The following is a 72,089-nucleotide window of genomic DNA, read 5'->3' as shown; positions in this document are numbered from 1 at the left end:
TCTTTTCTCATACACGAGAAATGAATCGCCATTATTGCAATACTTATTGTTAAGTAAAGTGCATACAGTAATAACAGAATTATAAAATAATACTGTAAAAGCATTGATATGGTTTCTTAGCCATATGATACTTAAAATGGATAAAATAGATACATACATATATACATTGACTAATCGTACTCAACTGGTGCTTCTAACTACGCCTACCCCAATGTACCTGACCTAAGCCTAATACGTGGCGGGAGTATATAAGTAGCAGTTTAAGTTAAGTTTGCTTTGCCAAGGGTCTGCTTCAAGAATTCTCTACAAAGGATGATTCAGTTCAGTACCTGGGATTTAGAAGGCTGGAGGGCTGGTATCTCTATCTCAGGTCTTGATATTCCAGCTGCCTGCGAGGGTGGCTTGGAAGCGCCGGAGCTGGATTTCTCGGCAGGAGAAAAGGCAGCGTCTCTCTCTCAGCGCGTCAGAAAGGAGGGGCAGCGTCTGTGGGCTTCGCTGTCAGCTGGGCTCCTCGGCAAGTCTCGCTGCTCCAATCTTGTCACCACCTCGTGTGTTTGCTTAAGGCAATGTCGGTATTATTTATACCTGAAAGGTGCCGGGATTGACGTAAGGATGGACATAAATACGTCAATAAGGATGTCATACGAACTGGTCGTTCGCACATTCTTGACTGAAGTTCTCGGCTAAATCAAAACAATGGCTGTGGGGATTTCCCAGGTCGTGGTAGGTTTGATTTGTTTTGAGAACACCGTATGCCTATTAGGGGGCTGGAGAAATAGTGCTTGCCTAATGAGATAGAGAAAAGGGGGTGGTGATGGACAGAGCATCTGAATTAAACAGAACACTCATACCCAGTCAAAAGATCAGGGCTTGATCCATCACCGTTTTTTAGCTCACTGCACCATCCCAGTTCAGAACCTGGCTACATGCAAATTAGTCTGTCCCTGGCCCAGTGCATCATGGGAACAGGGCAGACCAAACTACCAAGCAAATTCTTTACTGGAAAGGAAACAAGCTTCCGGGGACCGGTTTCTGGCATTGCAGCCGTCTTCGGCCCGGCTTGCTTGAATCCTGATGGTGCAGTGAGCAAGGGACTCACATCTGAGCATACCCTGCCACTCCTATAGTGGCCAAAACGATTCAGAAAAGGGGGTGGTGATGGACAGAGCATCTGAATTAAACAGAACACTCATACCCAGTCAAAAGATCAGGGCTTGATCCATCACCGTTTTTTAGCTCACTGCACCATCCCAGTTCAGAATCTGGCTACATGCAAATTAGTCTGTCCCTGGCCCAGTGCATCATGGGAACAGGGCAGACCAAACTACCAAGCCAATTCTTTACTGGAAAGGAAACAAGCTTCCGTGGACCGGTTTCTGGCATTGCAGCCGTCTTCGGCCCGGCTTGCTTGAATCCTGATGGTGCAGTGAGCAAGGGACTCACATCTGAGCATACCCTGCCACTCCTATAGTGGCCAAAATGATTCAGAAAAGGGGGTGGTGATGGACAGAGCATCTGAATTAAACAGAACACTCATACCCAGTCAAAAGATCAGGGCTTGATCCATCACCGTTTTTTAGCTCACTGCACCATCCCAGTTCAGAACCTGGCTACATGCAAATTAGTCTGTCCCTGGCCCAGTGCATCATGGGAACAGGGCAGACCAAACTACCAAGCCAATTCTTTACTGGAAAGGAAACAAGCTTCCGGGGACCGGTTTCTGGCATTGCAGCCGTCTTCGGCCCGGCTTGCTTGAATCCTGATGGTGCAGTGAGCAAGGGACTCACATCTGAGCATACCCTGCCACTCCTATAGTGGCCAAAACGATTCAGAAAAGGGGGTGGTGATGGACAGAGCATCTGAATTAAACAGAACACTCATACCCAGTCAAAAGATCAGGGCTTGATCCATCACCGTTTTTTGGCTCACTGCACCATCCCAGTTCAGAACCTGGCTACATGCAAATTAGTCTGTCCCTGGCCCAGTGCATCATGGGAACAGGGCAGACCAAACTACCAAGCCAATTCTTTACTGGAAAGGAAACAAGCTTCCGGGGACCGGTTTCTGGCATTGCAGCCGTCTTCGGCCCGGCTTGCTTGAATCCTGATGGTGCACTGAGCAAGGGACTCACATCTGAGCATACCCTGCCACTCTTATAGTGGCCAAAACGATTCAGAAAAGGGGGTGGTGATGGACAGAGCATCTGAATTAAACAGAACACTCATACCCAGTCAAAAGATCAGGGCTTGATCCATCACCGTTTTTTAGCTCACTGCACCATCCCAGTTCAGAACCTGGCTACATGCAAATTAGTCTGTCCCTGGCCCAGTGCATCATGGGAACAGGGCAGACCAAACTACCAAGCCAATTCTTTACTGGAAAGGAAACAAGCTTCCGGGGACCGGTTTCTGGCATTGCAGCCGTCTTCGGCCCGGCTTGCTTGAATCCTGATGGTGCAGTGAGCAAGGGACTCACATCTGAGCGTACCCTGCCAATCCTATAGTGGCCAAAACGATTCAGAAAAGGGGGTGGTGATGGACAGAGCATCTGAATTAAACAGAACACTCATACCCAGTCAAAAGATCAGGGCTTGATCCATCACCGTTTTTTAGCTCACTGCACCATCCCAGTTCAGAACCTGGCTACATGCAAATTAGTCTGTCCCTGGCCCAGTGCATCATGGGAACAGGGCAGACCAAACTACCAAGCCAATTCTTTACTGGAAAGGAAACAAGCTTCCGGGGACCGGTTTCTGGCATTGCAGCCGTCTTCGGCCCGGCTTGCTTGAATCCTGATGGTGCAGTGAGCAAGGGACTCACATCTGAGCATACCCTGCCACTCCTATAGTGGCCAAAAAGATTCAGAAAAGGGGGTGGTGATGGACAGAGCATCTGAATTAAACAGAACACTCATACCCAGTCAAAAGATCAGGGCTTGATCCATCACCGTTTTTTAGCTCACTGCACCATCCCAGTTCAGAACCTGGCTACATGCAAATTAGTCTGTCCCTGGCCCAGTGCATCATGGGAACAGGGCAGACCAAACTACCAAGCCAATTCTTTACTGGAAAGGAAACAAGCTTCCGGGGACCGGTTTCTGGCATTGCAGCCGTCTTCGGCCCGGCTTGCTTGAATCCTGATGGTGCAGTGAGCAAGGGACTCACATCTGAGCATACCCTGCCACTCCTATAGTGGCCAAAACGATTCAGAAAAGGGGGTGGTGATGGACAGAGCATCTGAATTAAACAGAACACTCATACCCAGTCAAAAGATCAGGGCTTGATCCATCACCGTTTTTTAGCTCACTGCACCATCCCAGTTCAGAACCTGGCTACATGCAAATTAGTCTGTCCCTGGCCCAGTGCATCATGGGAACAGGGCAGACCAAACTACCAAGCCAATTCTTTACTGGAAAGGAAACAAGCTTCCGGGGACCGGTTTCTGGCATTGCAGCCGTCTTCGGCCCGGCTTGCTTGAATCCTGATGGTGCAGTGAGCAAGGGACTCACATCTGAGCATACCCTGCCACTCCTATAGTGGCCAAAACGATTCAGATTTCTGAATCGTTTTTGGCCACTATAGGTGTGGCAGGGTATACTCAGACATGAGTCCCTTGCTCACTGCTCCATCAGGATTCAAGCAAGCCGGGCCGACGAGGCTGAAATGCCAGAAACCGGTCCCCGGTAGCTTGTCTCCTTTCTGGTGAAGAATTGGCTTGGTAGTTTGGTCTGCCCTGTTCCCATGATGCACTGGGCCAGGGACAGACTAATTTGCATGTAGCCAGGTTCTGAGCTGGGATGGGGCAGTGAGCTAAATAACGGTGATGGATCAAGCCCTGATCTTTGGACTGGGTTAGAGTGGTCTGCTTAATTCAGACACTCTGTTCATCACCACCCCCTTTTCTGAATCGTTTTTGGCCACTATAGGTGTGTCAGGGTATACTCAGACATGAGTCCCTTGCTCACTGCTCCATCAGGATTCAAGCAAGCCGGGCCGACGAGGCTGAAATGCCAGAAACCGGTCCCCGGTAGCTTGTCTCCTTTCTGGTGAAGAATTGGCTTGGTAGTTTGGTCTGCCCTGTTCCCATGATGCACTGGGCCAGGGACAGACTAATTTGCATATAGCCAGGTTCTGAGCTGGGATGGGGCAGTGAGCTAAATAACGGTGATGGATCAAACCCTGATCTTTGGACTGGGTAAGAGTGGTCTGCTTAATTCAAACACTCTGTTCATCACCACCCCCTTTTCTGAATTGCCTAATGAGATGGCATGCGCTATGACCTAATCAGATAACGGGCTTCTGTGCCGTTGTTTGGCTAATCAGATAACGGGTTTCTGTGCAGTTGAATGGCTGCTAGTTAATTATTAACCAGACAAGGGTCAGAAATAGGGGGATCGATACAGTACCCATAGTAAATACACCACAAGCTTGGTAGCAACTATGGGACTGGAGGCCAGAGAGGTCATCTTGAGAGAAAGCACACTGTCCAATCGTTTGCGCACCTAGAGGAGATCAAGAAAGCCCGAATTGTAAGTTGAGAAAACGTTGATGTTCCATTTGATGATGACGAGGAGGAAGAAGTGTCACACACTTCACTTACACCCAGTACCCCTGGGAGCCACACTAAGAGTGTGGGACAGAGTGAGACACCAATGCGAAAAAGTTCATCAGCGAGCGTAACTTGGTCGAAGAAGTCATCATCATCATCCCGTAAAATGGTCCAGGGCAACATTAAAACAATGTTGTTTTCAGACGCGCCATATAACCGCAACCACCCAATGGTGCGTCTGTATAACACTAAGCTGGCCAAAATGCTAGCGCTGGATCTTCTACCTTTTTCTTTTGTAGAAGGGGTTGGTTTTCTCGAATTAGTGGCAGCGCTCTGCCCTAAATGGAAGGTTCCTAGCCGGTACTATTTTGCCCGAGTTGCGGTTCCAGCACTACATGAAGATGTGCTGGAGGTGATTGGGGCAGCTTTGCAGAAGAGTGCTGTTCACACTATACATCTCACAACAGACATGTGGACCAGTGGCGCAGGCACTGATTACATGTGCATCACTGCACACTGGGTCTCTTTTTCAGGGGTTAAAGCAAAGCTAAACGCAGGTGCTGACCTGGACCAAGTTTTTAAAGCTGCTCGGAAACATACAACACTAGCCATGTTTGGCTTGGAGAAACGTCATACAGCAGAAAACATTTTGAATGAGTTCAACACAAAGGTCTTTCACTGGCTGTCTCCAAAAAAATGCGGCATTGGTTATGTTTCCACGGATAATGGCGCCAATGTAGTTAAGGCCATGGAACTGGGTGACTATTTCAGAGTGCCGTGTTTGGCGCACTGTATAAACCTGGTTGTTAAAAAATTCTTGGAGAAAGAAAGTCCAGCATGCCAGTTAGTGGTCACCTGCCGAAAAATGTGCAACCATTTCAGCCATTCTTTTAAGGCCCGAAAGCATCTGAGGAGCCTGCTACATGAACGTCGAATGCCAGTGAAAGCACTCATCTAGGAGGTGCCAACACGTTGGAACTCAACCTTCTACATGCTTGAGCATCTGTATGAGCAGTTTACGGTACTTGATCAGTATTTCTTAACAATGGGTACAGCTGTGAAGGAGGACCTGAGGTTAAATGCGGCGCAATGGGAGCTAGTTAAAAGCCTGACAGACATGCTTCGTCCTTTTGAGTTCTTCACGCGTGCAGTCAGCAGGGAGGACTGTAAATTGGGAAAAGCTATCCCATTGTTGCGCATGCTGGAGCACAAACTGAAGGCGGTGTCTTCAAAGTTTCAAAACGATGAAGAAAAGCAAGAAGCTTTTGTTTTGGCGGAGAAATTATTAGAGCGTCTACGTGGCGATGAACGTCTTCAAAAGATCCACTCAGAACAGCATTACATTTGTGCTACTATTCTGCATCCACGCTACAAAAAGGCGCTGGCAGGTTCTGCATTATTTCCTTTTAGTGATGAAGATGCTACAAAGTACAAACGTTGGGTAGCCTGGTCAGCCATCAGGTTTGAAAGAGAACGGAAGCAAATTGAAGGAAAAGGCAGTACATCAGCATCAGCAGGCCATCCCCAGTCAGAAGACTCCACTTCTGCACCTGTGGCTGTGGCAGAAGTGACCTCTCAGCCGTTAAAGACACCGGCAACTGCATCATCTGCACCAGACACAACAGAAATATCGGGTGATGAAGAGGATTGGCTAGCTAAGATTGGTTATGGTTCTGAAAAGGTCCGAGCGAAAATTCAGCAAAGTGGAGGAAACGTGGAGAACTTTGAGTCGATGGTGCAGGACTATCTGAATGACTCAACAGAGGTCTATGTTAATGCTGACCCATTGGCGTATTGGCATGGGAAAAAAGAATTGTGGCCAGAGATCTCCCGCCTGGCTATACATTACTTGTCTTGCCCACTCGCAAGCGTGTCTTCTGAACGTGTTTTCAGTGCTGCTGGTGGCATTGTAACTTGCAAACGGACCCGCCTCTCGCCCAAAAATGTGGGGATATTGACAATGATCAAGATGAATGAGCACCTCATACCACCAGATTTCAAAGTACCAGATCGCACGATGGAAGAAGACGAGGAGGACAGCAACTTAGATGAGGGAATTTCTTCTGTGTTAGGTGACACTGACCTACTCCTGCCTGATGATTTCGCAGAGTATGAGGATGAACTCTTCTTCCCTGACACCGAGGCCTGAAAATGAGCCAATGAATTCAGACATTTTCTTTTTCGTACTTATTGACTTTTATTCCTGTGTTTCTGTCTTTCTTTGTTTTGCACAAGTTAATATAATTAAAACTTTAATCACCTGTACTTTTGCTTTTTGGCTGTTTGGGGGTCTTCTACTTGTTTTCGCCTGAGTTGACGGCTCTGGGGCCATTGCTGGGAAGGTCTAATACCGGATAAACAACATCCATGAGGAAAAAAGGTTTTGCCTTTTCTGACTTTTCGCTCAATGTAGCGTTTTCAGGGGCCAGTTTGGGGGGCTTCCTGGTGTTTGTGGGTGGGTTTCGGGGTCTGGGAGCACTACTGGGTATGGATAGTTTAGATAGCAAGAGGTTTGAAGGAAATCCATGGAGGCAGAGGGGAGTTAGGGCCTAGCTGCAGAGCGCGCGCTGAGTGATTTTGGAAATTTTCACAAAAGTGACAAAGTCCACATTTTTGTACTTTTGCTTTTTGGCTGTTTGGGGGTCTTCTACTTGTTTTCGCCTGGGTTGACGACTCTGGGGCCATTGCTGGGAAGGTCTAATACCGGATAAAACTGGTTTAAACAACATCCATGAGGAAAAAAGGTTTTGCCTTTTCTGACTTTTCACTCAATGTAGCGTTTTCATGGGCCAGTTTGGGGGGCTTCCTGGTGTTTGTGGGTGGGTTTCGGGGTCTGGGAGCACTACTGGGTATGGATAGTTTAGATAGCAAGAGGTTTGAAGGAAATCCATGGAGGCAGAGGGGAGTTAGGGCCTAGCTGCAGAGCGCGCGCTGAGTGATTTTGGACATTTTCACAAAAGTGACAAAGTCCACATTTTTGTACTTTTGCTTTTTGGCTGTTTGGGGGTCTTCTACTTGTTTTCGCCTGGGTTGACGGCTCTGGGGCCATTGCTGGGAAGGTCTAATACCGGATAAAACTGGTTTAAACAACATCCATGAGGAAAAAAGGTTTTGGCACTTTTTGTAACTTAGGGTTCGTTAGGGTTAGCCCTAGCAGCAGGATTGCCTGTGTTTGGGTGTTCTTGATTTTTGCAACTGAGTTCTGGGGATTTAGAGCACTCGTGGAAAAATCCATGGTGGGAAAGGGGGGATCACTTACTCGGTGAGAGGCACTTACTGTTGAAAACATTTAGCCATTTACACTTAAAGGAAGAAAATGACACAGACTTAAGTTTCAGGAAAACTAACTTACTGTTAAACCACCACCCACAAGACTCTAAACCAGTAGTATGGTGGGAAAGGGGGGATTTGGCATAGTTAAAGAAAGCCTTTGCCACTCTTCTTAACTGAGGGCTCGTTGGGGTTAGCAGTATTTCTATTGCATGTGTTTGGGTGGAGGGGCCTTCGAGTCTTGGAGCGATGCTGGCTATGGATACTTTTGCTTGCTTGCAAGTGGTTTGGAAATACAATCCACGGTGGGTAAGGGGGTATTTGGGCCTACTTTTACTTTCAAAGTACGTTTTGTCACCAGTTTTCTGCTAGGCCTCTTTTTTTGAGATCTGATTGGGGGTCTTCTACATTTTTGCGACTGGCTTTAGTAAGGGTCTGGGTGGGAGGCGGGAGCACTGCTGGGAAGGTCTAATTTTGTTCTAAAACACAGTTTACAGTACACCTAGCTTGAGGGGAAAGATTCGCTAAATTAATTTGCCCATACTTATTTATCCTTCAAAAGGTGACTCAGACAGAGTACGCACTTTCAAAAATATTGTACTGTCTATTTGGAAAATCAAAGTGTGACTTTTTGCACTACACAGCGCACACACCTTGTATTTATTTATCAGTGGTGTTGTAATAGCACTTCCTATTTTTCGTTCAATAATTACAGGCCGGGTTTCAGTCTGTGCAATGGGGAAAAAAGGATGGAGTGAGTCAGGCTTCACATTAGCGAGCCGCAATTCAGCATCCGCCAGGCAAGCAGTGGACAGGGTGTCTTCTGGTCACCAACATTGATGGACGAAGCGTCAGCTGGAATGGAGGAGTGCCGCTAATAAGAGGAATTGTTTGCTGCATGCAACTTACTTACCAAATTCAACAGGACAACTACAACAACATACAGATACAGTATCCATTGTTTTCTTCTATGAGTGTGACTCCATTTCTTGGATCTCTCTCTGCTTCTAAATTGATCCCTACAGCCATTCTATAGGTTTTACTTCGGCTAATTTTTAAACCTAATTTAATGTAAGAATAACAAGTGTTTCTCTGAGTGCAAAGATAGGCAAGTGAAAACGCTGCAGCCCTGTACTGTCGCATTCTAGTACTACTTACTTTTCAGTAACAATGCATGCAGTAGGGCATGCACTTCCTTTATGTCACTTAAAAAGATTTATGGTTAGCTTTGTACCCAAAGATTTCTTTATCTTGAAATATTGTTTGTCCATGCTGTGCTTTTTTTTTTCTCTCAACAAAACCTACCCAAAAAGAAACCCCCATTCCCATCCATTTTCCAAACCCTAACCCTCTTCCCCCGGGCTGTGTGGTTTTGCTTGATGTGTGACTAAATGACATCAATAATTCCACACACTTGCTGGGGAGGATAAGGTCATAGCAACAGGCTGGTGAAGGAATCCGAGGATATATTCTAGACTTACTCAGCTTCAGTACTATTTCTTGTAGTAGTAGCCAATGTCAAAGAAATTCAACGCAAGTACTAGTTATACTTCCAATACTTTACCATTTGTTAGGCTCTGTGTGGCACTGTTCTAGTGTACTGTCACCTGCTATATTCTCTATCGTACCATTGTAATGCTACAGTAAGGACAAACCAGGTTTCATTTTCTTTTTTTCCATAGGCATGCAACTGCCACTGTGTCACACCACTAGTACCACCGCAATGAGGACATTTCATCCGCCCAGGATTGCCAACCTTAATCGCCATTTCCCGTGGAGCCAGCCCTGGGCCTAGCCCTACTTTCAAACACAAATTACAGGTAAGATAAGCGTTTGGTGGGAGGTAGTATAATGGAGTATTAGGAATAGACGAGAGATTGACGGTAGTACTACTAAAGTCCTAGGACTCTTCAGGAAAACAAACTTACTGTTAAACCCCCACCCACCAGACTCAAAAGCAGTAAAAAACAGGTATGGTCAGATAAAGTTTCAAAAAGTATATTTTTGTAGCCCTAACAAAATAATCTCCCGCAAGACCCTCCCTAACCCCAACGATTGTCCTTCAAAAGTCCCACAACCCAACTCCCAATTCCCACCCCCCAAAAGTCTCTAAAAAAAGGGCAAGAGACACTACACTACGGGAGGGTGCTGTTGACTTTAGCGGCCAGGGCATCATACTCCTTGCGGAGGGTGGCATGGTCGAAGCGGAGGCCCTCTACCAAGTTCTTGTAGGTATGGACCTCCTGCTCCAGGTAGGACACTCTTAGGGATAAGCGGCGCTGGCGTGCCTTGCAACTCCTGTGGGGGGCAGCTGCTGTTTTTGCTGCTTGGCGGTGGCGGTTGGCTTTGGTAGCCCGGCTCCGTACCGCTGGAGCATTGCGCTGGCTGGCAGCCCGTGGGTGCACGGAGGAGGATGCAGCTGTACCAGTGGATGTTGTACCGGTAGACTGCGTCTCCTCCTCCTCCAGGGCCACCAGCCGCCGATATTCGGCGACAGTGGCATCCAGCCTCCGTTGCCGGGCCATTTGAGCCAGCTCCCTCCTTGATGCTCTTCTGGTTGATTTGGAAGGAGCAACTATATGAAGAAAGAAAGACAAAGTCACTCTGTAACCAATGCTCCTTAAGATTAACACAAAATGATTGAGCAGAAAGTTGTGTCACAGTACAAGTAGCAAATTGAAAGCACAGTACATAACTATTGAGGACAGTATCTATCTAACCTCCCACTTCTTCATCCTTGCTCTAACATTAGTGGGAGTTTAAGGAACAAATTCTACGAGAACTATGGACTTCCATTACAGTCGACTATGACAGTACACCAGTTATTCTTCTTCTTCTCTCTTGTTTAGGAAAATTGGTACGTTATCTTATGCAAGCCGGCATAATGCCAGCGCAGTGAACTTGCACCCGAGAAAAACAGACGCACAACATGATGTGTGAGACAGACTTGCGTTACTGTACCGGTCCAGTACATGCAGGTGGTGAAGCTCTTACTTTTCTATTACGGGTGGCACTGAGAATACCCTGGTAAAAGGGCTACTGCTTAATTAATTTAGCTTTCACCCTACAGTGCAAATGAGTGCTAGAAAAGGAAAATGAAGAAGCTAAATAATCTGATTATCACTTCACATGGGATGTATTTGATGACATATGGGATGACTTTAGGTGCTTTGCTTATTATTGAGTGAACAGTGTGCCCACACATGAATGACGTACTACTACTAAACTAAAGTTATTAAGAGAGGTAGGGAGTGTCCACCGTAATAACCGGATATATGCTGTGCTTGCAGTTGCAATACAAACTACTGCTACTATTCATGGTAGTATTTGGACAAAATTACAACTTCTTTTCCTTGTCTTTCCTACACTGGAACGGACGTGCGGGTGCAGTGTTACATGCTCTTCAAAGTAACACTTAGTTCATCCAGTGACCGTCTACTCTCTCTAGATACACATATGCTATCTAAGAGTCCGATAATACCATGATCCAGGCATCCATCCATTCAAAGTATATGCACACATACAGTTTCTGTTTCACCCACCCAGGCTGTTCTCCTTCCACCCATCCTTGCTTCATCATTCACCCAGCCATGCACCATACCATATTCTTTCCTTCCCAGCCACCTCGGGGACCAAGCAAACACATATCATTCTCCTTTGCCAGTCATCATTAAATTTCTCGTCCTTCCACACTTACTTACACCCTTCTTTCGCTTTTCGTTCATCCCATCCATCAAGTTCATCTCAGATCTTATTGGGATTCTTCTCGCCAAAAACTTCACAGCTAAGTCGAAGTACATTTAGAGGAGGCTACTACCTGGTTGATTTATAATACACCCATGCAGAAAGCACACTATGCAGTCTTCAATCTCAATAAGTAAGGAATATATAACTTACCTCTGCCCGCCACCACCGTGTGAACCCTCACAGGCACGTCCGGCACTTGCACCGCCTCCTCCCCAGAGTTGTCCCCCTCGTCCAATACCACCACCTCCGCGCTGGCCCCGCCACCAGATGTTCCACCTACAAAGTAAATTTAAGAATGTTAGAATACACCACTCACTACTATATAATATTTGGTCTAGGAGGAATAAAGAAATGTGAAAAAAACAGAATACAATGTAATAATTTGTGTCTGTCTACTCTAAAGTAAAAATGTCCCTTTTTCCAGGGAAGGCTGTTGTCTTGCTGCACTTTTTGGCACAACTGATGAATGCTTGCTTTTTATTTTTAACACGCACCACTTTTTCTCCTAACAGACTGAAGCTTGACTTCTAAGAACACGAGCAGGATCAAGTTCAAACCAGGTGAGAGCTCGGCTCGACCACAAGAAATGTGTCCAATTAATCGTCAGCACTAAGCACTTTTCCATTTTCAGTTAAACGTTTAGTTTTATGACAAAGTTGATTTTTGGAAATGTGTTTACTTTTAATAAAGCTTTTAAACTTAAATAGACTCTGTGGTTTTTGGTCCTCCAGACTAGAGTGGATGAGCTAAAGGTTGTGGAATTTTTGCAAGCATGAGTCCGTGCCTCTGACACTTCTTGACTCTGACTCCGTACTCTTGTCCTGCGTTGGATAATCTAATCATCATTGGGGATCAATCATCGGTGACTTTGGGAGCTAAATGACTCTGCCACACTATCTAGTCAGTAAGGAGATTGGGGGTTCAACTACAAAGTCTGTTATCACTGAGGTATGTGGAAAGTCTAATAGCACCTATTATAATTGATAAGCTAAGCAATGCATTATTTAGTGTCCATAGTTCTGTTTGTGCAGATTTGTCCCTGCAACAGTAGTAGAATGGATTGTCCTACTAGTCAAACCAAAAGTCTACAAGAAGATCAAAGACGATTTAGAAAAAATCGAATGAGGAACGCTAGGAAAAAATAGGTACTCTATATTAAAATTAAAACTTACTGGGGCCAGGAAAGGAGCCCTCGCCTGATCGCTCCTGGCCTGCATCCTGAACAGCACCCTCCTCCTCCTCCTGTGTCCTCTTGCCCCTGGGGGGAGCTGATGTACAACATGAAAGAAAGAAAGACCAGAAAACATGGATGATATTTGTCAACCAAATCAAACATTTCAAAAGAACAATAACAAAATATTTTGGCGAAATAGCAAATAGACAACTATTCCACGGGATATATTGACCGATCTCATGTGGTCTACTACGTTATTGATTTGCGGACCGTTGACTTGGAAAGTTCCTATGTGACTCACTAAACAAACTACTAAAAAGGTTTGCCTAGGCCTGGCAGGCAGCAGTCCGCAGCACGCGAAGTGACAGACAAAGTCCATCGTGCTTGCAGATCAGTGAATACTCAAACTATCAATACACCGACCACCACCACTATTTCTTCTTATAGCCATGTGTCTAAAGGAAGGACTGGACTTGAGTCTGTAGGGGCTGATTTAGAAGCCCCTTGCGGCTCTTTTGCTCCATTGTTGCGTGACTTTTGTGACGCAGCGGCAGAACAAAAGAGGCACCATGGTGCGGCGTATATTAACAAAGTGACGCATATGGGAGATGCATCACGTTGTAAAGCCCTGCGCCATCAGGGGGCGTTCCGGCGCAAGGGAGGGCGTTCCTGCGCAGGAACGAATCCTAAAAGTGGCTGAGGGAAATCTACAAGATGTCAATCAGTCATTTTTAGGACAATGATGCGTGACTCAAACCCTGCGCCTGCTTGAAGCCGACGTACGGCTTGATGCAGCATTGGGGAGATAGGGCACCCCAGAGCATTGCTGGAGCTGCGCCATCGTTGGCACGCAACTCCAGCAATGCGCCCCCTTTACGGCACAGATGCGTAAGGCTTCTGTGACGTTTTGGGCCCATGGTGCGCCACATTGTAAATACAGCGCACCATGGGTGGTGGTGGCATGGCGCACAATTACTGGCGCATCCCTGCTACTTTGCAGGGATGCGCCGGTAATTGAAAATCTGACCCTTAGTGTCTAGCATTACGCAGTTCTTTACACTACACTCATACATAATTTCTCAGGCCAATGAAATGAACACAAAATAGAAAACAAATAAGCATAGTAGCAAGGCTACTGAGAAGGAGAGCAGTGCACCTGAAATGCATAGAAGATTTTGAAATATAATTTACCTACAATGTAATCGGCAGCATTATTGCTCTTGGTAAAAAACAAAAATGTGCAATATAATAACACACAGAGCGGGATAAAACAGAGTAGTGATGAAATAGATAGAAATAGCTACTACTACTCACCAAGCCCGGGGATCTCTACGCCGAGCACGTCCAGCAAGTCGCGTTCCCGGTCCATGCGATCCGTCCAGCGGTGGGTGGCCTGGTTATAGGTGCGCCGGACCCCAGAGTGTTCAAACATGGCCCGGCACACCTTCTCCCACCGCTTCCGGGGCTCCCGGATCCCGTAGCCGGTAGCGATCCTGCCGCCTCCCATGATGGTCTTGGGGAGGCGGCGCTGGACATGAAAGACTAGTGCGGCCACCACCTCCGCACTAAAAATCTCCCGAGCTACAACTGTCTCCCCCCTCAAACGCCCGCACGGGAGCCGGGCACGGGGTGCGGGACCCTTCCCCTTTGCGGGCTTCTTCCCGGCTCCCTTTGCCATGGTCTGGGCAGAAAGGAAGCAAAATAAGAAATAAGAAATAGAACAGGGAAGAAGAAAAGAAAAGCATTTAAAAAAGTAGTTTAAAATTAACAAAAAGTAGCAGAAAACACAAAAATATAGAGCTAGAAAAATAGAGGGATAGATAATGAGTAAAATAGATCAAAATAAACTTCAAACAAGCAAAGGATGGCAGAGATTAAGAAAGGATACAGAGAGCATGCCCAGAACCATAGCAATGAATGAGAAACAAGATGGCCGCGCCCGTTCACGACCGCGTGGGTAAGTTCGCACAAGATTTTCCTCGCGATCACACGCGAACATGTACGAGCGAGCCGCACACTTTGCGAGATTACACATAGCGCCCGGAAACGGAATTACGTCACGCAAACAAGATGGCCGCGCCCATGTACGACCGCTTGGGTAACTTCGCAAACGTTGCGCTACAAGCGGCTTGCGAACATGCAAAAAATCACGCGAACAAACACGCAGCAAAACACAAATCGTGTATTCGCACGAATTCGCGGCTTCCGTAAATGATCTTGCACGGATTCGCGCCCCACAAATTGCGCTAAATTGCAGAAAAAAGATTTTTGCAAAACTGAAAGCAATCAGCAGGTGCAAAAGTTCAATCTTAACATTAGTAACCATTCACTCTAGTGCTTCCTGAGGGGCCCCTCCAGAGTTCAGTTGCCTATTTGCAACTATTCTATGACCCTGCTCTGACCCTCACAGCAGGCTAATAGAATAGCTACAAGTAGGCCATAAAGGTCCTGTGAAAAAAAAATGCACTGCAACAGAAAGCAAATTACAGATAAGGAAGGAAGCAGGTGTCAGCCAGACTGGATGTTTAAAAATCAGTGACACATTAATCAACCCCAAATTAATTCATGGCAGTTGAAGCAGGGCAGGTGTGCTTGCTTTTTTTCACCCCCATAATCTACAGTGATAAACCAACCAGAGGGTGGCAGTGAGGATGTACCAGAGGGCGGCATGGGTGTACCAGAGGGTGGCAGTGGTGAAACAGAGGGTGCTGTGAACCTGTGATGATGAACCAGACTTAGAAACAACATAGTCGCGGCCGTTGCGAGCCGAAAAGTAAGTTCGCAATTGCGAACTGGTAAACAAACCTCGCGAACTGGCAGAAACCCTTGCAAACAGAAAAAAACACAAAAATCCGCAAATTCGCGAGAGTTCGCGGATTTTGCGGATTGCGAATCCGTAAATACGCAAGTTCGCGTACGCCAGATTCGCTAAATCCGCCCATGCTTATTCATGACATGGTCAGTGACATCACTGATGACATCTCAAATGATATCACCGATGAAATCACTGATGACATCATCTACGTGAAAATCTGATCCACCTCCTCACACTCTAATATAAACTTTGATATTCCCACTGTAAAATATAGACTTCCATTTTCAAAACCATCGACACACCAATACCAGTTACTACTTACGCACTCACTGATTCCTAGGTCTACACACACACACATCCACTCATTCACCCATACAATCACTCATATATGTAGTCACTCATCAATACAACACTATAATAAGCACTCATACACCTATACAGAAACTCACACACCACCACTCATCCAGAGTTAGTCACATACCCAGTCTGTCATGCAAAGAATTAATCACACTTCCATTTACTGAGTTATGCAGTTATACACACACACCACATCACTTATTCAAACAGAAACAAATACATACCTACTCTCTTATGCAATCACTGATACAAGTACACACTCATCCATACATCCTCTCTCACAATCATTGACTCACGTATAGTCATTTATATACTTCAACTTTCACATACACGGCCTTTTACACATATAGTTACTTGGCCATATACCATTGAGACATCCATTCACTCACCAACACACCCATACACACACTCACCCACCCATACAGCTGTTTCCACATGCACCATTGAACCCATACACAAAATGAATCAACCACTCAAACATTTATGCACAGAGTCACACACCTCCCACCCACCCTCACACACACACTCAGGCACCCATACAAATGCTCAGGCAACCAATCGATAAACCATATAGATACTTATGCAGCTACTGACCAACCCATTCAGCAGCTTATACAGCAACAGACAGACTGATACACACATGCACATGGTTTAGTCACTAACCCATGCATTCAGTAAGACACATGTAATCACTCACTTTAACAGTCAGTCACTCACCTACTAAATCCTACATTCAGACACTTATACACCCACTCATTCTTCAATACACCTTGGCATATATAACACATATTTAAAACTTTAAAGAAAAACATAGTCACTGGATGATGTCATCAGTGATGTCATTTGAGATGTCATCAGTGATGTCACTGACTATTTCATGAATGATGTAATATGTGATGTCATCAGCAGTGCATTGCGGATGCGCGAGTTATAGTTAGCTGAACTAACTATAACGGGGGAATTTCTATGGTTTTGTACGAGAGAAATGTCCAACTAACTCTAACAAACCTGAAACCTATGATTTTTTCAAGGAATATATATATATTTAAATTAGCTATTAAAGTTGGGCCTATTGTCAATAATCAATAAGCAACATAAGATGGTAATCATTCATTTGACATTTCCACAAACAAATCATGACTGATACATGTTACTTTGCCTAAGAACAATTGCTCGATATATCAGCTCAGATGCAATGCATAAAATGCTGTACTTGTATGCTCAAATAATACAAATGCCAATAAACAGATTTGACAAAAAAACAAATCATGCCTGATAGGCTACCACATCAATTATATATTATGCATTTAGAAAATCTTCCTATCGAGTCCCCCCTGGGCAAATAATGTCCAAAAAATACACAGTCTTTCATAATCTTTTTAAGATTACAATGACGTCCTACCTTGGCTGCCTCATCAATGGACTTTGGTACCTAGAAAAGCAGTTCAATAAAAAAGACACAGATTAGAATTATATTTAAAATAACATATAAAAAAACACGTGTCCAAAATCTGGTTCTCTGCTCAGAGCTATAAAAATCAGTCTCGCTATAGATGCACAGACACTGACATTGGATTTGCATTCATATAAGTCTTACTACCAGTGACAAGGCATTGAAACACTTTATAGTGAGTAGCATAGCACTTGTCCATTGGTTATATAGACTTAGTATTGCATGCTAAAAGAATCCATTCCATTCATTTTCCATGCATTCAATCTTGTTTCTTTATGTTAAAGTCTGTAAAATCTGAACCTATAACTATAACATTCCTGTAACCTTTGTTTTTTCAGTGAATTTCTAATGTTTTTTTGAAATTCGATTTCCTAACTATAATGACCCTGTAACCTTTTGCTTTTGTTCAGTGAATTTCTATGGTTGTTAAAATTTTATTTCCTAAGTATTACATCCTTGTGGCGTTTGTTTTTTTAATGAATTTCATCTTTTTTTAAATATAAATTGTACTACAATTTGACCCATAAGTTCAACTTACTAATAAACATTGTCACAAGTTTATAAATAAATTTTATTCACACATTCTTTTCTTTCTTTTTTTTCCTTCTTTTTATTAAAATTTAAACAAGAACAAAAATAAACAAGGCGCCACAAACAATACAAATGGAGAAGCGTTCTGCGAGGAAGAAAACATACAACTTTGATACGATCAGCAGTCCAGGATGGGGGAAAGCAAGGGGAATTGCGAGTCAGGAGGTATGTTAGCAGAAGCCTCAGTAGGAATGTCTGATCAGGGGAAGGTGGAGCAGTCGAGATATGTGTGCCGGAGAGGGGTACATATTTCATCCCGATAGGAATTCCACTGGCCCCAGACTTTCCCCCATTTTCGGGGCCTGCCACGTGCCACGTACACTGTCTTCTCTCTAAGCATACACCAATCCATGTTTTCTTTCCATGCCAGAACAGTGGGCGGCCTCAGAGATCCCCACAATTGCGCAATATCTCTCTTGGCGATCACATTCCCGAGGGTCACCCACTGAGTCTGTGCCACATCATGGTCAGTTGGCTCCCAAACATTCAGCAAGCACTTCCTAGCTTCAGGCAACAACGCAACACCCGTGACCTATTCCATGACCGCATGCACTAGATTCCAAAAACGCACAACCGCCGGGCACTCCCAGAGTATATGGAGAAAAGTGCCAATCATGCCGCATCCACGCCTACACATCCCGTCTGAGGAATATCCCATACTAATCAGGCAAGGACCAGTCACATAGGTCCTGTGGAGGATTTTGAGCTGTACAAACCGGAGACGTGCCGGAAATTGCAACCTCTCTCGGCGAAGATACCGCCGATTGCCAATCTTCGTCGTCCAACTCCAGACCATCGCTGGTCCAAGCCTCTCTGAGTCGGTCTAAGAGGTCAACCCGATTATTTATCAATTTTTTGTAGATTAGTGAAATAGTGCTATCGGGGACATAACCGTCCAGTATCCGATCCTCAAGTGGGGATGCCTCCGGTATAGTGGTACCCGACGGAAAAACCGAGGTCAACGCGTGGCGAATCTGAGGATAACGGAAAAACTCCCTATCACTCAAATCGTATTCCACTTTCAACTCCTCGAAAGTCTTCACCCTGTCCTTGACCCAGACATCATTCACTCAGCATATACCAATCCGGTCCCACCTATCAAAGCCTTTCGTCTGCCACAGGCAGCCAAGCCTCTCGGATGAATAGAGTGGATTCGCTCGAGTCAATCGATCCTTCCATCCCATTGCAGCATTAGCACGATGCCATGCTTGCACAGCTATCTTAGTTGGACCCGTGAGCATCCACCCGGCAGATTTCGTATAGAGCGCCCTGTTGTAATCCCCGCTGGGCAACAGCCACTTGTCCATTTCGAACGCGGGATTCAGCGCAGGACCGTACGTGCCATGATTAATCGCCCCCAGCTGGGAGGCCCAATAATAACGCCTAATATCTGGGAGTGCGATTCCACCATCGTACCAGGGGAGTGTTAGCTTAGCAAAGGCAATGCGGGATCGCCTGCCCCATATCAGTTGTCTCTGTAGACTTTCCACCTCTCGAAAGTAGCTCGCTGGGATAACGTCAAATGTATTTTGCAACGCATATAAGAACCGGGGCAGTGACATCATCTTAAACAATGCTGCACGTCCGAGGGGGGACAACGGAAGTTTGCGCCATGCCACAACATCAGTCCTTAAGCGCTAGAGCGGGGGAAGTAAGTTACGTTCGTAACGAACCGCAGGATCTACGGCAATGAAAACTCCCAAGTATTTAAATCCCGTCCGAACCACCTGTATGGGACAACCACGCGGCATGGGAGGAGATTCACCCGAAAGAACATAGAAACAGGACTTGGACCAATTAATTACAAGGCCAGAGTTTTCCCGAAGGAATTTAAGACATCAAATAATACTATCAGCGACTTTCGAGGTGACGTGAGGTACAACAAGATATCATCCGCGTAGAGTGACACTCGGTCTTCGAAGTCCGGGGTCCACCGAATACCTTTCATCGATGGCTCCCACCGCAACCAGGCTGCCAAGGGTTCCAAGGCGAGGGCAAAAAGAAGCGGAGACAACGGACATCCCTGACGCGTACCCCTACCGAGGGTAAACGGCCCAGAAATCCGACCATTAACGACCACCTGAGCCAATGGCCCCACGTACAGTAATTTCACCCAACCGATAAAAACAGGGCCAAAACCAAACTTTGCAAGGGCAGCCCAGAGGTACGGCCATTCTAGCGTGTCAAACGCCATCGTGGCATCCAAGGAGGCCAAGATGGCCGGCTCACGTAGCGACGCAGCCCTCGCAATGGCGCCATGCAAGCGCCGCAAATTCAAAGCCGTATTACGGTGCGGAATAAAACCGGATTGGTGTGGATAGATCAGGTCGCCAATTACCGTTATCAAACGGTTTGCAAGCACTTTCGCGAGAATCTCAGGCTCAGCGTTTAAGAGCGAAATAGGTCTATACGATGCACAACGATCTCGTGGTTTCCCCTCCTTATGAATCACGACGATAGATGCAAGTCGTTGATCAGAAGGGAGGGAGCCCACCTCTAACGACTCCAAAAACATCGCCCGGAGATACGGTGCTATTCTATCCGGACGCAGCTTGTAGAGCTCAATGGGGAGTCCATTAGGGCCCATGGCTTTTCCCGAGCGCACGGAGCGGACAGCAGTCGCAACCTCCTTGACGGAAAGCGTCGCGTCCAACGATTCCCTGTCCAAGTCCAACAAGCGGGGCAAAGTAATGTCTCGTAACAGTAGTTGTGAGTCTCGTCCAGCCTGTCGGATACAGGGGAATATACAGTTTGGAAATATTCCGCGAAACACTCCACTGTAGTGTGTTTATCTGGGGACCTGTATCGATACTCCTATTTCTGACCCTTGCCCAGTTATAAATCACTAATATCCATACAACGGCACAGAAACCCGTTTCATAAATTAGTCATAGCGCATGCTGTCACATTAAGCAAGCACTATTCCTCCAGCCCCCTAGAAAGCACACCGAGTTCTTAAACAAATCCAAGCCTCGAGCAAACCTGGGAAATCCCCGCCTGCCATGTTTTGATTTAGTCCAAGAACTCCTGTAAAGCACTGCAAGAACGCTCAGTTCTTAGTGACATCTTTATTGACGTCTTATGTCCATCCTTACGTCAAACCCAGCACCTCTCAGGTATAAATATACCAACGCTGTCCTAAGCAGAGACACGGTGGTGATGAACCTGGAGCAGTGACTACTTGCCGGAGAGCCCAGCTGATGCGAGAGCCCACGGACGCTGCCCCTCCCCTTTTGACGCGCTGAGGAAGACGCTGTCTTTTCTCTTGCCGAGAAATCCAGCCTCCAGCGTTTCAAGCCCACCTTCGCGGGTGACTGGGATACCGAGTCCTGAGAAAGAGATACCAGACCTCCAGCCTTCTAAATCCCAGGTACTGAACTGACTAAACCCTTATAGAGAATTCTTTAGTCAGATTCTTGGCAAAACAAACTTAACTTAAACTGCTACTTACTTACTCCCTCCCATGTATTAGGCTTAGGTCAGGTAGGCGTAGTTAGAAGCACCAGTTGAGTACGATTAGTCAATGTATCATATGGCTAAGAAACCATATCAATGCTTTTACAGTGTTATTTTATACTCCTGCTTTTACTATATGCATTCTACTTAACCCTAAGTATTGCAATTGTAGCGATTCATTTCTCTTGTATGAGAACAGAGACTGATCAATAAATAACACCTTTTATTGAACACGCCCGTCTCTTCTTTTCTCTACAAATCTGGTGAAACTAAGTATGCACGTATTGACTGAGTAAAATAGCTGTCTTTTGTTTTCACACGACTCTAGAGATATACTCTTGATCAGGGAGAGCAAAGTTGTCATGTTCTATGGTTGTCAGAAACTAAATCCCTTCTTGTCTATCCAGGGAGGTTAAACTCCTCCTCGCTTATTTGAGAAAGTTTCTAGTGAACTCTGAGCTAGCTGGCACATAAAACTTAAGTCTAATATCGTCAGTAAAAGACCTAGTTAACCTCAGCCCTACGTCTACACTACTGAAGATATTATTCCAATGCGCAGAGCCTATTGGGAATATAGGAACTACACTACATGGCGCCCAACGTTTGGTAAGGCGATAAATCTAATGCAAGACATTAGAGTAACTCAGTCGTGCTTTTTCACACAGACGCTTTCTCCCGTAAATACTCCAAAGACGTCTGGAGTGGGTCAAAGGTTAAAATCCGCCGGAACTTAGTAGAAAGAGATTTCGATGTATAGTTTTTGGTTTATTCAACGTTGAAGGATACAGTGTTCCAAAATATTGTGCACCTAATCTTTGTTTCCTTGAAAACCTGATCTGCAACAAAAAAATCTTCTTGTCAGTAAAATGTCAGACAATGAAGAAGAAAGGGAGGCAGCTAGAATAGCAGCTCAACTCCTAGCGGATGACACAAGTCTCCTACAGCAGGACCCAGATGCAATACTCATCCCGGTCAGCATAAGAAAAACTATAACACTTAAACTTATAGAAAATGGACTAACACCAAGAGGTGGTACAGTCATATTCGTAATTGAGGCACACGAATATCGGCAGACAGAGGTATTCTATTCATGGATAAACTTTCCAACAGCAAACGCTGTCACAAAAGAGTTCCACTATTATAAAATAGAGGAACCTCCGGATGACTACACTCCTTTCGAGGAGGTGGAAATCCCATTAAAATACCAAGAGCACCTGCTCTGGTTTAAAGGCACCCTAAAACATAATAATCACATCACCAGGCTCGGTCCACTAGGTAGACCAGGAGCAACATGGCCAGTTCTAGCCGGCTACACACCACATCCAGACATTGAAAAAATGTCAATACCAGAACTTTTAGCACAGCTAAAACAACTGATTAAAATACATAGACAATTAGTCCAATATGTAATGCGGACTTCAACAGTCCAAACGGCAATTAACATTCCACAGCTGACCCCTCATCAGGGGAACACAAATAAAATCACACCACAGAACATACAATCATGTCTGGGTAAAGTACCCATACAACGGGAACAAATTCCATTCTGGTTAGCACAGAAAATCACTCAAATAGAGGCAGTATTTCCGGATACTACCCCTACTGAGAAACACAGAATTCTGACTGTCTGCCTTCCAATGGGGATCGCACCACATGTGGAGGAATGTGACACTTGGGGCACAGTCTTTGCTTCCATTTACACAAAAACACATGGTGTTCCGTCCATGGCGGTAATACCTGAAGTGCTAAGACAGATTCAAAATGAATACGGTCCAGAACCTGCTTTAACTCTGGGTATGAAATTACTGAAAGACTTCAAGCAGGTCTCAGCTTTATTATTATCTATCATAAAAGGGGAAGCAGCATCTGTAGCAATCCACCAGAAGTTGAAAGAAACAGATATAGCAGAACAACCATTTGAACTTGCCAGAATCATAGAAAAATCCTATGAAGAACTAGGAAGAGATAGTTTGGGTGGGAAACCAGTGAAACCCCAACTAACTGAAAATCCTGAAAAGGTATTTATTAAAAATAACCTAACCGCTCCAAAAAAGAGCTGGGATGGAAATAAACAATCCACTCCCAAAGAAAAAAGATTCCAGTCCAGAGGAAAGTCTCCTCGGCGGAGAGAAAGATCTCCAGACCAAGGACACAAGTCTCCCCAGAGGGAACCCTCTGAGAAAAGATACAACCTTAGAAATAGGGATAATTTGAAGAAACCTGATAGATATCAAGATATTGATACACGTCCATCTCGATCTTTTCAGACTTCCTCGCAGAAATCAGAAAGAAGAGGACGGTCAGAACAAAGGGAAGAACACTTCAAGTCCAAAGACAAGGAACCTGCTCATCAAAGTAAAAAGTTACAATTTCCAAAGAAGAAGGTAGCCAGTATTAAAGTAATCAAACATGCCGAGGATCCTGAGGACACAGCTGAAAAACGGAGAGTGGGCTCAGACAATGCTAGACAGCGCAGCAGAAGTGAGCATAGCTCGCAAGATCCTGATGAATCATCTGGAGACAGTGGACACGAATGAATACATTCAAGTGGAAACTGCAGACACCAGAGTTAGCAAACCTCATAAAATATACGAAATAACATTACGTATAGAGGGAGATAAGACTAGGAAAATAAGGGGTCTATTTTGGGATAACCTCTCCAAAGGCTATGACATCCTTTTAGCTGAAAAAGACTGGCCACCAGAGTTTGTCAGGGAGTGCCCTCATGGCGAAGAAATGATTATGCCTGCCTTCTCAAATCACATTCCAATACATAAAAAATATACACTTGCAAGAAAGTGGGCAGTAGCCCAAGCTCCTGCATTATATAAAAACCATGTAGGATGGGATGAGGACTCACCTCCTCACAAAATCCAGTTAAAATCTCAACCAACTGCACAAAGGCAGTACCCAATTAAGCACGAAGCAAAAAAACAGGTCAGGGAGATCTTAGATCAACTTGAATACCAGGGGGTGATTGAAACATGCACCTCACAAATGAACAATCCTTTGTTTCCTGTCTCCAAGCCAGATGATTCATATCGTCTAGTTTTGGACTACAGACACCTTAACTCATGTTGTAAAACATTTGCAGTACAAAACTCACACAGTGCAGCACTAATGAATAGCATAGTGCGCAAAAAATACAAAACAACATTAGACATCTCTAATGGATTCTTTTGTCAAAATATAGCACCTGAAAGCAGATATTTGACCGCTTTCTCAATAAATGGCTCGCAGAAAAATTTCTGTTGTTTACCACAGGGGTTCAAGAACAGCCCAGGATTATTCTCAGCGAGAGTAACAGAGTTACTACAAATATATGATGATGAGGCATTATCTTATGTCGATGACATCTATCTAACAGATGATGACTTGGATACTCACTTGAAAAGAGTGAACACCATAATACTTGGGTTCTCAGTAGAGGGTTATAAATTCAACTTCAAAAAGTCAAGAATTGCCCATCTAACTGTCCTGTTTTTAGGATATGAATTATCAAGTGAAGGCAAAAGCCTGGCAGACAATTTCCTAGAGAAATGTGCCGTAATCCAAGCACCAAGAACGCTGAAAAACTTACAATCAATTCTAGGTTTCCTGAATTTCGGTAGAACGTACATTATAAATTATGCAGAGAGGGTTAAACCTCTCTATGACCTAATAAAACCAGATTTTAAAACAATCAATTGGACTCAAAAACACACAGAAATTTTGAGATCATTGCAAACAGACATGTTAGCTAAAACAAAATTGCAAACACGCGATAACACACGCAACCTTGTGATTCGGGTCATCCCAGGAAGATGCGGATTCACATACCTAACCTCTAATGAGGGAGAAACAGTACCAATAGCATACAAATCTCACTTGTACACAGAAGCTGAAAAAACATTCAGCATTAAGAAAAACATTGTTCATGCGGTTCAAACAGCTGTAGCAAGAGAAAGAGACCAAGCTGACGGCAGACGGATTACAGTCAGAACAGCAGAATCAGCCTTTGAGGCATTAACAAGCCCATGTAATGTACCTACTATGGCATTAAATCCAAAATGGATACAATGGGAAAATTCTCTTGCAACAGACAAAGTGAAATACTATTTTGACCCGGAAATGAAAAAATTAAAAAATATAGAATATGAAAGAGAATACCCTCTGCCAATCGACATTCTGCCCATACGACAGTACGCCTGTGTAATATATACAGACGGACATGCACAACCCTCGGTTTGGGGAAAACAAGCCTATAACGCCACATGCGAAATTGTTAAATACGTGTGGCGCGGAGGTAAATTGAGACCTCTGGTAACTAAAACACACTCAGTGGAAAATAATTCAGAACAACAAACTGAAAAAAAAGCGTTAAAAATGGCGCTAGATAATGCCGATCGCGAATTCCCGACACTAATAGTGTGCGATTCGCATTCCTGCGTCAAATCATACAATGAAAACTTGCAGAAATGGGTTGAAAACGGTTACAAAGATGACACAGGTGCCACAATAAAGCAAAAATCGCTTTGGGAACAAGTAGTTATTTTACAGAAAGAACTACCAAAGACTCACGTGATACATTCACTGAGTCATGAACGTGATGGCGTTCACGTTTCAGGGAATTCATTGGCTGAGACAGCCACAGCGGAAGCAACTAAATCGGCTTCCGTAGCTACAAAAAAGTGTTCGGAAAAATACATTGACGGGGAAACAATGCTGGCGGTGAAAACGTCATCAAAAGGCGACTGCTCAGCGCTACCCATCACCTATCCACTCAATTATACATACATAATCGATGCAAACTCCGTTCCTTTTGCTCAAATCCCTGGAGTGGGGGATAGAGTAATTCCAAACACGAACAGGAGAATATTGTTAATAGCAGACGCACATATGGGTGAGGGTCTTAGACACCTTAAGCTAAAGGATTCTCTGGAAGAATTGCAATCCACACACTTGTGGCCAGGAATGAGCCTGCAACATCACATATTTGCAAAAAACTGTCCAAACGGCAACAGAGATCGCAGTGGCGACCGAGACGGTGTTTTGCCATGGCATTTCGTTCAAGATGGGATTAAACAATAAATATATAAAACCCAGTATGAATAATGCGTCAAATTAACATATAGAGACTATCATCACTTAAAATGTAGACCCCAGCTCTCGGCTGACGTCTGAACTGTTATAAAAAGATTTGCGAGTCTATAATGGCATATACGCAATTGGCATGCTACATTCTGACCAGGGTCCTGCTTTTAGCTCTCGGGCATATAGGGAGGCCATGACCAGCATGGGCATTGCATTGCGGGACTCTTATCACTTCCTTCCTGAGGGAAACGGGATGGTGTAAAGAAAAAACCAAGGCATAGAGCAATCTATAACGGCAAAGGTATTAGGTTCGGGGGCTGGGTGGGTCAAACATTTAATAAGTGTCCAACGTAGTCGTAATAATCTGCCAAGAAATTCTCTGAGAGGTCTCAGTCCGTACGAACTATTGTCTGGGATTAGAATGTTGATCCAGGACCTCGATAGTCAAACTTCAGTGGTTAAAGAAAAATGCTTTGATATCAAAGATCGTTTGGCTATTTTACAGGACTTAAACGAAAAAAGAAAAGACCTGAGCAACATAAAATTGAAACAACAGCCAACAACCACTGAAGAAAAACCACCTGTCCCAGCAAGGCCTGTCTGGATTCCAAAAATCGGGGATCTGGTCAGAGAGAAGATCGCGGTAAAGAAGGAATTTGGGCCTTCTTACAGAAAAGCAGTACCTGTCTTGGCTATCAACGGAACAAGATCAGTTGTACTACCGCCCCTTGCTGGTAAAAAGGAGAACCGAGTTGTATCAATCGACCTGGTTAAACCACAATCATGTGGCCGATAATAAGTAGTAGGCCAAGTGGAATCCCAAGAAATAGCAGAACACCAAAGTTTGCTACAAACATAGAGGATCAAACTGAGAGACTAATCACATTTGATAAACCTACAGTGAATCAACATGCAACAAAGCCATGGAACTTAAACCTCTTGAAACCCAAATCCAAATCTTACATCAAGAAACACCAGTCTACAATGATGTAACCACTGACTATGCTAATGCAACAAAGAAAATTCCAAAAACCAAAAGGAATACAGAAGCAATTGAAACAATTGACAGAACTGCATCAGGCTATTTCATCAACTTCGAAGACTTTTCTGAGGATCCGAGCGAACCTGAGGAACAGCCGACAACATCAAAGACTTTTAAAGACAAAGCAAAAGAACTCTTTCATCAACTACAAGAAACCTATCTGATTTCTCCATGGATTGAATTTTGGGTGGCACAAGGTGTATTTGTCCTCATACTTTGACTCATCATGGTACTATACTTGGGACATTTCATTGAGGGAAAATATGTTACAATGGACACAGCAAGCCAGAATATCAACTTGGTCCTGAAACCACACAAGTCTTCACACATCGAGAAAAGAGAACTTTCTTCAGTAAACTTCACAGCCAATCCTATACCCGGTGGGGTAGCATGGGACAAAACTGATTACGAAATCTATGGCCCGGTCGAGCTCTTGAAGTATCCTCATCAATTTAAGGTTTCATTAAGTGACTTTGTAAAACCGAGCACATTCGCTGATGATTGGGACTTTGAAAGTATTAATGATATGATGTCAGATCTAGTGATGTCAGCTAAATTTACAGAACATGATTATTTACAGGGTTCATCTAATTATGACCAGATGTACTGTTACAACCACTATGGTAACCATTATCTGCATAAATCTGCTCAACCTAGAAATGTTTTTAATTATAACCAATGGGAACATTGTGGAACTCCACCAAAAGGCAGTTCGAAAACATTTTATGAAAAATTTCCATATTTTTCAGGGTTTAACACAAGTAATGCAGAAACGTTTTATTTCAAATTGTTAAATAAGACAGGAATGAAAACCATGCTTACAAATACAAAATTAATCTATTCAGAATCATTTTTTGACAAAATGAATACATTCGGTTTTGATTTCTGGAACTATAATATTGAAACGAAAACAATCTGGGGTACTACAGATTGGCAGGTCCAAGGTATAGAATCCTTATTTAGAGCCTGCATGATCCCAGAACAAATTATATTCTTGAATGACACAATTCAACAGACTACCTGTCTTGGCCTAGCCAAAATTAAAGACTTGAACAAACCGTCTATTCCAAAGCCAACACCTGACAGTAATAGCACTACAGATGTTGAGATAGACGTATCCCATATTTTTAACCAAAACAGAACACTTCCTGATTGGAAGAAATGGTTGATCTGGCCCACAGACACAAATAACTGTAAAGATAGATTCCTGAACAAAATACAGGGGTTAAAAATTTCCAGGCCAGACCCTAGATACTCCCAGCGACAACATCCAGGGATTGTAACAACATACAGTGTGGGTAAACTCTGCCTTGAATGGCTACGAACATCCACACTGGCAGAAATTAAGCAACACTTGACTTTACTTAAAGAAGGTGCTGACTTGCGTGATTTCATTATGGGACCGCGCAAACAGCGTCAAAAACGTTTCATAGCGGCCTCTATATATGCAGCTTACAACGAAGCTTGGAAAGTAACTCAAATTAAGACAGCAGAGAGAATACGGGAAATTGACCGTGTTAATTTGGAAAAATCACTTTCTGTTGTGGACAATGGGTTAATGACTCTGTCTTCCAGAATATATTCACTGGACAGTATTGTATCCTCTGCAATCGGTATAATAGAGCAGGACTTACTAATGTTACAACACGGTCAGTCCCAATTACGTTCTATTGTACAGCTTGGCTGGACGTTACAAAATCTGCGTTCAGGCTATGTGCCTTGGCGTTTAATCAACACAACGTCATTATTCACTATCTATAACCTTACTGATACACAAATCAGCTTGGCACAAAAGGGTGCAGAATATACAATTCTGAGCATTGAAAAACTTGAGAGATTACCATTGACAATGTCAGAACGACCTGTCATTGAATGGATAATACATGGGATAATAACTATTCCGATAACGACTTTCCAATTCCGATACTGCCAAAAATATATACAGGCAGGCCAGTATGAAAGGTTGGGTAAAGGATACATTAAGTCAACATGGAACCTACCTTATACACACACATGTTATAGTGAAAAAGGACAGAGTGTATTTCTTAGTGGTAACAATTGTGTAAAATCACTAAGTGGTATACTTCTGTGTCAGGGAATAAATTTGCATGGGGCCTGTGAGGGGACTTCAAATAACCTTTCATGTCACCAGCTCGGCACACCTGCAACTCACATAGAGCCATTCTTTATACGGCTTTCTAACGGGAGCTACATTCTAATTGTGGATCACAGATGTTGTGGCTTGCTGCCAGGAAAACCTTATCTAGTAAGCGTGAGTTCCATGGTCACTTGCTGTGAGCGAGTATTGTTTCCAAACGACACTCCAGACAGGGAGGGAAAAATTTGGCCCAGTTTGAAAATCTCTTCTATTCGAATTGATACTATAAGCAGAATGAAGACTGTGCTCCTACAGACACCAGTTCATTTGACGTCATCAAAAGAAACGTATGATCTCCAAGTTGCAAGGACAACGGAAGAGATACATGATTTGTTATCGACAAATTGCCCCCTACACTTCGCAGAAATGCTAAACGAAATATTAAACATTTCGGATACGAATGGTATCGCGAGTGTATTTAAGACCGTTTTTTGGGACTGTTAACCCCATTCAAAGCAGTCCTGGGTATATTTCCCAATTTTGTCCATTCGGTCTTTGGCGGACTTCCACTCCTGTTGGGACTCGTAGCAGGCATCTTATTTTTGCTACTCCTGCTTCGTTATGGTAAGCCATGTCACAGACAAGACTCCAGCAACAATGGAAGAAACGATCCTAGCTATACGCTATCGGGACCGCATAACTAAAGTCCTTGGATTAGCCCGGCTAAGAGATCTGAATATGACCTGGTTTCTTTCGTTCAGACCCATATGGCAGAATTGTGTCTTACCTGTATTAAGGTGCATGCTATGCGGCGAAGAATGCGTGTTGGACACCTGTCTCACACTACAATCAGAAGTACCATTGGATACAGATACTTTGTTGGGTCCAGTAAAGGCTCATGCATCGTGCTGTCCCCAGCGGCTACCTATCCTGATGACGGCATTCGTGGAGACTTCACCACTACGATTGAAGGGTAGTGAAGTACAAGATGAGAGCAGCATCAACCAGGTACGACCTTCAGTAAGCAAAACTGATCGAAACATCACTGAAAGCGAACATGCGCACGACTGCATGGTAGCGACATTCTCCAACTTGGTCGAACTTTCACCTGAAGCGGTAAACTGCTTTTTTGAAAATCTGTCTGACATGATGTTTTCCCCCGAACAGAAAGAATAACTTTAAGCAATCGAGCACACAGCGTTCCCTGAACTCTGAATTTGGCCTTCAGCTTTAATAAACAGAGCTACTTAGACAATTTGGAACTATTTTTCTTCTTCCCCTAAAAACGAAAACTTTTTTGGAATTCCAAAATATTTACCTTTTTTTTGGCACTCGTCCTCTGCTTAACGTAGATCTATTCTTAGAGAACAGAGCTTCTATTTTTAGGAACTCTAGGGACAATACTTTACCTCAGCCTCTAGCATATTTACAAATAATTGTATTTATATGTGATGAAGTGGTCTCACACTTTTTCTTCTGTATTAAGAGCCATTTCATGTGTTATTTTCGCAAATCATTCATGCTGATATAAAATGTGCATCCTTTTTCGAATGATTACACTGCTTGAATGCATACAGTACCTATACTCATTTTCGTGTATTTCGAATATGCCAATTTTCAAATGCAAACAAAAATGTATTTTGGGGTGGTTCGGTATACACATTCACTATTAGTTATGTTTACTATTGCTTAGGTTAGTAAATATGGACATGAATTCGTGGAGTGGGTGTAGTGTGTTTATCTGGGGACCTGTATCGATACTCCTATTTCTGACCCTTGCCCAGTTATAAATCACTAATATCCATACAACGGCACAGAAACCCGTTTCATAAATTAGTCATAGCGCATGCTGTCACATTAAGCAAGCACTATTCCTCCAGCCCCCTAGAAAGCACACCGAGTTCTTAAACAAATCCAAGTCTCGAGCAAACCTGGGAAATCCCCGCCTGCCATATTTTGATTTAGTCCAAGAACTCCTGTAAAGCACTGCAAGAACGCTCAGTTCTTAGTGACATCTTTATTGACGTCTTATGTCCATCCTTACGTCAAACCCAGCACCTCTCAGGTATAAATATACCAACGCTGTCCTAAGCAGAGACACGGTGGTGATGAACCTGGAGCAGTGACTACTTGCCGGAGAGCCCAGCTGATGCAAGAGCCCATGGACGCTGCCCCTCCCCTTTTGACGCGCTGAGGAAGACGCTGTCTTTTCTCTTGCCGAGAAATCCAGCCTCCAGCGTTTCCAGCCCACCTTTGCGGGTGACTGGGATACCGAGTCCTGAGAAAGAGATACCAGACCTCCAGCCTTCTAAATCCCAGGTACTGAACTGACTAAACCCTTATAGAGAATTCTTGAGTCAGATTCTTGGCAAAACAAACTTAACTTAAACTGCTACTTACTTACTCCCTCCCATGTATTAGGCTTAGGTCAGGTATACCGGGGTAGGCGTAGTTAGAAGCACCAGTTGAGTACAATTAGTCAATGTATATATGTATGTATATCTTTTATCCATTTTAAAGTGTCATATGGCTAAGAAACCATATCAATGCTTTTACAGTATTATTTTATACTCCTGCTTTTACTATATGCATTCTACTTAACCCTAAGTATTGCAATTGTAGCGATTCATTTCTCTTGTCTGAGAACAGAGACTGATCAATAAATAACACCTTTTATTGAACACGCCCGTCTCTTCTTTTCTCTACAAATCTGGTGAAACTAAGTATGCACGTATTGACTGAGTAAAATAGCTGTCTTTTGTTTTCACACGACTCTAGAGATATACTCTTGATCAGGGAGAGCAAAGTTGTCATGTTCTATGGTTGTCAGAAACTAAATCCCTTCTTGTCTATCCAGGGAGGTTAAACTCCTCCTCGCTTATTCGAGAAAGTTTCTAGTGAACTCTCAGCTAGCTGGCACATAAAACTTAAGTCTAATATCGTCAGTAAAAGACCTAGTTAACCTCAGTCCTACGTCTACACTACTGAAGATATTATTCCAATGCGCAGAGCCTATTGGGAATATAGGAACTACACTACACCACAATCTCAGTCGGGTCAGTCACTCTCACTCCATCCACTCTCTCGATTAAAGGGACCACACGACTCGCCCTCTCCTTCTTGTCCAGCCAAGCAATCAATTTCCCCGCCTTATCTCCCACATCATACAAGCGTCCTTGCTGCTCTCTACTCATCACTTTGGCGGCGTCCGTCACCAGCGCCTTATAGTCAAGCTGTTTGAGACTGAGGAGGTGAAGCTTGTAATGAGTGACACCAAGCTCCAACTCCCCTTCCAATTCAGTTATTTTGGTCTCAAGGCGAACCACAGCCTCGTTTTTACTTTTCTGATGCCGCGGGCATCAGAATGTAATCAAGTCTCGAGAGACTGCCGTGAGCACCTGAGTGAAACGTGTATTGTGACTGTCCCGGGTGAAGAAGTCTCCAACAATCTATTAAACCCAATGTGTCCAAAAAGCCACCCAGCCAAGACTGTGATCTTACGAGGTCCCTGGGGGGGTAGCGGTCATCACTGCCGGAGACAACAGAATTGAAATCACCACCCACCACCAGGATGCCTTCAGGAAGCCCCAGAATTACCCTCCCCAAGTCGGCAAAGGTCGTGGTCTGAAGGCCAGGCGGGACATAGACAGAAAGCAGCGTGACAGTCTTCCACTCCCATCTTCCAGTAATAGCAGCATATCGCCCCCTATCATCAAGAATAATATCGTCGACTTCCAGAGGGAGGGAACCTCGAACCTGGATGCCCACCCCCCTAGAGCCAGTGGTGAATCCAGAATGTGCCAGAAGACGGTAGCCCCGCCGATTCATAGCGTGGCATGTGTTTCCTATCAGATGCGTCTTCTGCAGTAACACCACATCGGGGGAGAGACGTCTCAATAGTGGTATCACCACAATCCCGTTTTATCCTATCCCCCAGCCCATTGACATTCCAAGACAATAATTTCAATCCCCTACCCCCCATCCCGAGAATAATTGCAGCAGCCACCCCACAAAGAACGCGACATCCGAATCCAAAAGTCAATCAATACAGTGCCTTGAAACAAATAGAACACAAACCACTTCCCCCACTCCGCCCCCCAACAAGTGCCCAAAACATGCCCCACCACCCTGCACCCCTGCGTTAGACTCAAGAGCCACCCCAACATGCAGTGTGCCTGTCGCCCTAACATACAACTAATCTACAAAAAGAAACCCCAGGAGGAGGAAGAGACCCACCCCCCTCGCCACCTCTGGGTAACTACCACTGTCAAAGCCAGTTTAAGAGTCATCAAACCCCAGCTGGAAGGTCTTTATGCATTCTAGAAAACCGAGTCCATTTCTTATTCCTGCTCCATCGGGCCACCTTTGGCTCCTCCAAAATGTTCAGAGTGTTCCTGCCGCCTGGGCAACGTGTCGAGCCAGTCACTAGCGGCCTCAGGATGATCAAAGAAGAACGCCCGATCCCCATATTCCACACTCAACCGAGCTGGGAAGAGCCTTGCGTCTTTCATGTCCCTGTCTCTCAGTTGTCTCTTCACCCCTTGGAACCCCATCCTTTGCTTTTGCACGAGCTGGGTGAAGTCCGGGTAGAAGCTCACCGTGCTGTTTTCGAACTTTGTGGGGCCACCCAAGCGCTACGCCTGCAGGATAGCGTCTCTATCCCTAAAGTTGAAGATCCTGGCTATTATGGGTCGCGGGGTAGTGCCCAGCTAAGGCTTTCCTCCAGGCACCCTGTGTGCACGTTCCACAGCGAAGAAGTTGCTCAGGCCTTTAGGGGCGAGGTGATTTACGATGAGGTCCTCAAAAAGAAGGTCCACAGTTGGGCTTTCCGGTTTTTCAGGGACCCCAATAATACGAACGTTGTTTCGTCGTGCTCGACTTTCGAAGTCCTCCAGTCGGCAAGAAAAGAGATCGTTGGAGGACGTGTAGATTGCGGACCTCTGTTTGTAGATCGGAGACATCAATCGTGAGGCTGGAGGTTTTCAAATCCAGAGATTTGACTTTTTCATTAGTCTTAGCTAAATCCGCCCTAATCAGGTTGACATAGATTGCCACAGTGTCGAGTGTGTGGGCCAGAGTCTCATATTGTTGGCCAATAGAGGTCTTCATATTGGCAATGGCGCCCATGACATCACGTAGGGTCAAGTCGTCTCCTGCCGCCGAGTCGTCTCCCGCATCTCGCTCCACCAGGGGATACCTTAGGATGTGAGTATCGATCCATAACATTCGATTGTATGGTACCCCCACGGTGGACGGACTTGGTCTTCCGCTTCTCAATCTCCAGCTTGCCGGCCATCTTGGAAGCTGCACCCCCAATGGGCCCTCGAGACCTGGTGAAAATGGCTTCTTCCAGTTCACCCAAGGGGTCCGCTAAAAGAACAAGTTCCAACACGCCGTTCAACGACCAGCACCACCCGATGACAATACTGGAGCAGAGTTGCGGAGTTGGCTATGTCCCGGGCAGTAGGAGCGAGCTCGAGGCAGGAGAGGGTCCGGGAACAAAAACGAAACCGAAAGCAAGACCTGGGTAGTGAGCAGGATAAGGCAGGCCGATGTTGTTCAATTACTGCCCGGGCAGGCCGTTGACTCGAGCCCCGGGCAGTTCCGTGGAGCAGGCCACAAAAGTTCAAAGTATCATAAAATCGGTTTCCGGAGTCCAAATCGATTTCTGAAAACAGCTATCATATCAGCTGGGTTGCGTCTTCAATGACCCGTCGTCATAACCAGGATATTGTTCAGGATAAGTGCCGGAGGTGGCGAGGGTCCGGGAGCCCTGTGCTCACGCGGCCAAGCTCCTCCCCCCCAATTCTCTTTTCTTTTTTTTTGATAATCAAATTTGTGTTGAGTTTCAATGGCAACAACATACAGTAAAGGAAACCCACACTACCCAGCATTAAATATGCAATCAGTGTAAATGCAACATTATTAAGATCCCATATGTAGCTCATGATATACCCATCACTTAACTCAAATCTTTTCATGCTTCTGGGGGCACCCTCTTGCCTCATAAATATGTTTCTCCTGGTGAGCATACCAGTCAACACCTCTCTGCCACTTCATCAGTTAAGAGGGATCCTATGATTTCAGCTGCAGGCTGTGTCTCTCTTGGCCACCAGGGTAGCTGCCCCAATAAGGGCCCTCTCTAACCTCATCCAACAGATCCAGCAAGGCTATCCTGGGGGTTGTTCTACATGAGTGCTGATGCCCGCCTGACATGTGACAGTCCCCCGACTGCACACGATGTGCCCACCATACTGGGGGGCGCATCCAGGCCATTTAACATTGCGGATGGTGCTGCTGGCTGCAGCACTGTACGCAATGTAAAAATGTCAAGCTGTGCATTTCCCTGTACTACGTGGCAGGCACCATGCAGTGTTTGCCACACAGTGCTGGGAAATATAGGGGGTACCATGGGTACACCCCCAGTGCATAGCTAATCCCCCCAACACAAGGGGGGGGGGGCGCTACGGGCCCCCAAATCTGTTTACGCCTGTCTTTTCACAGTGAGAACCCGCCGTGAAAAGACAGGCCGAAATTGATATCATTATTCCTACGGCGGTGCCCGCAATGTCGGCCCATAGTTCGGTTCCACAAGGCGGGTAGAAAAGGACCATCTTGTGGAACCGTGGAGGAAGGTCTTTGCGTCAGCCCCTCTTCCCTAAGGATTCCCTCCGGCATCATAATCTGGCAAGAGAATACTGCTGTCAGATGGCAGTTAGTCTGCCACCGCACAGCTGGCGGTGACGGTCACTCCGCCATCATAATGAGCCCCCATATAGAGCTGGAACCCCATTTTTTCCCAGAAGGGGGTCAAAGCCCAACAGGTCCTTGTCATGTTGAAAATGCCAGCTCTAATTAGGGAGCATCGAGCACAGCAAGCTTGGGCTGGGTTCAGCCAGTTCTTTGTAGTCTCTGGTGGTTCAAGTAAGTCATATGTAGGTAGCTAAGCTGAACCATGTGGAAGCGTGGGGGGATGGGAAAATCCCTAGGGGCTAGACAAATATCGCACTAGTAGCCCTCATCCATGTCTCTCACTCATACCTCCCACCTCCAACCTCTGTGGCAAAGCAGATAAACGATGCAGAATATTAATGATCAATGAGCTGTAGAAATAGCACCCTTTCCCAGTTTCCCCAGTAGTAGCTTTGCTTCAAGAGGGTTAATCTCTGGGATCTGGGTATCTATAGGGACATAAACCAATAGGTCTTGGTGTAGTTGAAGATATTGGTAGAATACTGTGCAGGAAAGTTGGTATTGAAGGACTTGGAATGACATCACGGCACCAGCACTCCAAAAGTCTCCCAGATAGGTAATCCCATTCTGTCCTTGGACATGAAACCCCTCTTGCTCGACAGATGGTGTAACCACGTGCAATACCACAATGGTGTCAATATGATGAGTCTGCGAACCCACCCAACAAATCGAAGTGGCTCTCTCCCACAAAGCAAGCTCACCAGGTGTAGTCAGGAAGAGATTGAGGAATTGGGTCTCCATATAGCAAGCCTATCAGAAGGCCTAGTCTTAATAGGTGTAGCTCTACTTGGTAGGCAGGATCATCCATCCCTTGGTAAACCACCCAATTATCGTTGTGACTGGTGTGGCGAGGTAATAGCCATAGAGGTCAGTCATTCCCCATCATAAGTTCAAGTTTAAGTTTATTTGGTTTAGTTCTCTACTGAGAACAAGCATTTTTCTAATAAAACATATGAAATATATGGAATAAAATACATTTTTCAATATAATTTTTAAAATGATTTAAAAAATGTAAACAAATTATGACAAACAAATTAGTTTGGTGGAGATTTACATAACATATTCAATCTTTCCACTGATGAACTATTGTATCTAAACTGAATCAATCTTAAATAACACTTTCTGGCTTCAACTACTATCGGATTTGGACATATAGATAAAACATGCTATAAATCTTGGATTCCTCCTTTACAAAAATCACTTTCACTGGTAACTTTTTCTTTATAGTTCCATTTGGATGTCAACGTTTTAAGAGTGAGTATCCCAAGACGTCAAAGTATAATACAGCGATGAACTCCATGCCTAAGGGTAAAATGGATATAATGTTGTAATTGTTTATATTCAATGGACAGCAGCATAAAGTCTGTAATGATGGAGTTTAGAACAATGTTGAATGTCCAAGTCAAAACTAAGCCTCGGCGTTAGATGTTTTGAAAAAGCTTTAGTTGAGCAGGAGTCCATGATTTCAGAAGTGCAATTGTACAATTTGATAGTTTAATAGCAGTAATCAGATTTTGGCTCAAAAATATACTTTGTTGATTCCTGCTCGAACGTCTCAAATTTTAGTAATGATCTTAGAGTACCTGGATCAGAGTGTAAAAGATTGCAAGCCATCTTAAAATGTTAGTGATGGCTCGAGCGTTGGAGCTAACTAAGGAAAGTTCTAGACGTAATGCTTGTACCGGGACGGCTGGATGGACTGAAATCATTTTGCATAGAATTTTCTCTTCCTTAATTTGCACTTGATGCCAGTGTTGTATTGGGATATATTCCAAGGCATATGATAAAATTGGCGGGATCTTAGAACTATAAACCTGTAATAATCGGAGGAAATGCCTTTCTTCTGAAGAGGAATATAAACGTTGGAGCTCCCCGACGTGGAAGTCTGCTTTTCGACTAATGTGTTGCAGATGCGGAGAGTTTTGTAATGTTTGAGTGAATATTCGGCCCAGGTATGTGTACACCTCTACCACTTCCAGCGATTCTCCCCCCAATGTCCAGTTGTACTTTGTGTATCTCTTTCTCCCTCTAAACGGTAGTATCTTTGTTTTTGTTGTATTGGGGATCAAGACATTTTCCTTTGTGTATTTGGTGAGGGCTTCTAGATTCCTTTGGAGTCCAATTGGGGTAAGGTCAAATATTACAACATCATCAGCATACATTAGGATATCAATTTTGCAAGAGGCTATCTTTGGAGGAAAATGAGTGACCTGCAGAAAATTTACCGGTAGGTCACTAAGGTATAATAAAAAGAAGAGTGGGGCCAACAGGCAACCTTGCCTTAGTCCGTTAGATGTATCTATTGGTTGTGTAAGACCATTCTCTTTTCCCATATGAACTTGACACCAAGTTTCGGTTGGAGTGATATAATTATGTAAAGGAGATTTGAAGGAATTCCCTGGTATCTGAGCTTATTCCAAAGGGTAGGTCTATCCACTCTGTCGAATGCTGTTGTAAAATCGAGAAAGACAGCATAAACAATTTGTGATTTTGTAACCACATATTTATCTATGATTGTCTGTAATACTGCGATGTTATCAGTAACAGCATGTTTTGGACGAAATCCAGCCTGTTTAAAGGGGACGACTCCAGTGGAAAAGGCCCAGTCTTTGAAATGGTGCAATACACTAGCCGCAAATATTTTTCCTGTTGCTTCCAATAAGGCAATCTGTCTGTAGTTACCGGGATGTAAGCGAGAGCCCTTCTTAAAGATGGGAATCACTATACTCCCCTTCCATGATTTCGGAATTTTCCCTGTGGAGTAGCAATAAGAATATAAATGAGCCAAAACCGTACTCCACATTTCCGAGTTGTATTTAAGAGCCTTTATCGGGATCTGGTTCGGACCCATGGCGGCTGTAGACCTTGCAGTCTTTATATATACTGCTCTATAAAGACTGCAAGGTCTACAGCCTCCATTATAAAGAGATTGACGGGCATTGAGATAAAACATGTTTTGGTGACTCACTGCCCAGAATAAGGCGGTGATCTTCGATGTCATTGTCTGAAACCCCAGTCGGGCAATCGGGTGCAGGAAGCATGCAAGGACATAAAAGAAGAGCGGGAGACACATAATTTTAAACAACGTTATCCACTCTTGGGGGTTTAGAGATAGTCAACTCCACTTCTGCAGGTCCCTTGTCAATCCAGCCCGAAGAGGTTGCAAGTTAAGAGTCCAACATCGTTCTGGGAGGCAGGTGAGATAAGCACCTAAGGGGCATATCAGCAAGGGCTTTATCTCTGCTTTTTTGGCTTTAAAATCTAAGAAAGCAGAGATAAAACTATTGCCCTATTAACAAGAGGGTGGTAACATGCATACTCACACGTTAGCACCCTTTTTCCCTATGCCTGCCTTTGCATCTCTAATGAGATGCAAAGTGGCCGCTCGTCCCCAAATTGACTGGAGAAATGTCACTAACCGAAATTTCTCCAATTATCAATGGGCACGCTAACAAGCATAGCGATAAGAAAAGTAGGGCTAACCTCGGTTATTGCTACTTTTCTTATGCCTGCTTTTAGTTTGACTTAACCATGATATCCAATGGAATGTGAATATCATGGTTCAGTCTGCCCTGCCCTATCAACAACTTAGCGCCAAATGTTGTGCGATTATTGCTGAAATCCCAGCAATCATTGCACATTTGGCAGCTAACTCTGGTATTTTTATCGATCTGGAGATGAGCGTCGCTGATAGTGCGCTATCTCCGCGATAAAAGCAAGTGATAGTCTGCGGTAATTATCCTAGCGCTAAGTGCGCTTAGCGATAATTATCGCCGGTTGTTGATGATATGCCCCTAAGTACTTAAAGGAGAGACAGAGTATCAGAATTGTAGGGCACCAAGAGTATCCGCTTGCATCACTTTTAATTTGTACTAGCTGGGACTTGCTCATGTTGACCTGCAGTCCGGAGACCTCCCCACAGTAAGACATTGCATAAAAGGCTATATGTTCTTCAGGGCCTCCATCCCAGGACCACTCTCGTTTATGGGCCTCACATCGGGCAAGGCATGCTAAGGGTTCAATTACCAAGGCAAAGATTAATCAAGACAGGGGACAGCCCTGTCTAGTGCTTCTGCAGATGAGGAAAGGTGAGGATAGGACTCTATTAACCCAGACCTGAGCGGTAGGAGTAAGTGTTTAAAAGGCTACCAAGTCTATGAAAGAAGGGGACAAAGCCTGCCCGTGTAAGCACCACCTTTAAAAAAGCAGATGCAACAGTATTAAATGCCTTCTTAAAGTTAATTAGGAGCAAAGCCTTTGGGCTGTTAAGTTGGTGTGCTTGAGAGAGGTTGGATTGTACTCTGCAAATCCAGTGGTGGTACTCCTATTAGGCATTAACCAACATGGATCCAGGAGGATCAAATTGGGTACAGCTTGGCTCAATTAAGATGCCAGCATCTTAGCGAACACCTTGATATCAGCATTTATAAGCTCGATAAGCCTATACAAGTATATTGTAGTTCCTATATTCCCAATAGGCTCTGCGCATTGGAATGATATATCCTATAGATGTGACGTAGGACTTATGTCTACCAGGTCTCTATCGAATATATATTAGACTTAATTGTGAGTGCCAGCTAGCTCAGAGGTCACTAGAAACATTCTCGAATTCACAAGAAGGGATTTAGTTTCTCACAACTACATAAACATGACAACTTTGTTTCCCCAAAATAAAACTGATCTTCAGAGTCGTGGAAACAATAGATAGATATTTTACTCAGTCATTCGTGCATGCTTCGTTTCACCAGAGGTGCAGAGAAATAGATAGACAGGCGTTTTCAATAAAAGTATGTATTGAACAGTCAGAAGAAATTATTGCTACAATCGTGATACTGGTTGCAAAGTATAATGCGTACAGTAAGAACAGTAGAATAAAATAATACTGTAAAAGCATTGTATGGTTCCTAGACCATAGATAAATACATACATAAATAACAAAGGCTTAAAAAGTACTCAACTGGTGCTTCTAAAATACGCCTACACCGATGTACCTAACCTAAGTCTAGTACGAGGGAAGAAGTAAGTGAGGTGTAGCATAAATTTAGTATTCTTTGCCAAGAATCTATCTAAGATTTCTCTTAGGGTCTAATCAGCTCCCTACCTTGGTTTAGAATGAAGAAGGTCAGGCTCAGGACTCGATTTCCCAACAACCCGCAAAGGTAGCTTGGAAACACTGGAGCTGGATTTCTCGGCAGGAGAAAAGACAGCGTCTCTCTCAGTGCGTCTGCTGGAGGGTCGCTTCCTTCGGCACTTGCTGTAGCAGGATGCATCTGGCAAGTAGATAGTCGAACTGCTCCAAACCACTGTGTGTTTGCTAAGGCAAGTGTGGGCATATTTATACCTTGAAGGTGCCGAGTTTGACGTAATGGTGGACATAATAATGTCATCAAAGAGTCTCAGTTCTTTGAAAACTCCATGAGTTCTTGGACAAATCAATATTCAAGCAAGGGGAAGTCCCTAGCTGCTGAAGTCGAGTTTCCCAAGAAATCGTTGTGGATTTTCGGAACTAGTGGAAGTGGCATGCTGTATTTGGACTGCATTAGCTATGTCTAAATATGGTTAGGATTTCTATGCCTATATAAGGATATGGTGATTTATAGCTATATAAGGGGATGAATTGGGAAAATTACACTAGGATCCTAAAATGCTATACAACACAAGGAGCATCTGTCAGTGGGGTTGGCTGGCTTAGGTATTACTACAACAGTGGCTACATTCATTTTGGAGCACTTGCCTCTCCAAAGAAAGGATCAGGGACTCTAAATCTGTCACATGTGTCAGCTGGCAGGCCTTCTTACCCCTATGTAGCACTTGATCAAGCCTCTAAGAGTGGGTTTGCTGGATTCCCACAGGGTCCCGGCACAACTAACAAGATTGCAATTAAGTAAACAAAAAAATAAGGCCCTGAAGTCCTCCTCTACAAAGTCAGCACAATCCTGGTCCATAAGAACCCAGGAATTTAGGTGTCACAAATGCCATAAGGCCCTTTTTCTATGAGAAGAGGGGCAGTGTCGGAGGTTTATGGCCCAGCACTCGTAAGAGGAGAGGGCCTGCCTTCAACCAATCCCACTCCATGGTGTGCAGGAGAGGACACCCACAGAGAAAGTTTGGCAGAAGCAGGAACCCCAACCCCGTGAAATCTACCACCAGCGGATTCCCTCTCTCTACTAGTCCAATGGGTGTTTGTCCCAGGCACCCCCGGGGAGTGTCCCAGGCCTGCATTTCCCCAGCCCTGATATTTGGTGTCTTGGCACACATCTTCTGACAGACACCCAGCATTTATTGGTCACACTGTAGTGTCAAGCAGAACAAGCCTGGGCCACAGTGGCAAATGCCCCTTTAATCAGGACCGAGTATAGTCGCCAGCCAAATGTAAAGTATCTTCCATGTGTGGCTGTATTTGCAGTGACAACGGTGTAAAACCAGGCCAGTTGGCCTTGTGGGCCACTACACTAGGCCACCCTACCTCCAGGCACGCCAAGCAATCAGAAGGAGCAAAGTAATTCTGCCTACTCAGCGGAGACCTGTTCATTGCCCCAGGCCAGGCAAGGCCCACTGCTAGGCCCCACTGTCCTCTCTAGACGAACACCCCATAAGCTTCACAGGAGTGGAGGTGGTCATATGCAGTGGCGCGGGGGACCCCAGATGACCATGTGCGCCTTTGGTTGCCACCGGAAGAGGGAGGTGCACCTCCCCACATATCTTTGTGTGAGGCTGCAGCGAGACCATAGCTGCATCTGGGTTTCAATCAGCCTGTTGGTAGATCGCCATATTCACGGTGTACAGTGCCGCAGATGCAGTGTAAAGTCTCTAAGGGCTGCTGCAGCAGGGCCGGCTCATTTCCCCTGGTGGGGCTACAGAGTCTCTTGGGCCAGCAATGCATACACCATCTGACTCTATGGCATTGGTCTTGCCTCTCAACTGCAATGCTGGTGAAGAGCCAGTTATCCAATAAAGTCCCCGACAGCAGTGGAGACAAGGGGCCATCAGTTTGTCAGTCCACAATGATCCAATGGCATATTCCAACTTCCAGGGGTCAAGGCGGATGCCATCTTGCCAACTGGACCTCACGATAGTCGTGTCAATACAGGGTCCCTGTTCAGGTCAGAAATCAGCAAAAGTTGTACTCAAGGGGTCTCTCCTCAACAAGGAAAGTCCAGGGGAGTCAGTAAATCACACTGTTAGGCAGGATGGCAACAGATATTTGTAGGGTAATGAAAGCAGGCTTGAAACAGTGCCACCATCTTGGCTGTGCAGTTCATCCCCTCATCACACATTCATTCTTAATATATATTTTAAAACAAAACATTTTTGATTTGAGGTGAGGTAACTTATGTAGTCTTTCTATAAATGCAATTTAGATCTGTTTCCAACCAAAAGCACACACACAATACTAAAACAGCAACACATTTAATACAAACATATGCTTTTGCAATTTCTTTAAGTGTATCACTGCCAGTGTGTCGGTGTGTGAGTGACTGTGTGAGTTTCTGTGTAGGTGTGTGAATGGCTATTTGGGTGTGTGAGTGGTTGTGTGAGTCAGTGGCTGCGTGGGTGCGTAAGTGGGTGAGGTTGTTTGGGTGGGTGAGTAGATGTATGAGCTGTGTGAGCATGTGATTGGATGTGTGGCTCTGTGAGTGGGTGTTTGAGGGGCTATATGGGTATGTGAGCAGGTATGTTAGTGGTTGTGTGGGTGTTTAAGTAGGTGTGCGAGTGGTTTAGTGGGTATGTGAGTTGGTATGCAAGTTGGTGTGTGAGTGGCTGTATGGATATGTGAGTGGCTGTGTGGTTGTGTGAGTGTGTAAGTGGTTGTGGGAGTGTGTGTGTGTGTGTGTGTGGGTGTGTGAGTGGTTTTGTGGGTCTGTGAGTTGGTGTGTAGGTGGCTGTATGGGTATGTGAGTGACTGTGTGGGAATGGGAATATGAAAGTGCCAGTGTGGGTCTGTAAGTGGGTTTGTGAGTAGCTCTCTGGGCATCCGAGTAAGTGTGTGAGTGACTGTATGGATGTGTAACTGGGTGTTTGAGTGGTTGCGTGGGCAAGTGAGAAAGTGTATGAGTGGGTCTGTGAGTAGGTGCATGTGGTTTTTTAGTTGGGTGTCCCGATCCATGGATCCAGACAATCGAGGCCACACAGGGGGCCACACTGAGTGCTGTGGTGGATCCATGTATCTGATCCTCATGTGCCAAAAAGAAAATGTTTTTGGACACAATCTTGGTCATCAGAGTCCTTCATAGTCACCGCCATCAGACCCATGGGATCAGGATACCTCTGTCCTGACCCCTTATGCCATATTTATATTTTATTTCCCCCCGAGGATCGTATCCCGATTCACAAAATGTCAGCTGCAACATTTCTCTCAGGTTGTGGCCAGCCAATCACGACATTGCTGTCGACGCGTGGATCAGGGGATCACAATGATGGAGCTGTGTTTCTTTAATAACTCTAAAACTACTAAACAGATTTACACCAACATACACAAAGCCTTATTTCTTGATCAAGATATAGTTTTCTACCAAAGTTGGTGTAATTCCATTCAGTGGTTCAGGCTATAGTTGTGTCTAAAACTCCAATAGGAAATTCCTTTGGGGAAACGCATTTTGGGACCCCTCCTTTTTCTCAGCCCCCGCTCGATGACTCACCCCAATACTTTCACAGACAGCAACTGAAGTGAGTGGCAAATAAGTTTTGAACATTTTGTGAAGATTCATCAAACAGCTCCAAAGTTATTGTTAATATGGTACCGGATGTCATTTGTTTGAAGACCAAGGCCTGGATTGTCGATTGATAGGTCACAGGTGGGAGGGTGCATAGCTGGCACGCAAACACACAGGCAGGAAACTCTTGATCAATACCACAGATATCTGCAGAGACATTACAAAGGGTCAAAGGAGTTTGCCCCAATAAAGCACATATGGCTGGAGGGGGTAGGCACATGCCAAAAGCCCCATAAAGCCATAAAGTTAGATGCAACCCAAGTTAGGAACACATGCCCAATCAGGGTCTTGCACACATAGTGATCATGTACCCCCATGTCAGAAATCTGGACACGTTCACCACTGTCCACACTGTTTCCAAGCAAGGTCGAGAAGCACCTGTGGTAACCACATATCAATTAATTTATGACTCTAAAGGCAGCAACCAACATTCCTCACCATGTATGGTTCACTATGGAACTTTACAACCTGTTGAAACTTGTATTGAAGAATGAAATCATCTTAATGTAAATTGAAGACAGTCCTTAGATCCTGTAACTATTCTCCTGAACCAGTCCACGACAGTGGTTGACCTGATTCCAGAGATGGCTGCCCGCGAGGAGGGAAATGAGAAAAATACCCCTACAAATGATCGGATCGAGGTCTATGAATTCGGACAGCCCCACCGCAAGACATACACAGATGAGACACATTCACATTGGATGCTTTTATGATAATATTTATCGAATAAAGTACATACAACAACAACATTGGATGGTTCTCCCCATTATTTGTTGCAACCACTAGATACACAGTTTTGTGCAGCTGGATACCTGGTGTGCTAGCTTGCTGAAAACCCTTGGCTAAGTCTTGTACCATATATTAGGAACTACGTTCCTCTCCTTCCCATGTTCTGGAGAGGCCCAAATACAAGGGCCCAAGTGTGTCAACCTCTTTTTTGACTGGGGAGTCTGATTTAAAAACAAACCTGTTACATTTTACAAGGGACACCCCAAAATCTTTTTTTCGAGGATAGAACGTTCCTTTATGGGTGTCACCACAACAGACTACATCTAATATGGCCTGCCTATGATATTCAGAAGTTACAGCTATATATTTTCAAAAACAGAGGGTTCCTATTGTTATAGGGACATTGTATTTGTTTGTGTTTGTTGTTTTCAAGGAGTTATGTATATTTTGTTAAAATGGGCCTCACCCTCATTTTGTGTTATGAATATGTACTGTGAATTGATATTTGTTTTGCTATTGTTATATGTATATAAACTGTTTTCTCTACCCCTACCGAGGAGTTTGGGGATTCACTCTATAAAAAGGCTAATAAATAATACTTTGTACGTTTGGATCAGACCAGTGAACGATTCATAAGCTTACTTACTATCTATGTCGACAGGTGACCAATCTTGTTGGATACTTTATCTTTTGCCCATGTCAAAGTGGGATGAGTAGGGCAAATCCATATTGCTTTATACATGTAATTATTCTCCCAGCCAAAAAGTTTAATTAAAAAAACTGTTCCTGTTTTGCCAAAAGCCTCTTGTCTTCTATTGTCTTCAAGGGATTTCATACTAAGCAAAATTATTAGCAAAATAAAATGCTTTTCCTATGGAAACCAGGTCCTAATTATACCTACCTACTGGCCATGTAGAGAGTTTATCCTCAGGATGCAATGGCTCTGTACATCCCAAATTGCACACATCAACTGAGGAGGGCACCTTTCTTGCCTCACAAGCATCTGCAGTGGCACTCAACAGCTAGGCCCACTCTCTCCTACGTTTTTTTTGTTCACCTTGGAACCGTTAGCGGCAACCATTAGATTCCATCATCTTATCAGGGGAGTCTCATTGAGAGCAGGCCAAAGTAATATATTTATGTTTGCAGATGATATACAGCTTACTGTGGTGGATACCCAGGCCTCACTGCCCTCACATTCTCCTCATTTTCTGTATATGTGGTGAACTGGGGGAAAAGAGGATGGATGCCAATGTCCTGGGTCAAAACCAGTGCCTGTTCTGAGTAACTAGGTTTAAAATGGTTCTAGGGAGGGATACAAAGTCTGGGAGTACTCTTAAATGGGGATCTGAGATGCATGGTTGGTGATAACATTAGCCCTTTACCCCATACCATGGAACGTGACTGCCAAATGGTCCTCTCTGTAGCTTTCTCTCCGGATCAAGGGCAAAGGAGGTAGAAATTTTGACAGCCATGATGATTTAGTTACATTGTGAGTTTGCTACTCTTTCCTATTTCATGGGTGTGACTCTGAAAGACTGACATAGGAGTTAGGTGCATTGTTTGGGCAGTGTGAGGCCTTGTCTCCGCATATCTAAATTCTGTTCTAGTACTGCAGCGGGTGGTCTCCACCTCTCTCACATGGAGTCCTATTCTCTAGCTAATCATTTGTCACAGATGGTGCATTGGTTGCAACTATCAAGGACTCTCCAGGATCCAGATTGAAAAGTTGATATTAGCCTTCAAGAACACTCTAGGAGCACTCTATTTCCTGCAGAATACCCATCAGCAGTCAGTTAATCTGATGATCCATCATACACTGAATATCTGGAAAAGAGCCCATATACTACTAGATATATGCCCATGACTCCACAAGTGGGCTCTCCTTTGGCACAATGTCATCAGACGGGTGGACAGCCTGTAAACTGGCCTGAGTGCAAAGATTAGGGCATATGGAGATTGGACCAGCTCCTACCAGAGGGTTTGCTACTGTGGGATGAGGACAGATCTATAGTATGGTCTGATTCACAAACACAGGTTGCTGTATACCTGAATGTGGCACTGCCTCAGGGCTCAGATGAGAGAGGGTATTCTCTCATCAATACAATCCTTGATTCACTTCTGCTTTGAGGCATAGTGGACTGCCAAAGGGTTGCTATCAGGGATATATGGACAGTTGATAAATGGTTCCACTCGGCCCTGCCCATGAGGCAACATGCTGTACACCGCACATACTATTCTAAGGCTTGAGAGTCACTGATGTGTGAGTAGGGCAATCTACTCCGAGAAGTCAGACTGAGATTTGTGTATTACAAACTTTTACACAACTGGCATTGGTCCCCCGCTAAATTATGCAGGTCAGAAATATTACCAATTGACACCTACTGGTGATGTGGGGAGGGTGGTTGTAACACCATGCTCATCCTATAGAAATGTCTGCAACTGATTGACTACTGGGAAGATATCTAGAGTGTCTTGTCAAGATCAGACAATGTGGTGATGAGTCTGCTCGTCTTTTCCTTCTTCACGACATGCCACAGGAAGCCCTGGAAACTGGATTGACGATGACTAAACTGTGCATCTTACACCACTGGAGGTAGCCGGTGCATCATACTGGGACGAAATGGCTTGCAGAATTTGCAAAAATCACAGATTGTGAATGCATACTTTGCAGACTGAATGATGAGATGGACCACTATGCCCTCCACTTTGCCCGATGAGCAGACAGTGAGATCTAGCAGTTCTCCACCATTGACCTTGGGGACTGGAGAGTTGTGACTATCAAACGCAATGTCTTTGAGCCACAACCTTATCTTTGCCTGTTCATACTGACAGGTACACTGAGGGTTACAGGCCCTTCACTGACCCTTAGAGCGGGGTCTAGACAACTAGTGGGGACTTGAGATCATAAACTGACACTTATGCATACCTATGCATACCTATGCAATCCCCCGAGTGCCATGGAGATGATTAACCCCGGGCAGAGAACTCTGCTCCTCCAGTGGAGTTTGTGGAGTTTTCCCAACTCTGCGCTCCTTTGAGAATACAGAGTTCAGGCAAAACTCTGCTCTGCTGCGGAGGTGGAGTTATCTGGCCCTTGCCCATGCCCAAAAGCAGTAAAAAAAAAGCACTTACCTGCTATGGTGTCTCTGGGCTTCCCTCTACCTCACTGTGGTCTCTCCTCTTCGGCGCACATATGTTCGCAGTTCTCACATGATGTACAACATAGGCGTTTGCGAGGATGGGAAAGAGAGAGAGACCACGGCTAGGAGGAGGGAAGCCCAGAGATGCCACAGAAGGTAAGTGTTTTTTTTATTGCTGTCAAAATATTGATTAGGGAGGGTGAAGGGGAGTGGAGTTTTTTCCAACTCTGTGGAACTCCAATTGGTGGCACTCTGCCAGCTCTACCCGGGCTTAGAGATGATGCAGGTGAGCTCTCTCTTGACCATGGGCTGTTACAGTCTTTATGTCTCCATGACTAGGGGCTACACTGTGTGATTGAGAATTGTGGGAACATGGAGGCAGGGTTGCATGAGAAGATGTTCGGAGGGAGGTATGTTTTGTTTATTACTGTTTTAGGGGCGACTTTGGGCCTTTATTTGGTTCTCTTAATATGTTTTTGCTTTTATTACTGACCCTCGTGGTCTTTCAGCAGTTAAGGAGGTTGAATTGTAGTCCCATGTCTAGGATTTCATTACTAGTTGTATGATAGGCTTCTGTCTTGTAATTGTAATTTTTATTATATTACTGTTAATATATCGCTATGCTGTTGTATTTAACTGTTTTAGTTAGCTACTGTTGTTAGCTGCTCCTTTTGGTATGGTGTGCTGATAGCGTGGTACTTTCCTTTCCCCGCAATACCTCACACCCTTTCCCACCAATTTCCAATCTATGGAAATTCCCCCTCTCGCGACCCCCCCCCCCCTCCTCGAGTGTGTGTGGCCCCGGTCGCGTTGCGTGAGACCTTCGTTCAGAGCCTTTTATGTAGACTCTCCGTATCTTTGACTCACCCTTAACGTGCCTCGCACGTCTCCTCTGGCGATGACCATAGTTTTTCTTAAGTGTCCTTAATTATTATCCCCGTAATTCATTATTTCTGTAGTTGTTTACTCGCATTTCAGAGTCTCTCGCGCTCTTAACGAGAGACTCGGAGCCTTAGAGGAATGACCCTTGGCAACCGCGACGCCGCGTAGTCGCGTTGCCAAGGGCATTTTCTTGGAAATGCTCCGCTCCGTGGGCTTGGGGTTTCCTTGGCAACCCCTCGTCTCCGCATTTCGCTCGTTAGCACGAGTGGCGGTTTGTCTGTCGGTGAACTTCACCTTCTCCTCAAATACTTAGCCAAACAGTATATTTGGATTACTGTACCAGACTCCCTTTTTTCTGTGGATCTTACTCATTGTGCCTCAGTCAAGCACACTTCTTGTGGGTTATTTACCTACATATATCTAGCGCTGTTGCTGGAGACCATATTTTACTCCTGTTTGGACCATATTATCTTTTAGCCTCATGTCTAGCTCAGGCTCAGAAGAGGCTTCCGCCCCCCCCCCAGAGCTGACCAAATTTAACAAAATGCTCCAGAGGGAGATGAAAACATGTCTGAGGGAGGGGCTCTCTCAGATCATTAGCTCCAAGTGTCCCCCTCAAGAAGACAGCTCAGCCCGGGGCAAGAGACAGAAGAAAAATAATTACAATGAATTGAGTTTGGAGGGTCTTTGCACCTCATTGGATAAAGGAGGTCCTAGCACCTCAAGGAGTGAAGGAGGTCCTTGCACCTCAAAGACTTTGGGTGTCCCTGGCGGCACAAAGAAACAAGGTGTCCGAAGCGACACACGCTTAACAGAGGCTCACGATAGCTATGATGATATTGGATCGGATGACTCCGAATTTCTTGACGAGTATGTCCTCGACCTTAATGATGAGGATCATGACTTCGGAGACCCTATTGAAGAGGGAACACCCTCCTCGAAAAATGTGATCTGTAACCCCTTGGGCGAGGAGATGCTCTCTCCTCAAAACTTAAAACACCCCCGAAGCTCTGAATGGTTCCCTCAGGAACACGTTGCGAAGTTTGTTAAAAAATGGATCAGATTCCCCTTGGAGAATGAGACTCGCAACATTCTACGAGCAGAATGCGCTAGACCTTCTGTGGGCGATAAGTCCTGCTACACCCCTAATCTCGACCCTGATCTAATTAAATTTCTTTTTAAACTGGGGCGCGACCCCAGGAAAGGTATGGAGAAATCCCTGAAAGTTTGCCAGGATCGTCTGCTCGACGTCCTTGGCCCCCTTACGAGGATTCTCGACTCTGCAGAACAGAGCCACATTGAAGGCACTCGCCTCGATGCCGAATTAATCAGGGGCTGGAGCCAAAGGGCCATTATCCTCTTGGGAAATGCGAACGCAAGCATCAACGCCGAAAGGCGTAGAGTGGTTCTCACTCGGATTAACCCTAAGCTCAGTGATCTTGCCGATAAAGAACCTACTAAAAACCAAAAAGGACTCCTCTTTGGGGAAGATCTAATTAAATCCCTTGGGAAATATGTCTCGACTTTTACGGCCCTCGACAGGGCACAACAAAACATGCGGAAAGTTTTTAATTCAGGCAATAACCTTTTCGGAAGGGCCGGAAGACGAGGCCAACCTTCCGGCCGCTACTTCCAGAGGCCCAACTTCAGATCACGTGGAACTGGCAGAGGATACCAGCAATTTCAGCAGTACCAACAATACTCAAGCCCGCAATTCTACCCCCAGAGAGGTAGGGGACAGCGCGGCAGAGGCTTCAGATCTCGTGGATCGAGCGTCCAGAATAATCCCTCAGGTGAGTGCTCCCCCCCTCCCTTCCCTTTCTTTCCCCTTAAAGGTAGGGGGCAGACTGAAATATTTCTTAAAAAATTGGGAATGCATCACTCAAGATGCGTGGGTTCTGAGCACCGTGAAAGGTTTTACAATAGATTTCGAGTCCGAACCCGTCCAGACTTCACTCCCGATGAGTATCCCCATGTGCCCGGCTCAACAAGGCATCATCGAAGAGGAAATCTCTTCAATGATTCAGAAAGGTGCAATATTGGAGGTTCCCATGGATCTCATGGGTTTCGTAAGCAACCTTTTTTTAGTCGAAAAAAAGGACAAGGGTTGGAGGCCGGTTATAAATCTCCGCCAAGTGAACAGATTCATCTCTTACAGACATTTCAAGATGGAGGGCATTCACCTCCTGAGAGACCTTCTTCTGGAAGGGGACTGGTTGGTCAAGCTAGACCTCAAAGACGCCTATTTCACCATTCCCATGGCCAAGATTCATCAGCGTTTCCTCCAGTTTCTCTGGAAGGATCGCTTATACCAGTTTCAAGCTCTACCCTTTGGTCTTTCTTCCGCACCATGGTGCTTCACCAAGGTTATGAGGGCCGTTGTGTCTCACCTAAGATCAAGAGGCGTTCGTCTCATTATCTACCTGGACGATATCCTCATTATGGCGCAGGAAAAAGTGCATTTAATTCAGGACCTGGATTTTTCTATGAAACTCATAGAAAGCCTAGGCTTCATCATAAACAAGGAGAAATCTTCTCTGACTCCCTTAAAATCAATAGAGTTTCTGGGCTTCACAGTCGACACCTCTCGTTGCCTCCTCCTTCTTCCCTCCAAGAAAATCTCAAAGATAAAGAAGCAAATAAAGCATGCTTTAAGCCGTCAGAATCTCTCCCTCAGGGACCTGGCCAGACTCCTGGGCCTTCTTTCATCTTCAATTCAAGCAATATTTCCAGGCCCACTCAACTATCGGGCTCTTCAGAGGGTCAAGGCAAGAGCCCTGAGATCAGGTCTCTGGTATGGGGACCTTGTTACTCTGGATTCGGATTCTCGCTCAGAATTGCTTTGGTGGCTGAACAACCTGGAGGCATGGAACGGGAAAGCCATTTTTGGCTCCTCCCCGGATTTCGTCCTGGAATCGGATGCCAGCCTGCATGGCTGGGGTGCTTGCCTCTTGAATCAAAACACAGGAGGTCTTTGGTCTCAGGAGGAATCTCTCCACCATATAAATTTCCTGGAATTGACCGCCGGTCTTTATGCTCTTATGAGCTTCAGGAATTCTCTCCAGGGGAGGTCTGTCCTTTTGAAGATGGACAACATGTCAGCGGTGGCCTATATCAATCGCCTTGGCGGCACGAAGTCTGCAGACCTCTCGGACCTAGCCAAGAAGCTTTGGATGTTCTGCCTAGAGCACAAGATTGCTCTGAGAGCAGAATACCTTCCAGGTGCTGCCAACTCCTCCGCGGACTGGAACTCACGTTTCCTTGTGGATTTCAGCGACTGGAAGCTGAATCCTTGCGTCTTCAGGACCCTGAATCAGATCTGGGGCCCTCTAGAGGTGGATCTTTTTGCAAGCAGACTCACCTCCCAGCTTCCGGATTATTTCAGCTGGATGCCCGACCCGGGTGCTCGGGCATTCAACTCCTTCCTCCAACATTGGGGCAATCTCCGGGGTTATGCCTTCCCTCCTTTTTCAATGATTCAGCGAGTACTTCAGAAGGTGAGACACGACATGTGTCTCCTCCTTTTAATAACTCCTTTCTGGCCCTCCCAGGCCTGGTTTCCCACTGCCCTGGAATTGACTTGCAGCGTTCCCTTCCTGATCCCTTCACTGGAGGATCTCCTCGTTGACTCGGACGGTCGCATTCACCCTCTTATCCTCAATCGGAGTTTATCCCTTCTTGCCTGGAAGGTGTCAGGAGCTCTAACGAAATCTCAGGCCTTTCGGACTCAGCTTCAATCCTCCTCAGGGAGTCTTGGGCCCCAGGCACCCATTATAGATACAATAGAATCTGGAAACTCTGGGTTTGTTGGTGCCTGGAAAGGAACCTGGATCCCTTGGAGGCCCCTATTGTTGATGTGACCAACTTCCTGGTTGAGCAATTCGAGAAAGGTCTTAGTTACAGGTCTATTAACTGTTTTAGATCTGCAATTTCTGAAGGCCATTCCCTTGTTAATGGTAGGTCCATTGGTAAAAATGTCATTATTTGTAGGGTCATGAAGGCTATTCGTATCAAAAGGCCTCCTAGACCCAAATATGACGTCCTTTGGGACGTTGATTTGATTCTTCGTCTCTTTTCGGACTGGCCCTCTAACTCTCTCCTTAACAGGAGGAATCTTTCTTTTAAACTGGCAACCCTTCTATGCCTTGTTTCTTGCAGAAGGTCTTCAGACATTCGTTCCCTGGATATTACTTATCGCTCTTATAACCCGTTTGGCGTTAAGTTTGACGTCTACAGGAGGACAAAAACTATGTCTGACTCCATTTTTTATCCTCGTTTTGACCTTCATCCTAAACTCTGCGTTGTCGACTGCATGAAAGAGTATGACCTTAGAATGTCTGGACTTCGTCCAGTCGGCGTTAATCAATTACTTATTTCCTTTGTTAGACCTCATAGAGCTATTAGCTCCCCCACTATTGCTAGATGGATTAAATCCATTATGAGCTTAGCTGGAGTGGATTTGACCAAATTTCAAGCTCACTCCCTTAGAGGTGCTATGGCTAGCAAATCACTCTGGTCTGGAGGTAGGTTGGATGACATCTTGAAAGCTGCTGACTGGTCCAATGCCGGTACCTTTGCACGTCATTATTGTAAACCTATCCAACACATGTCTGATGCTGTTTTAGGAAGCTTCCAACATGCATAATGTAGCCTCCGGTCTTGTAATGAAATTGCGATTCTCATATTTACATGACTAGAGAATCTGGATTTCATTAAAGACTCGGAGGCTGACATTATCCCCCCCTCCCTCCACCGGAGGCATTTCAATTTTTGCATTTTACCATGTACAATTTATTGTAATGTATTGCAATGCTTACTGCCTTTGTTTTTCCTCTTATGACATGTTTGGATTGGTTTCGTTTGGGCTTCTTGGACTAATTCCTTTGTCCTTTCAGATGTTGCCTGATCCTGTATTCGTCTCTCAAGAGGACTTCCTGGGGCATCCTTCCTGGATTTCTTCCTTCTACCTTCTACAGTCAAGTTTCGTGATGTTCTGCCTTCCATCGTTGTGGAGTTTCTACTCAAGCCTTTGATTTCTTCCTGAACTTTTCTACTTTTTTTCCTCATTTAAAAGAGGCTGTGTGTTGTTGGCTCATGGCTCTTAGCTGTTGCCTTTGTTCTGTTTTGGAACTGTTATATTGTGATGCGGCTGCTGGGATCTGCATTAAAGATGTATGCATAATGTCAGCCTCCGAGTCTTTAATGAAATCCAGATTCTCTAGTCATGTAAATATGAGAATCGCAATTTCATTACTAGTTGTATGATAGGCTTCTGTCCTGTGCTGGTTATATTCTCTTGTCAGCATGTAAAATCCAATGAATATGTATCTATATTTATGTATTTTTCAATATTTTTTTATTAAACCAGTTAAACTGTTTCTCTAATGTGACTTGGAGTTAAGTGGAAATACTAAACACTAAGTCTTCAAATTCCAGCACGCTCCCAAGTGCTGTTTCCACTGAAATGGGCATCGTAAATCAACTACCTCATAGTCCAGACCTTTCCCCAAGTTTGCTCAGATTGCATTGGGAATGGTAAATGTACTGCCTCAAAGTCTATCACTTTTGCCAGAATAGCTTAGTTTGGTGTTGGAATAGTAAATCTGTCCCCTCAAAATCCAACATTTTCCCCAATAAGGCATAGATTGGGGTGGGAATAGTAAATATATCACCTCTTCTTTTCTGAAGCCCTTTTCATATTTTTTTTTTTGGTTTTATGCCAATCTCCTAGATTTCTCTTCTGACCTATATTCTGTTTATTCTTTCATTTTGAAATATTGGAGTTGATTTTCATTTTTTTATTATTTTATTTATTTGTTAATTATTTATCAGTTTATTCTTTTTTAAACAAATGTTATTTCTTGATTTAATTGGATTTATTTTGTAATGAGCAATGTTTAATTAAAGGTTATTTTATTTTAATGTTATTCTAGTTCAAATTGTACATATATATTGAAACACTATGTATTTAAAGTATTAAATAATTGTACTCATTGTGAAATATGTTTTTGCAATTTTATTTTAATATGTTTTAGGTTTGTTAACCTTTTTAAAAGAATTCCATGTAGTTTTGCAATTATGTGTTTTCATAAAGAATTGATGGTTTCGGGGTGGAGCATTGCCATGATCTAAGATGGCAGCTTGCTGAATAGCTCTGGCAACCAGAAACCACACCGGCCATGTTCGTAGGCTTCGTAGGGCAGACTATATCATAAATGTGGGAGTCCTGTCCTTCTCCTATCTGGCAGCAGTCATGGGTGCCCTCACCTCTCTCTGAGCGGTACAAAACGCGATCTGCCGAATACGCTCGCCTATCTCCCTCCATTCATGCTGCGCTGCCATGGAGCTTGGCTGCCTTTTGCACTCATGGCTGCATCCTTCACACCGTCGGGCTTCCCTGACCGGGGGTAACCTTGCAGCTAAGGGCCTCATGAAGGTCTGCCAAGCATGGAGGCTGTGGTAGAGTTTGAATACCCTGAGTAACACTGAACCAAATGTGCATGTTGGCTCTGGAATTCCAAGGACTCAGATTTGGAGATGGTTGAGAGGTCAAGAGAAGGTCTTGCTTTTACAGCACTGAGTCTCTCTTACTTTTTCAAGTCAAGTTTAGATTTTTCCTGGGACCAAGGTTCATCCACAAGATACATTGGCTCTATACATCCCCAAAGGCACGGATCAGCTGAGGAGAGCACCTTACTTGCTTGATATGCTTCTGCGTGTGTGCGCTTTACATGTGAACATTTTGTTTTGCGGTGCTTCTGGGGGGCTTTAGGTTCCCAGGCACCCTTGCTTTTGCATTACCTAATTTGCAATTACCAATTTGGTAATCACAAATTAGATAATGTCCGTAATGCAAAACCATTTGAACCTCTGGGCCTTTAGGCCCATATGAAAAAATGGATGTGGTATTATCTAATAGCGATTACCTAATTGGGACTGCTATTCTGTAGGAATCAGTATTAGGTAACAGCTATTTCCTTACAAAACATTTTGCATTCCTTAAATAGCAATGATCTAAAATTAGCTATTTAGGGAATGCAAAATAGATTTTTGATACATGTGGCCCTTACACTCCTAAGGCTTGAGATTTGCTGATGTGTGACCAGGACACCTTACTCTGTGAAGTCAGACTGAAATTTGCGTATTTCGAAACCTTCATGTAACTGCCATTGTTCCCCTGCTACATCATGCAGGGATGCACTGTTACCCCAGGACAACTGCTGGAGGTCTGGGGAGGGTGGTTGAGAGGGTGCACATCATTTGGGGCTGCCCACAACTGTCTGGCTACTGGAAAAAGGTCTAGAGTGTCTTGACAAGATCAGAAGATGTATTGGTCTGTCAGTCTGATCGTCCTGCCCTTCTTCTCGGTAGGGCCAGCTCCTTTTTTACCTCCAAGCACAGGGAACATTGGCTTTCTATTGGATTGTCAGCAGCTTGTACGCCTACTGAGATGGAATAGCTTGAGGAATTGGCAAAAATTGTAGATCGCGAATGCAAACTTTACAGATTGAATGACCAGATGGACCCCTATGATACAATATGGGAATGCTTCAATTGACCAAAGGGTCCGTCTAGGAGGTCCCCACCATCGACTTTGGGGACAAGAGAAGTGCGAATTTCAACCAATGTCTGTGAGATGTACCCCTACCTTTGCTTTTTCATACTGAAAGGGACACTGAGGGTGCTGGAACCTTGTATAACCATTAGATTGGGTGATAGGACCACGAGTGGGGACCTATGATCATGCCACATACGACAGCAGCCTAGTGATGGGGAGTTGCTGCAGGTGAGCTCTATCTTGACTAGGGCTGTTAAATTCTTTACTTATCCCCGATTACAGGCTAAATCATATGATTGAACCCTGTTGGAACATGACATGTAGGTTACGTGAGAGGGTGGTGGGAGGGAGGCATGTTTTTGTGTGTTACTGTTTTAGGGGAGGCTTTTGGTCCTTTCCTTGATTCTACTAATATATTGTTGCATTGTGTACAGACCCTCATGCTCTTCCAGGAGTTGGGAAGGTTGAGCTGTAATACTATGCCTAGGATTTCATTACTAGTTGTATGACACTATGTCCATTTTACATTATGGGGCATATTATCAAGAACGGCGATAAAATTATCACCGCTTTCGCGGCAGGAAACCGCCGTTAAAACGTCGATAATATGCTTGATGATATGTCCTTGTGAATTCCCATAGCAGCCCAGGTTCTGGTGTTAACTTGGGCTGCTATGGGAATTCACAAGGGCATATTATCAAGCCCATTATCGCAGTTTTACCGGCAGTTTCCTGCCGCCAAAGCGGCAATCATTTTATCGCAGTTCTTGATAATATGCCCCTATGTTTTTAGATAATCCTCCTATCCAGCCCTCCCTGGGCAAATAATGTGCAAAATATACACAGTCTTTCATAATCCTTTAAGTAGCAAAATGATGTCCTACCTTGGCTACGGTTATGTTTGGTACCTTGCTAAAGAAATTCTGGTTCTTAACAGAGCAGTTCAATAAACAAATACTGATAAAATTATATTTAAAACCACTATCAAAATACTTCCAAAAATCAGTCTCCCTGCTCTGAGATGATTACCAAAAATCAGTCTTGTTATAAATCTACAAACATTGAAATTGCACTTATATAGGTCTTACTAACACTGACACAACATTGAAACATTTTACAGTGAGAAGTACGGTACCTATCCATTGGTTATATAGTCTGGCATGCTAAAAGAAACAGTTCAATGAATTTCTCATATATTCACTCCAGTTTCTTTATGGTACATTAGTGACTTATGTGTGCTCATTAGAGGGGGCCCTTTCATAAGCAAATACTTGCTGAAATTAATAGATACTGTTTTGCTTTTTTTTAAAGAGCTCAAGAGAGACAGGGATGAGGTTTAGAGTAGTTTTTTTAATAAGTGTTTTCATTACTGGCTTAATTTCCTTCAACGTAATTTACGTGTACTTACCACAAAATGACTCATAATTATGTGTAGTTATGTGGGAAGCAAATCCAGCATTTAACGCGATTTCCTAGTTCAAAATGCACACTCGCATCCAGAATTGGCCCGAGGATACATTTTTTGCAGAGAAAATAGCGATAAATGTAACACCACATGAATAGCAGTAGCCAGCAGACGCTTGCTGTCTCTTAGGGCCTGATATTGTTGATCTTGTTGGAAATTGTCCTGCTGTCGCTTTTTCGGCGGTGTCCAACCTACCGTCTTGGCACGCCACAAACTGTATTTAGATGTTGGCGGGTTCTACGATGAAAGACCGTAGCAGTCCTGACGCCTCCGCCAGGATCTGGCTCCAGCATTGGTACCATCAGAAGCAGAAGAGGCTGTTGGAGGGAGTCCCTCCAAGATTCCCGCCATCCCTACTATGATGTGGCTTTTGGTAGAGGCAACTGTGCCGGGGAAACTGCGAGACTCGGGTTGACATAAACATCAAAGAGGAGGAGAAGACTACCTTTTTCAGTTCCCACTTCTGTTTCCAACTTGAATCGCATCGTCCAGGTCCTTCCTGTGCTCACACCAATAGACCACGTTGCTCAACCACCCAATGTCGCCGAAATTTAAGGTAGGTTTATGTATCACTTGTCTCACTTTATAGCGTGTGGTAACAATAGCCTTCCACTCATGCATTTTTACAGTGCTCTTACATGCAATATTTCTAAGTGTCATGAATGAGTGTACATCTACCCATATATTGTGGCAAAATTTAAACGCCTGTAATAAGACTTACATGTTTTTGTTTGTTAGTGGTGGTGGTTGTGGATGTTGTGCTTTTGGTGCCTGTTGGTGTACATTCAATAGTGTGTGTATGTTGGTGGTGGGCAATGCTATGTGACAAAGGTCATTACACACTGCCTATGCTTATGACATATTTACTACATATATTAGTGTATTGAAATAAAAAAGTAGTACATACCTGTCTCCACACAAGCAGGACTTCACTCTGTCAGGACTCCGCCGCCAGGACATCGCCAGCACAATGGTAACATGTAAACCCGCTGACCTGACGGCAATGGAATACTGTTAGCCAGCAGTGAAGGTGGCAGCAGGACCCTATCTATTGCTGCAATGTCTAAATAGGTGGGCGGATCGCTGTCTGCTCGATGGAGTACTTGGGACTGCTGTTGCCGTGGGACGGCAGTAGTTTCATTAAGATCTAAATTAGGCCTCACTTTGATTTTCTCGTACTGCTTCTGTAGGATTTTTGCCCCATGTTGCTCTTAATTTCTCAAGCTGGCATAATCACAGAATTTCTATATTTTGAAATCACAAGAAAAATGCCTAATTAATTAAATGACTCGCATTGCCTTGCTGTAATTAGATGTGCCCAGGCCTTGTTTATACATAAAAGAGAAATTAAGATTGTAGAAGGGAAGCCAAGGTGAGTTCAAAATAAACAAGAGAGGGAAATTGTAAGTTTAATTCAAGTGAATTTTTTCATGCAGGATTGTAAGGAGATTTTTTTTGTGATAACATGTTATTGGTGGATGTAATCCTGTGGAAAGAAAGTTTTAAATTCTTCTCGCACAGAATGTGGCTTTTAACAGGTTTGCTAGAGACACTTTAAACGAAGTTGCAAATAGTTGCGTCATGGTAGTGGAATATTTTAATAGCATAGTTAATTAAAACCATTGCAGTACAAAATCAATATATAAAATAAATCTGCATACTTAATAAAACCAGCGTATCATAAACACAGTTTCTCAATTCATTTTAAAATCGCAAAGATGCATCCTATTAAATTGGCTTTTTGAAATAGGTACAGTTTTGTTTTATAAGGTGGTCTAAAAACATTTAGGATTCAAATTATGGCGTTTTCTTTTCCAGTGCCTTCATACTTTCTGTTAAATTGGCCTTGGCGATAATTACAATTTTGTTTTATAGGGCTGTCTAAACCCATTTAGGGTTCAATTTTTGGCATTTTCTTTTCCACTGCCTTCATAAATTTCACAAAGCTACAGTTCAACTGTGGGTCCTGAGATGCAAAACAGGCGAGAACTACTTTCCCTGTAAGCGTATCCCTCGTTGGTTACAGTGGTGTTTCAGCAGATGTTTTCGTTCATCCAACAATTTGTTGCAGGAGCATAACAAGTGCAGCATATACGCTGGCGCTAAGCCACATAACCGGCAGAGGGAGCCTGCTTTGTCTTTTACCCAGTGTGGGAAGTGTCGGGTGCAGGGTAGCAGGCCCAACCTATACCTTAAAAAACACATTTTGGCAGTTTTAGCGTGACCCAAACCAAAGTAACTCTGCTGCTTGTGTTGAGTATGAGTTCAGGGTCATCCAGCCATGTGATCTTTATGAAAGGGCTGCCTTATCTTCAACCCACGATAGATGTTTAATTGTTTTCTTGACCAGGTTTTTGAGCATTGTATGATTTGTTGAGGTGTCCCAAAGCTGCTTTAAGCCTGTGTTTGCCAGGCTACTTTTAAGATACTTGGCAGCTGGTCAGGAAGGGTGTTGCTCTGATTCCGTCCATAGATACTCATTTAGAGTTCCTTGTTTGAATTTCCTTACTTTATCCCAGACAGTTATATAGGCCCTCTGTCTTGGCAGAAGCTGTTGTTGAATGCCGAACTCTAGCCTAATTTGTGCTGGGGAGGTTCGTTTGGGCAGGCTAAAAATAATTCTGTATGCAGCTATAATTGTGTTGTCGAGGATCTTTGCGTCTCTGCCTCTCTGTACCTCACTCCCATAGGTGATTGTTGGCAGGAGTTTAGCACGGATTACTTGTACTAAAGGTAGAAGGTAGGGCCCAGAGAGTTTGCTGTTTAGTGTTTTTAAGGAGATTGACAGAGCAAGCCCTTTACCTCTGATGCTCGTTTTCTGTGCAGTACACTGTCCGCTGTTATCATTTTTTACTCCTAGGTATTTGGACACTGACGCATCATCAATTTGTGTGTTGTTCCAGTACCACGACATTGATTTTTTCTTGTTCTTACTAATAGTCATTGACTGTGTTTTCTCCAAGTGTATAGTCAGCTCGTTTGCTTCAGAATATCCGTGTGTTGTGTTCACAAGGTGTTGTAGCCCTACCTTTGTGTGGTTTATTAGAACTATATCGTCTGCGTATTGAAGACATGGTAATTGGAGCGCTCCCAAGTTGGGGGAATGAGAGTTACAACTGTTTAGGATTGGTACAAGATCTCCTAAAAACAGATTGAATAGTGTGGGAGCCAAGACACATCCCTGTTTGAGACCTTTATTGGTTGGTATGCGCCTCAACAGGAGTGATCCATCCCCCACCTTTATCTGAACCCAGGTCTCTGTGTGAAGGTTAATCAGCAGGTCTAGCAGAGGCCTCGGTATCCCCCAACCATTCAGTTTGGACCCAAAAATGTTTTGATTTATATGGTTAAAGGCAGCCTTGTAGTCTATGAAACAGAAGTGGATGGGCATTTTGTTTGATTCAGCCTTGTCTATTAACATACCCATAGTTAGGATATTGGTCGTTGTCCCAACTGATTTGGCGAAGCCTGTCTGGTTGACCGGGATTAAGGATTTCTCTGTGGACCAAGCCTGTAATTCCTCCAAGAGTATACCTGAAAAATACTTTGCCTCATTGTCAATTAGGGCCACTAATCAGTAATTTTGCGGGAGAGCCTTGTCCCCTGCCCTAAAAATTGGAGAAATGATCGAGCCCTTCTAGGAGCCTGGCAGCCTGTTGAAATATCTGATTTCCAAAAAAAGGGGTTCGAGAGCCTCTGCCCAGCCGTTTGCATCTTGTTTGTAAAGAATTGGCGGGATTCCATTCAGTCCTGGGGCTCCCTCTCTTCTTCCTTTCTTGATTTGGGGCTTGATGATGCTTTGTAAACTTGTCAGTTCCACATTTAAAATTGGATTCTGGTGCACTTTTGAGGTGGCTGTGCTTTATGTTCTATGAGATTATCCATCACACAATTGGGTTTTGACCCCAGGCTATTATCCATAACCTGATTAAAGTGATTTCCAAGATAGCTTGCCTATGCCTCTTCTGTGATGTTGGATGAAACTCCGTCATGCATCGGTCTTATGAAGGAGTTTATGGTTTTCCAAAATGTTGCCCCATCGTTCCGTTTAGTGTCAGAGTGTAGTCTTGCCCACATGTTATCCTCCACAGATCTGTTGGCTTCCCATTTTAATTTTTTCAGCGTTGCTTTTAGATTCCGTAAGTAGTCGTGCTTTCCTATATCCATGGGGTTCTGCTGAAGTTCTCTCATCGTATGATAAATTGATTTTTTTGTGCCCCTAATTTTCTCTTTATGCTCTCGCGTAAACTGTTCCATACTGCCGCAGCCCAATTTGACATATGTCTTTGGTCTTGTAGCGTAGATGGACATAGTTTTTGTAAATTGTTCCCATTTCGCAATTTCAATAGATCCGGTACGGGCCCAGAAATGCTGTTTTGCCCTTTCTATTATGGTTTCATCGGTTGCTGCTGAATATTTGATTTTTTTAAGGTTAATGGCATAGACCGACTCTTTTGGTGCTGCTAGTAGCTCAAATTTTGGCTTCACAATTTTCAGGGTGATTTCCTGGGGACAGTGGTCACTGTCTGTTTTTTCACCTATCTGGAATGAGGTCGTATATTGAAAGAAAGGTAATGAAATAAAAGTGTAATCCAGTATAGAACTGATTCTTGTTGAGTGAAAAGGTGTGGCCGGGGGCCTGTCTCCAGTAAACCTTCCGTTTAGTGCTCTGATGTTGAAATGTTCCAGATCTTCTAATATCTGTTTTTCTAGTTTTGTTTGTTTGGATACTTGTGGCTTCCCCTGTGACGGAATATCCCAAGTTGAATTTTGAGTTAGGATCTCATCATCTGACGTGATTCCCATAAGACTGAGGTTAAAGTCCCCGGTGAGAACGAGGTTTGTTGTTGGTCTTTCCCTTATACACTCTTCCAGGAAGTTACATAATTCTTTGGCAGCCTTTGTTTTCTTTTTAGGATGGACTTAGGCGTTGATCAAGGTAAAATCAGTTTCAGCGTTTCCTGCTTTTAATTGCGACAAAGGAAAGTTTACTGCCAATGACGCTAGAGAAGATGGTCCAACTTCTTTGACTGTGGGTGCACTTGTGGCTGAAACATAAGTTACTAGGCCGCCTTGGAGGTGCCCATATTTAGCTGTCCTTTTTGCACCAGTGAAGAAACGCAGATATCCCTGAAGGTGTGGGGGGTCTGCTAGCCATGTCTCTTGTAGTGCCACAATATCAAAGCGTTTTATATAGTCTACAAAATCTGAGTCAGATATTTTAGTGGCTAGACCATTAATGTTCCACGAACATATACGTAGTAGATTATGCTTACTCTCACTTAAGTTTGGGCCGATTTGTCAATTGTTGTTGTTTATTGTTCTAGCAAACCATCTTAGATCTGATAATCCAGTTGAGGATGACTTGTCGTCTCCAATCCGTTGAGTAATGCTGACATGTTGGTCTCTACTTGTTCCGCATATCCCCACCGCTACTCTAAGGACCGAAATTCTGGGACTATTTGCAGTATCCTGATCCTTCGCCGTTACCACCGGAATTAGTATTTCCGGGTATCTTGGTTTTGTGTATGGGATTATTTTTATCCCCCAATTTTTAAATATCTCGGCCTCAGCTTGTATTTTCTGTGAGATTGCTGTAGTTGCACATGTTGCTTTCGTTTTTTCTATGCCCGTACCGTCATCATCTATGGATTCGATTGAGACCAGATCAGAAGTTTTCACTTCTTCCAGGGTGAGGATATGAGATAACAACCGTAGGATGTTACCTCTATTAAGTGTATTGTGTCTTCCTTTCGAGATGTAGTCCGGATTGAACCATGTGGCATTTGTCACATTCCTTTGTTTGTCTGTAATCCTGGTCCCTTTGTAAATTTGACTTAATGATATAGACTCGACTCCTCGTGTTACTGATGTTTTTGCCTGATTAGTGGTAAATTCTTTCACGTCACTTACTGTTTGACCGGGTATATGTAGATTTGGTACAGACAGTTTAACCAGTTGGTGGTTCTCTCCGAGCCAAGGGGGTAGCACGTGGATTCCGCGTTTTTTGCGGGTGCTGGTATTTCTTCTCTCTGATTAGCCCGTGTGTATACAGATGGCGTCACTTGAGTAATGGTAGCCAGTTGACTGTCCGTTGTCGCTTTACACTTCCCTAACTTTTTAGGCTTCGGGTTATTTCCAGACCTTTTACCCGGGATGTGTTCTTTTTTGGTTGTTTGAGCGGAATTAGAACATCGTGTTGCTCTTTGGTAATCGGTTCTGATCGGATTCAGGAGATGCTTTACTGACCCTGGGTGGTTGGAGGCATATAATTTGCGTATCTTGTAGTGGGGCTTCTAGTTCTTTGCGCATAGTATTTCCAAGTATGTTCAATTTCTTGATTGTTTGCCCCTTTCTGTTGGTGGTTTGGGTTAATGCTATTACCTCTGCAGGAGTCCCTGCTGTGCTAGTGCCTCCCTCGGGTTGGGGTATGCTTTGTTCTGCAACAGGTGTTCTCCCAAAGAGATGCATAAATCCTTCGTGGTTAGAATTTGTTTTTTGTTTTCTGCCTTTATGTTTTTTTGCTCGTCTTTTTTTAGCGTTCATTTTTTTGTCTGTGTTGACTTCTGCCAAGGCTTCGGGGAGTAGAGCGCTTAATGTCCCAGTTTCACTGACCGTTCTTCTTTTAGGCGTGTGGGATAGGATGTCTTTTGTTTTGTAGTGTCCTTGTTTATTAGTTTCCAGTGTTTCTGTGTTCCTTGAGACTTTTGTTTCTTTTCCAAAAAGGCCATCAGAAGGTTGGATTTGTAGACACTGTGGAGGCCTTTTAAGTTGTATGCACAGATCGCTCAGCATTGCTGGAAGTGAAGACAGTTTATCAATAATTGAGCCGCATCCACATCCACCTCTGTCGCTCCTATTTACATCTTGCGATTGATCAAGTTTATTTTGAAGAAGTGTATTTAATGTGCCCAGATTCCCGTCGATGGCAACCACAAATACAGCTATTGTGTCTAGTAGCGTTAATTGAGTGTCCATCTTGTCGGATTGGTAATGAAGGGCCTCTACCAGGAGTTGTATTGTTTTTAACAGGCTGGGCCAAGCACTTTCGTGCTTTGTATATTTCGGGGTTTTTTCTTGGCTTCCTGGAGTTGTTGTAACATTTTGAACTCCCTTATGCACACCCAATCCCTCCGCCTGTTGTTCCCGGAAGTCTTTAATTGTCTTGATCAATGTATTTGCTGTCAGCCCACTACTGCTCTTGTCTTGGGAGTATTCAGCAATGAGATCTTCCCACTCTTCCTTTCCAAGGTATGAGGATATTTCTTTCACCTCTGAAGAAGGAGTTGTTGGCCTGTCTATTTTGTCAGTCCCTTGTGCATTATGTGGTGTAGCTGGAGCTGCCAAAGAGAGTTATTTTTCTTTCCGATGCTCCTTTGCGCTCACATCCTTATTTTTGGTATCACTGGAGTGCATTATTGCCTCTTGACTTCTTTGTTCACTGATCATTAATGTGTCGGTTGCGATGCGCGTACCGATTGTGTTTTCCTTGCTAGGTGGACTGCTGATCCCAGCAGTATCACAGATGTCTGTTTGACTGTCTTCTAATTTGTCTTCTGACAACTCTTTTGCATCGTTGGGCCTGTGTACTTGGATTAGGTTGGTTTCTATTACAACTTTTCTTCCAACTTTTTTTCCAATAGTTCTAGTATCCTGGGCCATCCAACTTTTGTTATGCTGAGGGGTTGATGTTATTTGCGGTGAGTTTCCAGCTGTCGTGCTAGGGCTCTCCTTGATGTTGTTGCTACACTGTGTGCCTCAATGCACTGTAACGGCTGGAATGGTTCGAGAGGTGGCTGAAGGCCCGGCAATTCTTTGGTGTTTGAAAGTAAAGTGTCCCCCGCGTTTTTTAGGAAGCAGAACTTTGTGTACATTTTTGGCTGGAACAAGGTTTGGCAGTTTTTTGTTTTGTTGTTCTTTTCTGTTTGTAATGTTTGCTCGCTTCTTGAGCTGTTTGTATCTGATTTGTCTGTTAAGTCAATTAAGGAGCAATCGCTCTGTATTGCTGGCCTGGTTTTAGAAGGTGGTTTGTCCCTGGTCCCATCAAGCATCTTGGAGGTTCGTTTGCGTTTTATTATGCCTCCTTTACTCGTCGGACCTCCTCGGTCGCGTCCTGACCTCATGCTGCACTAGGCAGGCCTTGGGTTGGCAAGATTCAAAGATCCAGCAGACAGAAGTCAACCTCGATGTTCCACAAATGTCCACACTAGCGGTTATGGCCCTTTGCCCTTGCTGTTGCCGTTTTGCTTCAGCTACCGCTGCTGTTCCCCAAAAAATCACAGCAACCGCTGTGACCAAGGTCATCACAGGAAGCTAGGAGAGGTAAGCCAGACAGCTGTCAAAAACCTGGAGGATTCTCTGGGAGAGAACGCTCTACTCTGACGCACTCCACTCCACGCTCTGCTGCACACAATCAGCGGCAGCTGAGCCGAGACAAGTTTGACATTTGGCGGCTCCGACTGCGTTACATAGCTGCGTGTGGCTATGGTTCTTGCTCTGGAGTTTAAGCAAAGTTTTTGGCGGCTCCGGCTGCAAGAGAAATATTTGGCATCTCCGGCTGCAAGATAGAATAGACCAGCGGCACCATCAAAATCACTTGCTTGGGTCCAGATTTATCAAGGCTGTGCACACGTGGAGTGTCTCAAAAACGAACACAAACTGTGCACAGTCTTGATAAACATTTTACACTATGTGTGCTTATAGTACTTTGTGGTGGAAGGGTACTCTTTCAGTGCAATTCCTATGCTAGACATTACACATTATGCAGGCATGTATGAGTGAAGCAAGGTAGACTAAAGTGTGCCAGAGATGGGGAGAGAGCAAAAGTGAAAAACTTTAATAGATAGTGCGCTGAACCTCTATCTTTCTTTTACACAATGCGGTACAGCAACACTTCATTGCATGATTTCCTACTAAACTTTCCCCTCACTGTTCAGGTCACCTGATGAGTGTTTTCAGCCTAACTGCAAAACATCAGAAGCCACTGAATCTACATGTGAGCTCTGCTTAAATCCTTCATTTCCCAAGTCGGTGACACAACAGGAATTTGCCCATATTTGCTTTGCCAAGGAAGAGCAAGTGCCCCATAGCACAGCAATTCTAGAGATCCTCCTTTCTATGTTCTCATCAATGCCAAGAACACGCTTCAGCATGTGGATCTAGGATGCCCTGGGATACTTCAAATCCCACTCATGACTCCCTACATTTGATCTCTCCCGAAAGGGAGGTGGTCCCACAGCATCAGTGGAATGTGCCCCTCTGTATTTTTGATTTGTTGGCAGGAAACACCTTTGTAGAAACATGGTGTGGCTGCAGGTGAGATGCTATGCCCTCCAACCTAAAGTGGAAAGCAGCCTATGGTTTTCATGGATTGGCTAATATCATGTACCTGAAGATGTCTTGGAACACACCCTGTAGATTTCCGAAAATGAAAATTATTTACTTTTCAGATAAAAGGACAACTGTCATTTGACTTTCATCCTTTCCAATGTGTTACTCACAAGTAAAGCAAGTATGTCAGAAAAGATACTGTTGTTGGGTTATGCTACTTGAGACCTTCTTTGAGTTTGTTTCGATCATGAATGCTAGTTTGGAACCTGTGCTACACTTCCAAGTTAATTCTCAGACTTCACAAATCCTCTTGGATTCCAGGGTGTATTTATCAATTTCTAATGAATTATGGAACTTGCATGCCTACCCGGATCGAAGGCCTGGTAAGGAGCTTTTTGGTGAATCCCATTACTCTTTAAACTCTTTTGTTATAATTTCCAGCATGCTAATGTGCTATGCTGCATGAATTCCTGCTATATTCTGAAACACGTTTTAATCAATGTCCCACTTCTAAGTTTTTTCTGCCCACTGGTTGTTTCCTGAAATCTCAGTGCATTCCTTCAGACAAAGAGGTGTAGGAGGGACTTTGACTGCTCTTACCTACAATGTCCTACAAATAGCTTGCACATATTCTGTGTTCCAATCACCTTGCGTGGTGTGTGTGAGCGGGAAGAAGGGATTTAAACCTGAGCTTCAACTGCCATTACAGGGAGCTCCTGCTCTGTTCTTCAGTTATCTCCACTGCTGAACTTTGAAATCCAGAGAGGTGTCCTGTTTCCTGCTACTGATTTTTGCACTGTCCTGTTTTTCTGTGGCAGCTGCCTTGTGGTGCTTTGTGTTTTATATGTTTTCTTTCTTTACAGACTCCTATTGATTTGTGTTTTATATGCTTTCCTTGATACACAGTCTCACCTTATAATCAACTTATTATCTTCTCATCCTTTCTATCCTCATAACCTGAAATCTGTGTTTTCTCTATGGGAATTTGACCACATATTTCCTGAGTTTGCAGTGGTTTATTTGGCCTTTGTTAGAACTGGGGGTGTCTAGTTGGCAATGGCATACACCTTTGACCAAATAGGGACCCTTGCTTCTAAGTAAGGGAAATGGGATTACACTACTGGATAACCCCTACTTACCCCCTTGGTAGCTTGGCACGACATGCTTATCTCAGAGGCAGTGTGTCAAGCATTTGTGAATACATACAGCAATACAGTGAAAAACACTCCAGATGGATACCACACAGGTTTTATAAAAATAAGTATTCTTTATATAGACTTAACACAAGACCACAAACGACAAAAATCCACAATACTGTACTTAAAATAGACTTAAAGATGGTAGAAGTTACTTAATTCAAGTTGATGATGAATGCGACAAAGTTCTCACAAAAGTACCTGGATGCGTAACGCAAAACAAACAAAAGGTTTGCAGGAATGGAGATGTGTCGGTTCCTTCGGGAGAGACGATGCGTCGCGCCTCAATGCTTGCGCAGAGTAGGGGATGTGTCTCAGTTCCCACCGGAGAGGAGGTGATGCGTAGATTCTCGTGATGCGTTCCGGTTGTGATGAGACAAGATGGCGCCTCGATGCGATGCAACAAACCGGTGCAATGTGATAAGATGGTACACTTGATGCGACGACGTGAAGAAGATGCATGCGTGGCGAACTCTGTACTTTGGAGCCCCAACAGGCCGTGCGACACAATTCTCTGGTGATGCAACGGTGACCCTTGCGGTGGTGACACGCTTCTCCGGTGATGTGACTGCAAACAGCTGCGACGAAGACACGCTTCTCTGGGGATGTGGCGGCGGTACGCTTCTCCGGCGATGCAATGACAACAGCTGCGGTGGCGACGCGGGTCCAGCTCCCAGTGACACGCAGGCTTCTGCAGATAGAATTCCCAGCAAGAAAATTCAGGGGGGTGCTGGTGGTGAAGTGTTGTAGCCCTAAGACTTCAGCAGGAGGCAAGCACAAGTTCAAGCCCTTGGAGAAATATTCTGCAAGATGATGAAAGTTCTTTGAAAGTTCCTTATTCTTTCCTTGGCAATGAAGAGACAACTACAGGCCAACCCAGCAAACAGCACACTGGCAGAGGGGCAGTCGAAACTCCTGCAGCATCCATGGTTCTTCTCCTTGACAATAGGTTCGTCTTGGTCCCAGAAGTGATCTAAGGTCTTGGGGTCTGGGTCCCTATATTTAAACTCATATTCTCTCTGTTCTCTGAAGGCAGAGAGACCTTTGGCTAGTCCAAACCAGTTCTGGTCAGTCCTGGAGCACTTTGTTGACAAGACTCCTTCTTTCCTTTCACAGTGTAGGCCAGGGACATCAGACACACTACAGGAGGTGGAGCCAGCATTGTGGAGGGGAGGCACAGCCCTGTTCAGGTCCCAGGTGCAACTCCTCCAACCCATCTACGTGCAGGTCTCTCTATTCAGCCCTGTGCTGACTTAACCTTTCTCCTGGAATTCCCCAACCCCTGTCACTCAAACTCCAGACAAGGAACACGCAACCTAGCAGAGGCAGGCTTTGATAGTTAGGCAAGAACATAGCTACTTTCTAAAAGTGGTATTTTCAAACACAGAATGCTAAAACCAACTTCACTAAAAGATGTATTTTATCATTCTGAGTTCAGGCATACTAAACTCGAATCAGTTAGGATTTTAAGATGGCCATTCTGGCCTATGGGGAACAATAGGCTTGCAATAGTAAAAAACAAAAATTGTTGTAATTTACTATTAGGACATGCCACACACATCAGGGCTCATCCTACCTTATACTTACAATGCACCCTGCCCTTGGGCCTACTTTAGGGGTGTCTGATATGAAGAAAGGGGAAGGTTTAGGGACTGGCAAGTGGGTGCACTTGCTAAGTTGACATGACAGTCACAGACTGCACAAAGGCTCTGCAATGGCAGGCCTGGGACAAACTTTACAAGCTGCTTCTGTGGGTGGTACAACCAGTGCTGCAAGCCCACCAGCAGCATTTGATATACAAGCCCTGGGCACACATGGTGCACTGACCTAGGGTCTGACGAGTAAATCAAATAACCCAATCATGGAGTCTCTAATTAGTACAACAATTTAACATAGGGAGCACTTGCACTGTGGCACTGAATAGCAGTGGCACAGTGCCCAAAGCATCTAAAATCAGCAAACAAATCAAAAAAAGAGGAGACAATCAGAAAAAATGGAAGGCAGACTCACACCAATGATACCAGGTCTAACAGCATTGTTCTGTTTTACTGTTCCTGCCCTGTTTTTAATTTCTGTATTGTTCCATTACCAGCAGGGCACTAATTGTTCCAGTACCTGTTGCTCAAATGCTTGAAATCCTTTTTCCTAATCATATTCCAATTTTCCACTATTAACAGGTCATATTCTGTGTCTGTGCCTTTTGGTACAGCCTACTCTTGATCACAGTATTACTATTGTTGATTTCTGAAGCCCTGTTCATAATTCCTTCACTTGGTTTTCTCAATATCTCCTTGCTGTCTTGTCTGTCCTGCATTCTTTTTCACTCTCCACTAGTGTTGCCTCGTCCATCCCAAATTAAGTCAACTGTCTGTTTCAGGCCATGGGCCCAATTACAACTTTGGTGGTCCCGGGACTGCTGTTGCAATCTGGCAGCCCGACCACGCGCATAACTGGCAGTCTGACTTAATGAATTAAGATTCAGGCGCAAGACCCCCGCCAATGCTTGGATCTTGGGTCCCGCTGTAGCAGTGGTGTTGAAAGCGGTGGTCTATGGAGCCAGAGTCGGCATTGACCCTGCCATGAAAAGGACTGCAGAAAGGAAGGTAAGGGGCCTGAAACAGACCCCTAGGGCAATAAACCCTGTGGGGATGGTGACAAGGGGCACTTATTGTGCCCCAGTATGCCTACACTGTTGTG

Source organism: Lissotriton helveticus, chromosome 6 (assembly GCF_964261635.1).
Source record: "Lissotriton helveticus chromosome 6, aLisHel1.1, whole genome shotgun sequence".
Classification (NCBI taxonomy): domain Eukaryota; kingdom Metazoa; phylum Chordata; class Amphibia; order Caudata; family Salamandridae; genus Lissotriton; species Lissotriton helveticus.
The sequence above is the reverse complement of the archived record's forward strand: the minus strand, read 5'-3'. Positions refer to the sequence as shown.